This window comes from Xenopus tropicalis, chromosome 10 (assembly GCF_000004195.4).
Source record: "Xenopus tropicalis strain Nigerian chromosome 10, UCB_Xtro_10.0, whole genome shotgun sequence".
Taxonomy (NCBI): Eukaryota; Metazoa; Chordata; class Amphibia; order Anura; family Pipidae; genus Xenopus; species Xenopus tropicalis.
The window spans coordinates 15,000,778-15,057,954 of NC_030686.2; the positions used below are offsets into that span (position 1 = coordinate 15,000,778).

At 43.6% G+C, this 57,177-nt stretch overlaps 3 protein-coding genes and 1 pseudogene across 6 annotated transcripts; all 4 read left to right on the top strand.

Annotated features, from left to right (window-relative positions):
• Positions 1-480: 480 nt before the first annotated feature.
• Positions 481-20,098, top strand: itga2b.1 (integrin subunit alpha 2b). Of its 3 annotated transcripts, none has more exons than XM_031894704.1 (31): positions 481-632; positions 3,728-3,893; positions 4,061-4,191; positions 4,785-4,882; positions 5,738-5,885; positions 6,337-6,386; positions 6,720-6,765; positions 7,823-7,960; positions 8,095-8,139; positions 8,330-8,370; positions 8,682-8,738; positions 9,115-9,167; positions 9,730-9,938; positions 10,238-10,420; positions 10,497-10,542; positions 10,684-10,791; positions 11,060-11,115; positions 11,261-11,412; positions 12,437-12,562; positions 12,820-12,887; positions 13,006-13,153; positions 13,823-13,909; positions 14,353-14,432; positions 14,608-14,688; positions 15,435-15,540; positions 15,832-15,981; positions 16,710-16,874; positions 18,391-18,504; positions 18,645-18,746; positions 18,913-19,035; positions 19,164-20,098. In XM_031894704.1, the coding sequence occupies exons 2-31, from the start codon at positions 3,763-3,765 to the stop codon at positions 19,224-19,226; spliced, it is 3,105 nt and encodes a 1,034-aa protein (XP_031750564.1). In that variant the 5' UTR covers positions 481-632; positions 3,728-3,762; the 3' UTR covers positions 19,227-20,098. The 3 variants fall into 3 exon arrangements, with proteins under 3 accessions (XP_031750564.1, XP_031750563.1, XP_004918702.1); XM_031894703.1 differs by having other exon boundaries at positions 481-626; positions 3,727-3,893; XM_004918645.4 differs by lacking the exon at positions 481-632 and adding an exon at positions 3,264-3,326 and having other exon boundaries at positions 3,727-3,893.
• LOC116408089 lies at positions 6,811-6,967 on the top strand (annotated as a pseudogene).
• Positions 20,099-21,934: 1,836 nt separating the features above from the next.
• Positions 21,935-30,348, top strand: LOC101734916 (nucleolar transcription factor 1-A). Its single transcript, XM_004918648.4, has 8 exons — positions 21,935-22,093; positions 23,223-23,319; positions 24,737-24,912; positions 25,034-25,117; positions 25,201-25,368; positions 25,563-25,627; positions 25,710-27,222; positions 29,860-30,348. The coding sequence occupies exons 2-8, from the start codon at positions 23,298-23,300 to the stop codon at positions 29,908-29,910; spliced, it is 2,079 nt and encodes a 692-aa protein (XP_004918705.2). The 5' UTR covers positions 21,935-22,093; positions 23,223-23,297; the 3' UTR covers positions 29,911-30,348.
• A 1,897-nt stretch (positions 30,349-32,245) lies between these two features.
• Positions 32,246-50,141, top strand: fam171a2 (family with sequence similarity 171 member A2). Of its 2 annotated transcripts, none has more exons than XM_012971549.3 (8): positions 32,246-32,468; positions 39,263-39,499; positions 40,479-40,571; positions 40,809-40,973; positions 45,839-46,015; positions 46,132-46,248; positions 47,136-47,259; positions 47,401-50,141. In XM_012971549.3, exons 1-8 carry the CDS (start codon positions 32,345-32,347, stop codon positions 48,851-48,853), a joined length of 2,490 nt encoding a protein of 829 aa, XP_012827003.1. In that variant the 5' UTR covers positions 32,246-32,344; the 3' UTR covers positions 48,854-50,141.
• The last annotated feature ends 7,036 nt before the right edge of the window (positions 50,142-57,177 follow it).

Genomic DNA, 57,177 nt, shown 5'->3' on the forward strand with positions numbered 1-57,177 from the left:
CAGTCTGAGGGACTGTGAACTGGCCTCTGGCAGACCCCTGATGTAGAGAGTGCTATTCTAAAACAATTTGCAATTGGTCTTCGATTTTATTATTTGCAGTTTTTGAATAATTTAGTTTTATGTTCAACCATCCTCCGTTTGGAATTTTAGCAGCTATATGGTTGCTAGGGTTTAAATTGCTCTAGCAACCAGGCAGTGGGTTGAATGAGAAACTGGAATATGAATAGGAGTGGGTCTGAACAGAAAGATAAACAATGAAAATAATGATAACGGTAAAATTGTAGCCTCAAAGAGCAGTAGATTTTCAGTGACCCTGTTTTGAAAGCTGTAAAAAGTAAGAAGATGAAAGGAAATAATGAAGACCAATGGAAAAGTTGCTATAACATACTGAAAGTTAAGTTGAACCACCTCTTTAATGACTCAGCATGAAAGCTTTGGAGGGTTTATATAAAGATGATGATTTTCCCTGCTAGCCGTGCTGTGCCTGGGCTGCTGATCGCCTGGATGCTGAGCGGAGACTCAAGCCCTAATTTGGTGAAAGCATTTGCTGGAGGGGGGCCCATCTGAGCCACTCAGGGTGGAGTCAGGGTAAAGCAGACCGGGAGACTCGCTGAGAATTTACAACTGCAAGTAAAACATGTTTTTCTTTCTTTTCATCACCCTAACAGTTTATGTTTATACGTTAGCTGGGGATGCTGGGAGTTGTAGTATCTTATAACTGGAAAACAGAGCATTTGGCTTTCCAGCTGTAGATTTTATTGTGCTTTAAATGATGCTGGGATGCTGGGAACCCACTTGCTGCTGCTTCTTCTGATACAAGCCTATGTCTGGGGGTATTTGGCTTCACTTATACTGGTGTCCATATAAGGAGCCCTAAACCTATGTGATTTCAGCTGTGCCTTATCTATGTACATTGCATTCCATAAATATCAGCCTGATGTTACATTACATTATTACATTAACATTTATTTATAAAGCGCCAACATATTTCGCAGCGCTGTACAATAAGTGGGTTACATACATTGGACATACAGAGTAACATATAAAGCAATCAGTAACCAATACAAGAGGTGAAGAGAGCCCTGCCCAAAAGAGCTTACAATCTACAAGGAGAAAGGGTTGAGACACAAGGTGTGGGAATGGGCATGACCAGAGTTGTGAGAGGTGGGGCACAGGGTATTGCTAAACTAGATTAGGGTAAGCCTCTCTAAATAAATGTGTTTTTAGAGATTTCTTGAAGGCAGAGAGATTGGGAGAAAGTCTGACAGTTTGTGGGAGTGAATTCCAGAGAAGGGGGGCAGCCCTTGCAAAGTCTTGAATGCGAGCGTGTGAGGAGGGAATGAGAGAGGAGTTGAGGAGCAGGTCAGTAGGGAGCGTAACAAGCAGGTTGGATGGTACCTAGAGATAAGTTCAGAGATGTAGGGGGGGCAGAGTTATGGACTGCTTTAAATGTGAGGGTCATTAGTTTGAATTTTATCCTGGATGGTAGGGGAAGCCAGTGCAGGGATTGGCAGAGTGGCACGGCAGGGGAGGAGCGGTTGGAGAGGTGTATGAGCCTGGCAGCAGTATTCATTATGGACTGGAGAGGGGACAGTCTTTGGAGGGGAAGGCCAATTAATAGGGAGTTACAGTAGTCCAGGCGAGATATTATAAGAGAGTGAATAAGATGTGCTGACTGCTTGGGTAACAAATCTCCCCCCAAGGGAAGACATATTCATGCTCAATGCATAATTTGCAGGTACAAAGATAGGGCCTGTAATTGTGGCAACATCAGGGCTGTTGTACAAGAGGAGGCATACAGCAGCAATATAATCATATATAATATTTATACACATGGGTAGGAAACGGGGGACTAAGGTACAGCAGACCCCACGATCTGGGCCCCCCGCGACCGCTGGGTCTGCTGTATATAGTTCCGCCACTGTTTATACTAATATTTTATCTTTTGTATTCTGTAACCTATTATGACTGTGGGAATCTGTATTCTGTGGTGGAAACACAAACAGAGCAGACCAAGTGGCACAGTAGTTTAGGGGGAATCAGTGGGTGCACGAATGGTTAAACCATATCAGAAAAAATTGAGCAGGCACTTAAAAAATATCAACATAAAGGTTCAATAAAATAATAAGGTATAAATTTATTGAATATTACATGCACATTACATTTATGGACGTAATATTTAATACATTTATACCCTTTTTTGTTTTATTGAACGGTCACATTGGAATTTTTTAAATGCCTAATCAATTTTTAGCTGATATGGTTTAATTTGCTCCTCCGGCTGTAGGTTTGGGGCTGGGCACCCAAACCCAATGTTTCTACTGGTGAGTCTATACATATGGCACATCTATGGGATTATAAACCTTTTATTATATTTGGGGTCATCCATATTCATTCTGAGCAAAACCTGAGGTTTTACATTCCGTTCCAGTGAGGGTACTTTCTGTAAGTGTCAGTATGTTCTCTCCGTGTCTGGGTAAGATTCCTCCCACACTCCCAAATATACAGGCAGGTTAATTGGTTCCTTAGGAAACTGACTATAGTGCGTGTAACTGTGATAGGGCCCTTAGATTGTAAGCTCACTGGGACAGGGACTAATGGGAATGATGTTTAGCCTCTGTAAAGTGCTGCAGAACATATATATATATTATAAATAAATATATATATATATATAATAAGGACTCCTTTGTGGTTTGGTGCCACTGCTGTTCCATTTCCTGAGTTCCCACCCACAGCCCTGGGCTCAAATGATAAACATTATGCTCTGGTCACACACAAGGAGCCTGGTGGATTGACTGACAGGTCTGTGGTGGGGAAGGGGAAGCAGAACCTTGTGTCTCATATCCCACTTTTCCCTTTTAGACTGTAAGGTTAATGGGTCCTGTTTTCCCTCTATATCAGGCATTATTTCTATGTAATCTGTATATGATAATAATAACACAATTTTGCAGGAGATCATTTGGGGGACCTGCCCAGCATGATGTGTGTGTGTGTGTGTGTGTGTAGGAGTTAATATAAGATTAGGTGAAAATGTGTGAATTGTGTCTGTGGAATTCCTTCATCTGTGGCAAATACAGAAGGCACAATTGTCTAGCGCACAGGATCTGAGTAATGATTATGGCTCTGGGGAATTATGGGAAAGGGTGACATAGAATGCAGAAATTAGGACGGGTGGATGACTAAAGAAAAGATAAGAATATGGGAGTGTTTTCAGAAACCTAAAGGAAGGAACTTAGTGGGAGGCAGTGGGTAATGTGTAGAGAATTATAATAAGAAAAGTGCAACAAACAAGAAGGTAGAGGGTAAAGGGCTGACCTGGAAAAAAAGTAAGTGTTGTTTAGGAAAGAAAGGAACAGAGATGAGGACAAAAGATGGTAAATGTAACAGAGGGTTGGCACAGAGGGTTGGCACAGAGGGTTGGCACAGTGGTAACTAAATGTATTCTGTGTTGGCTTCCAAGAAAAGAAGAAGACATAGGGGTATATTTATCATGCTGTGTAAAAAGTGGAGTAAAACAACACCAGTGATGTTGTTTATAGTAGCCAATCAGATGCTTTGCTTTGATTTTCTAACTGTTAAAATCTAATTGCTGATTGGTTGCGCCTTGGGCAACATCACCAGTAATGCTTCACTCCACTTTTTACACAGCATGATAAATATACCCCTTAGTATCTGGGAGTTTATAGAGAAACATCCATTTCACTGTGTTCTGTGCTCATCTTGCAGGTTTTTTCTGAGATTAAGGACGAAGATCATTTTTTGATGATGGTGCCATGGCTGCTTTTCCTTGTGCTACCCACCTACGTCCAAAATCTGAATCTGGATAAGACTCCCCAAACCTTGTCGGGACCCCCTGGTAGCTACTTTGGCTTTTCCTTGGACTTCTACAAAGGGTAAGTGCATTTGTTTTGTATTCACTGTTATATGGGTGGGCTTGACCAAGGTTAGGTCGTTAGGGGGTTTGGGTAGTCTTAAGTCATTAAACAATGACCTCGGTAGTAAAATGACTTTAGAAAATAGTAGGTGTAGGAAGTATAGTTATATTCTACTTTTGTTTAAGGACCAGCATTGTGGTGGGAGCTCCAAGAATGCAGGCTCTCGAGAGCAACATCACAAAGGGAGGAGGTGTCTTCCTATGTCCCTGGGATCCCAAGGGAAGCAGCTGCACCAACATAAACTTTGATAAGACAGGTAACACGATGGGGTGATCATGGGCATAGGGTTTTCTGGTGAAAGTAGAGGCCGAGGGGCTTCAGTGGCAATTTTTTGGTGAGCTGAATTTCATCAGATGCATGCATTGCATTTTAGCAGTGTTCTTGTGTGATACTGTCTGGCTCATCGGGGGCAGGCCCTGGTGCACTTTATGCCAGTGTTTCCAGATAATTTGATGCATGAAGGCAGCATAATCGCTGATAATGTCTAGAGTGCTGGGGATAGTAGTTTCAAGGTTTAAATGACTGTACCCCAATCCTTCCCACAGGGTCCTAAGTGTATTAAAACACTTTCCCCATCTACAGCATAGGTTCCTACACAAATATAGTGGTACCCACTGCATTGTGCCGAGAAGGCAATGAATAGCTCAGCATGACCTTTCAGGAGTAAGACTTTAGATCAGAAGGTTGCATATACTGTCTTGCCATGAGCAATAAAATGACCTCCATGACTGAGGGGCAAATCCCCTTGCAACGTATTGTCCAACCCCAAACGTAACAGAATGTCTTTCTTCTGAACTCTCTGAACTTCACCAGATGGCAGACCTGTTTTATTGTGTTATCCTTTTACAGGAGATGGAGCGGATCCTTTGGGTAGTTACACCATGAAGGTCTATAAGTCCAACCAATGGCTTGGGGCAATGGTCAGAACCTGGAATACAGCCATTGTGGTAATGTTTTGAGTCTTTTTATATTTGTCAGATCTTCCACCAACAAATCCATTAATGTATCATGATCTGATCAGCCACGTCACTTATTAAGGAGGTATAGACACTGATAAGGCTCAGTCAGTGAACTGCATGCAACACCCAATAACTGACTAATATACTGTTGTGTATTAAATATTAGTGTGTAGTTGTCCTTTTGTAGATATTCCCTTTAGTGAGACAGGATGGGTTGGAACCAGTCAGGGTTTAATGTTTCTGTTGGGATAAAGGGAGAACTTTCCAATCCTATGAGGGTGTAATTCCCATTAGGTGTGTATAAGAAAGACACTACTTCTTTGGCATACAGTTATGGAAAGGATTGAGTGTGCAGTGGAGAGCCTTGGGTTTGTGGACATCAGTGAATGAGGGACTAGCCAGTGTGAGGGCTATTTGCCCTAAAAACAAATGAGAGCCAGGTTATTACTGACTCAGCTTTATCGATATCAAATGTAGGAATCCAAAGTGACAATTATAGGGCATCAGATGGGGAAAAGCTTCTGGTACCTGGCCTAGCCTGTTAATCACCAGCTACTGCCAGCACTAGTATTACAGATTTACCAGCAATGTCCTTGTCAGTAAATTTGTAATGCCCTGTAAAGCCCTGCCTTCCCTGACCCTCTCCACTGCTGATCACCCGTTAAAGCCACAGGCCACCCTCTGCCCCGCCTATAACCCCACCCATTTCCTGGTCCCACCCACCTTTCCGCCACGTAGCTCACCAATTTCCTGTGAATAAACAGTTGGTTCCAGGTTGGAAATAGCCATTTAACTCACTGTTGCTGTGATACTCTTCTAACATCTCTGTTTTATGTTACACAGGCCTGTGCACCATTACAGCACTGGAATTTCATCCAAAGTGACAAGGAGTCTGGCATCACTCCCACCGGGGCATGTTACATAACTGGCAACCTGCATGATATTCATGAATTTGCCCCCTGCAGGGACAACAAGACTGACAGTTACTATGGTATCTAAAGCTCTGGATATATTGAGAGACGACTTCTTTTTGGTGTGTCTTACAGGGAGTGGCACCCTTACTGTGATCCACCATTGGGTCCAGGGATGTCTGTATGTAGTCAAGAATAATCACCAAATAGACCAGTATGGCCACTGTTTCCAAGTCCATTAAAGGTGGCCATATGTGCACAAATGTGCATGATTGCTGCTACTTGTGGTGGTTATTAAGTTCATCTTCTTACCCCAAATCACTTCCTAGTCCCTTGCACAACTGAATGGGATGCCGCCCTACCATAAGCAAGAGAGCAGTCGTGCCAGTGTGGCACAATGTGCCAAAGCGTAAAGTAGAAGAGAATTCACTTATCTAGGGGGGCTTCTTACAGGGGGTACAGCAGTTTGTGTAGTTTTATTTTGAAACTCAGTAACCCTCTCATAAAAACCTGCTGTCTGTTTCTCTACAGCCCCTGACAATAGATATTGTGAGTTGGGATTCAGCGCAGAGATAAGCAAGGTAAGGGGATCATTCTCATTTATATTGGGGAGCATATTTTTATAATTCACAGGGCTAGTGGGACATCTCTCTAATGGGCAAAAGTAGGACGGCTTCTCTCTAGTATGCAGAGATGGGAAGGGGTATTTTTATTTACACAGATGGGAAGACCTGTCTCAAACACACAGACATGGGAGGGTTTCTCACTAGGACAGAGGTGGGAGTGGCTTCTTTCTGACGCACAGAAGTAAAGGGACTTGTACTAAGGCACCATATGCAGGGGAGAGTTTGGTTTTACCTGTATTCTCCAGGGGAAATCACTATGTACATATTTGTTTTTGTCTCCCCATGCAGGATGGGACATTATTAGCAGGAGCACCCGGGGGTTACTTTTTTAAAGGTTAGTAGAATAAAGACTACATTTATTGGATGTTGAGTCACATTTAGCTTTGTACAGTGGCAGTATCATAGCCAATGAGGTCCAACCGAGGCGTGATTATTGCTAATTGAAAACTTTTCCCAATACATTTAGTTCTGGTATTAAATTACATGGATGTTTGTCCAGTACATTCTATGGGGACTACTTTATGTGTTTCCTGTACATTCTGCATCATAAACCAGTTTTCCCCACCAAAAGAGCATTGAGATGCAGAATGTGTGCAGCTTTATATAAATAAAGAAAAATCATAACTTGCACCCAAAGGCACCCCAGCCAATTAGACTGTGGAAGGCAAAGACACTCCAAACACTGGTCAGGAATAAACAGTAGAAGAGACTGGCTCAAATTTTTAGATTTAAACATATAAATATCTTACTGAATACTTCAGTAAATAATAAGGATATTGTCTTACATGAGCCACAACTGTTACACATATATTCTTATTCCTATAAGTATCCCCTGCTACAATATATAAGGATATCAAATGTAACCTGGGTGTTTCAGGAGGTGTATGACTTCACTGCAGCCTTGTGCCTTTATATGGTCACAGAACCCCTCAGTGACTTCTAATATCCTTATCATTTACAGTAGGGGGTACATTATCCCTTATAATACACGAGTGATACTCAGAGTTCCCTGTATAACTCAGCCTGCAGCCTTGTGCCTTTATATGGGCACAGAACCCCTCAGTGACTGCTAATATCCTTATCATTTACAGTAGGGGGTACATTATCCCTTATAATACATGAGTGATACTCAGAGTTCCCTGTATAACTCAGCCTGCAGCCTTGTGCCTTTATATGGGCACAGAACCCCTCAGTGACTGCTAATGTCCTTATCATTTACAGTAGGGGGCTGCTGTAAGATGCCATAGACAGTCGCTATTGGCCTGTGGAGGGCTGTTTGGGCCTCTGTGTACGTGAAATTCCAGGGCCTATTTCGATACCCAGTTCAGGCCTGTCACCAAAACCTTTAATTATATTGCTTCTACTGTTTAACTTTACATTAAAACCTATAGGATTATGCGCTACAGAAGATGTACCTGGCATCTTGAAAAAGCCCCCCGTCGCTGCCCTGCTGAAGGCCTACCCAAGCCGACAGATCTCCCCGAATTTCAGATTTCCACCAACTACGTTTTCACATGATGCCTACAAAGGTGCGTGGGGTACACTCACGGGAGTGCTAAATTGTGTGGCATGGTGGGACATGGTGAAATGGTTACAGGTCTGTATATCTGCTTATTGTGAGTCCACTGAAACCTCAACCAATTATGTGTCTTTGGTTGTCTAGGTTTCTCAGTGGCCTATGGAGAGTTTACAGATGATACTACCCCAGGTAAGAAGGCAGATATGAAGGAACGAGGGCTGGGTATGAACCAAAATGGACTCTTGAAGCCACAATATAGAAGGAGAAGAGTATGGCTAGTGGATAACAGGAGACAGAGGACTGAAATGAAGGCAATACGCTGGGGAATCAGGGGAGGCAGTCTGGTATTTGTCAATAAGATTTGTCTCATCTTTTGCAGAGATTGTGGTTGGGAGCCCAATTTATCCACATATGGGCATTGTGAGTATATACAGAAACATATATACTTATATATAGCATCCCATTTCCCTCCATGCATATTATTATTATTATTTATACATCAATTTAAGCAGCGCTTTACAAAATAGAGGGGTACAGAAGACAGAACAGTTAACATGTACATATAAACAATTCACTAAAATGGTTTGGCTGACTTTTTAAGGCTTATCATATAGATATTCAGGTTTATGTAGAAAAAGGGTTAAAATGAACTTTAATAACTACCTTTTATGTAACAGAAAACACAACAAATCAGTGCAAAGTCAGGAACATAAACATCTTTTTCCCTGCAGGTTGAAATTTATACAAATGACTATCAGTGGAGAATTAACACTTTTAAGGAAGAGCAGGTAAGCAAATACTAGCATAGGGGGGCATACAATATATGGGGGGCTACTGGGTCACTTCCCGCTGGAGTACAAGGTACAGGTAATCACCCTTTGCACTAGCTCTGGCCCCATAGAAGTACAAGGGGCAAGGTAATTGCTAGGTTTGCCCATAGGAGTACAAGGGCAGGGAGATCAGTGTTGGTTCACTATACCAGCACATGGGGCAAAAAAATCACTAGCTCTGTTCACTATAGAAGAACAAGGGGCAGTGAAATTACTAGAATTGTTCACTAAAGGGCTGGGAATTCTCTGGGTATGTTAACTACAGAACAAGGGTTACAAAACTTGTCTATATATATATATATTTATTTTTTAAATAACACCCTCTGCTCTCTAGATCGCCTCCTATTTCGGACACTCTGTTGCTGTTACAGATGTCAACAATGATGGGTAAGTTTGTAGGGAAAACTTGCACACACAGACATGTTATAATTAACACTTTTCTGCACTGTTGGTAGAAATGGGATGTATATGTTCAGGAAATTTTAGTAGAAAAACAAACAAATCGGTAATATGTCTCACACTGCTCAAACCTCACTCCGTCTCTATCAGCCCACGGTAAGGTACTAGAGCTGTAGGGCCCTATGGCTATTTAGGCAGTCTCTGCTGCCCTCTCAAGCTCACTAAGTAGTACTAAAGTACAACCAGTCTTTGAAAACCATATGCAATCTGCTGCTACACATGCTGTTTGGAATAGCTATCAAACATTAATCTGCAGCAAACACCATACCTATCTATACAGAAAAATACTACTGAAAACCTGTATAAATCCCACGGTTATGTACATAACTTTACACAACAATCTTATGCACAGCCAACCCCCGTTTTACTAATTCCTGATATGGATGTTCTAGATCTTCATATGAGACCATGTCAGATGACATGCTGATGGCCTGCCTTATCTACTTCTTACTCTGTAACCTATTCTCTATTGGCTATACTGTGCCTGCAGGAAGGATGATGTCTTGGTGGGGGCCCCTCTCTTCATGGAACGTCGCACTGGTGGGAAGCTGCAGGAGGTTGGACGGGTATACGTGTACCTGCAAAGGACTTACAGTAGATTCAGCAATGACCATCCAGTCCTTCGAGGGACCAGAGTCTATGGGCAGTTTGGCTCTTCCATTGCTCCTTTAGGAGACATAGACCAGGATGGGTTCAACGGTAAGAATTTCACATCAGAAAACATATTTTGTTATTAAGCCTATTGTTACAGGGTGCAAAACACTATGTAAAGGAATGAGAGTCACATTGCACTCCTAAAGGCCAATCTTGTTAAGTTTCGCTATTGTATTTGCTGTCTTATCCCTTTCTGTTGTCCCCCCAAAAAATAATTTTTCTAGTTAATATGGTCTTATCTATATTAGACATGTTATTCTTTTATATTTTAAATTTGAGCTATTAGCCCCCTCTACTTGGTACATTTCATCTCCCAATCATTTTATCTCCTTCTTCCATCCTAGATGTGGCTGTGGGCGCTCCATTCGGGGGAGAATCTGGGGGAGGCTGTGTGTATATTTATCGAGGATCCACAGCTGGTCTGTCCCCCCAACCTTCCCAGATATTGGAAAGTCCTCTACCTCCTCCAACCCAGTTTGGCTTTGCACTAAGAGGAGGGACGGATATTGATGGCAATGGGTACCCAGGTACAAAATAACTTACAGAAGAGATGACCTGTGATTTCTCCATTTCCTCTCTCACGGGTTAATGTGTCTCTTGTAGATCTGCTGGTTGGTGCATTTGAAGCAGACAAAGTCTTTATATTCAGGTGAGATTTGTTTAAGTAATATCTGAATAACTTAAATTCATGTCAAATAGGTTGCCAGGTAATTTGGCTATATGCCACAGTTGCATTGCATGCTAAGGTTTTCCATTCTCTGTTATCCGTCCCTCTCCTGGTCAACCCTAGGGCCCAGCCAGTTGTTGTCCTTCAGGCCTCGTTGTCCTTCCACCCAGAAGCTCTGAACCCAGATGTGAAGCTCTGCAAACTTCCTCAGAGTGGCGCCGCTGTCAGCTGGTGAGACGGGGGGGGGGATTGAATTGTAACATTTCATTGCTGGAGGGGCCCAGTTGATGTGTTCAGCATATATCCAAGGCACTGACTCTGGTGCATGTTGGGTATGAATTAAGTTGATATTACACAAGGGTGCATAGGTATTATATGAGAATGTATATGGAAGGGGAAATAAATTAAAAATAAATCTTATGTTCAGACAGGGTATAATTCTTACAAAAACACCTGCTGGATATTATATGACTGGGTAATGAGGTCTCTTCTTTTTTAGTTTTACACTTCATGTCTGTGCTCAAGCGTCAGGTCGTAACCTTCCAAAGAAAATCAGTAAGATTATATCCACGTTATCACCGTTTTTATTTCCACTCCATCTTTACTCTCTGTTCAGCTCACAGGCTGCCAACTGCCAACTTTCTCTTGCCTTGCATCACATGTACCCCGCCCCATGCTTTGTTTCTATTACTCCCCTAAGGTCTCTCAGCTGACCTCCAACTGGATCGTCTGAAGAGCCGATTTGCCCGAAGAACTTTCTTCTTGGATTCCTCCCAGCCGAGTAAAACCATAGACATGGAACTTCATAGCAACTCAGCTCAGCTCTGCCATAACCTCACAGCCTACTTGCGGGTACCTCACATTCCTGTAATAGCTAGTAAGGCTTAAGGACCCCATACACGGGCCGATTTTTTACTGTCAAACGACCGATTCCTGAACGATCCGATACTATCGTTAAGTTATCGTATAGTTGATGGTGTGCGAACGATCGTCGGCCCACTAATCGACCCGACATTATCGTCCCCAAAATCGATCGGCCAGGTTTAAAAATTTTAGTAGTTTAACGATAAAATCTGCCAGTTGGTGTGAGTGTCAGACATTTGTCTTCGAACGATTGTTCATGATTGCCAGCAGCGGAAGTCAACGAAAATAAATAAATACCGCTTCCGCCACGACATTGGATCGTACGTAGATGTACGATCGTACGTATTTTACGATAATGATACGATGAAATCTTTTGCAAATTATCGTTGCCCGTGGATGGCATATCGTATGGAAACCTCGCCATACGATCGTTTGTCGATATAATCGTTCGTCGCACAACTAGTGAAATCGCCTTGTGTATGGGGACCTTAAGACCTGTTATTGTAAGCAACATACAACTTCTCTTCTCTACTTATGAAACATTGAGCTTCAACATCAATAAAACAAACCAACATTTCTTATGTTCTCCTGCTGCATGAGACAAGGCTTCATAAAGGGCCCAGTGAGGCCTAAATGTTACCATTTTGGTGTATGTCTTTCTTATGTAATAGTCACTAGATTTACCCATTTTTCCATTCACAAACATTAACATCAGTACTACCAGTAGGAACAAACTAAATCTGGTCATTAGCAGGAGCCTTCGCTCATTTGAGTCGCCAAATGAGCAAATCATTGCATGATTTGGCCATCCATTGTCACCAGCCAATAGCACTGCATGCATGGCCACCTTAACATGTGTCCCAGGTGTGAAACAAATCAACATTTCTGAAATATAACATTCTGTTATAGGGGGAAACATAAAAGGTCTCTGTTGTATTTGCACCTGTAGAGTAGGGAGTTATGATCTAATGTCAATCTTTAGGGAGAATCATATATAATTTCTATCTCACAGGCAGAATCGGAGTTCAAGGACAAACTCAGCCCTATAGCCGTAAGTGTAAACTTCAGTCTGGTGAAAGAACAGTCCCCAGACACAGTCCAGCCCACCCTGCACGGGACCACCTTCCTACAAGAGCAAGTAAGATAAATTTCTATAATGGCCTAACTGCTTTAGAGTAGATCATCCATGTAGTATAGGCGACACTGAATAAGAACCTTCTTATTTCATATGATTAAACTATAGATGATAATGGACATAGTATACTTTATTATAATACTGATAATAAGTGAACATTGCCTACTGTTTATCAGTGCAAATAATCGTATATCACAGTGGAAGCATCCATAGGATTAAACCATCTTACTAAGAGCATTTCAATTTCTCTCTTGCTTCAGACAAATATACTGTTGGATTGCGGTGATGACAATGTCTGTATCCCAGACCTACATCTAAATGCCAACTGGTAAGCAACAAAGTAAAAAATAACTGTTCCAATTAGTCTTCGGATTTTGTGCTAATTATTTGGGCCTTTCTGTTCTGTCTGGCACCTTCCTTACTATGAATTTTCTTTAACTTCCAAGGTCTGCAGATCCTCTACTTATTGGGATAGATAACCTGGTACATGTCCAGTTCAATGCCACCAATTTTGGAGAAGGAGCCTATGAGGCGGAACTGCACGTCTGGCTGCCACAGGGGGCGCACTACATGCAAGTGTTGGGGGAGGCAGAGGTGTGTGTGCATGAAAGCATTACAATATGGTAGTGTTTGTTTTGAACTTTTTCTAGTTCCAGTCTTTCCTTTGTGGTCAAACAATTTTGAGGCCCACCTTTGCTCATAACAAGGTTAATTGCCATTATACTAAGAATGTCCAGAACAGCATATTAAAATTAATAAAACTATATGCAACTGAGGACAAACGTGTGTCTTCTTTTGGATTCTATATCTTCTACTATAACAGGGATCCCCAACCTTTTTTACTTGTGAGCCACGCTCAAATGTAAAAAGTGTTGGTGAGGCAAACAACCATGAAAGTTCTTTGATGATGCCAAATAAGGATTGTGATTGGCTATTTGGTTGCCCCGTGTGGACTGCTGGCCAGCAGGAGGCTCTGCTTGGAGTAAAACTGCTTTTCTGTGCTTTAAAACTTGCCGCCAAGCCAGAAATGTAAAAATGGCACCTACTGAGGCCACTGGGAGTAACATCAAAGGGGTTGGTGAGCAACACGTTGCCCCCGAGCCACTGGTTGGGGAAATAGTGTAGGGATAAAGAAGTTACAGGTCATTGGAGGACAGTGGTGAGACAAGGGCAGGATGTGAGATGGAAGTTGAAATGACATTCAAGACACACGTCTCTGGAGAACTGTTATCATCATGTAATTTTAGGTTTCTGTCCTTCTAGGAGAAGATCCTGTGTTCCCCAAAAAAGGGAAACGAATCAGAAATTGTGGTTTGTGAACTGGGGAACCCAATGAAAAATGGAGCCAAGGTTTGTACTTGACTAGAGGTGGGTTAGCTAAAAGATTCTGATGGGCCCTGTGGCGTGTTCATTCTTTGGGGCTCTCTAGTATTATGGCAGGTTTGGGGGTGACACTAGTCTATTGATTTTTTGAGGCTCAGTTCAGTTGATGATCCCCAGAGGTTTAGATACCTCTGGAAATGCTATTTACACCTTTGCCCCCTCACACGATCTTTATCTACTAAAACAAGTCTCTTCATGCTCCTGCGATAGCTCTCTCTCTTATTTGCTTGTTCATTCCATCACGTTGCCTGTCTCTCTTTCACTGCTGCTTATTCCTTTGTTTCGCGAGATTTTCTGACATAAACCGTGGCCCTGTGACTACTAAGTAATGAGCTTCTAAATAGGATAAAGTGCATAAGAGGATAAGCCAATTGGTCCTAAACTAGGAAAACATTTCTTTCTTTCTGTAGATTCACGCAGACCTGCAGCTCAGCTTCAGTAACCTGGAGGATTCTGGGAGCACTGTCACCTTCCAGATGCAAATAAAGAGGTGTTTTTTATTTTTCATTACTAGCACACAACACTATCACTGTACAATATACAACACAGTAGTAAACACCATATCATGCAGTGAGACATATGGCCGCCATGGCTGTGAGTTATTTACCAATCTGATCAGGAAGGTCAAATGGAATAATACCTTGTTATTCCATCTTTTCTTTCAGCCGTAACAGTATAAACTCAAACAGCCCAGTCTTTTTGGTGAAGATGGCAGTAAATGTGGCAGCAACCTTAGAACTGCGGGGGTGAGTGTCCATATGATTGTGTCTGGGGAGCAAACGTAGTATGGGTGCAGGGTCTCCAGGTGATGATTTAACTGAGTCTTCCAGTGACTCTTGGTATGTGAAATTCTACTAAACCTCAAACAAGCTGCTACTAAGACTTGCTATATCTACCTTATTATATGCCAATTATCTTCTCCACTAGAGAAGATCATCTCAAAATTGTCCACGCTCAAGTCCATCATTAATGCTGCTGCCAGACCCTCATAATTTCAGTTTTGTGTTGACACGTTCCTACATTGATACCAGTATCTCCAAAAATCAAATTCAAAATTGTCAATCTTCTAGGAATCTCTCCATAGAAATGCTTCTAAGTTCATTACTTCTCTGAGCTCAAAATACTCCTAACCTGACAGCTTTTCTTCAATGACCTTCACCTTTCTTAACCAAATAGCATGTTTACATCTACAAGAACTATCCTGCTTTGCTATATATATATATGTTCACACTCACTAAGCCCATCTAGCAATAAAAGCCTCTTTTCTTTCCCTCTGCATTTTACCAACTTGAGTTTCTTCCATTCCCTGACCTCTCTAGAACATAAGCTCTTTTATTTGGAAACATATTATTCATTCCTATCAGCATTTATTCTTATGGAATATATATAGTCTGTATTAAATGGACTATTACACAGGAGGCATTAGAACCCATATCTTTTCTATACGTTGTCCTCTACCACATACAATATCCCTTTCTTCTAAATCACTCAGGAGTTCTCACCCTGCTGAGGTTGTTCTTCCATTACCCAACTGGGAACCAAGAGAAGAATCAAGAAAGGTCCAAGACTATGGGGAGGAGGTGACACATGTCTACGAGGTATATTCTGGAACTGGATAAGTTCAAGGTTTAAAATGCAAATACATTTGTTTCTATGAAGTATCTTAATTGTGGTAACTAAGTAGAATTCAACTACATGTACAGAAAATATTAATCTATGCACCATTCTAGTTGCACGCTTTACTATACAGGCAGGCCCACACTGGGATTTCAAATAAGCCCTGGCATTTCAAGTGAGGCCCAAACCTCACTATGTGAATTTTGTATGATATTATACCACAATACTAGACACGATGATTTTGTTTCTCATTCTGTGCTCTTTGTCTCTAGTTACACAATGCTGGGCCGAGCTCAGTCCATGTCCAGCTGGTTTTACAGAGCCCAGAAACCTATCAAGGTGACTACTTGCTGTATCCCCTGAGTTTGGAGGTTGATGACAAAATGAATTGTAAGAACCAGTCAAAGCTCAACCCTTTACAGGTCAGCAGGTGCTCTTTATTTTTTATATGGCTTGTCATACTAACCTTTGGAGGTCCAGCCTTTTCCTGTTAAAACCTTCTATCTAGTCTGAGGCATAACTGGACCCATTCATGTCTCAAGGAAGATGATCATATCAAATTATGCAGTGAGCACACCTAACTGTTCTGTTCCACATACAGCTTAAGCACTGCAATGGCACATCAAGCTGGGCACCTCACAGGTCCTCTGTACTCCTGGGCCTCGGCAGTGGAGGTTCTGCTGTACCCATTGCTATGCTCTTCTATCTACGTTTATCTGTCTTGTTATCAGACTTAAGGTGCCCATACACTATAAGATCCACTCGCTTGGCGACCCGATATCCCCACCTACGGGTGGGCGATATCGGGTAGCAAGTAACTTAAAAAAAAAATAATCCGATCCCCAGGGCCAAACGATCGGATTACATTTGTGGTTATGGGGCAGTCGGTTCGGGGACTGCATCAACGAGCCGATGCAGTCCCTGATCCGACCGGATTTTCTAACCTGGCCGATCGAGATCTGGCCAATTTCAGGCCAGATATCGGTCGGCCAGGCCGCTCTGTTCTGCCCATACACGGGCCGATTAGCTGCCGAATCGGTCCAAGGGACCGATATCGGCAGCTATAGTCGGCCCGTGTATGGGGACCTTTACTAGTCCACTGTGTGTCCATATGTTTCCTAGAGCCTTACAGCTTATCTTTTATATACAGCTGGACATGTTCATTGCCACTGAAGCACCTGTCAGTTATAGCACTGGCAGCAATCACAGGTTGGACAAGAGAGACGTGAGGAAAGAGACCACAGATGATTTCATAGATGAGAGAAAGAACCACACAAAGAAAGAAGAGACCCATCAGAAGCACCCAGTATTACTGGTATAACCCCAATAGCAACATTTTCTAGGGATTTTAAGGGTAATAGATAACATACCCTTACTGTTCAATATAAGGATCTCGCTTTGGAGTTCTGTGAACATACAAAAGCAGAAGGCTGCAGGTCTTTAAATAGGGCATAGAACTTTAAGGTAAGGTCTAATGTTTTTTGTATTGAAGCAGTCTGTAAAGTATCCCTTATAATACATAAGGTATTCAGGTGGGGGTGTGTAAAGTTCCTTGGGGCAGGGGTGCAGAGCACTAGAAATGTGACCATTACTGTCACAATGCCCACCAATCTTTAGCTGGACAGTAAAAGATGGGAAGACACAGAGAACTGTCGACCAATGAACATTAGAAGGGTGAACTCAATTCAAAGGGGAACTCCATCCAAACACAACTTAAAGGAGAAGGAAAGTCATTTTGGCATTTTACTGCCAATAGATTTGCCACATTAGTGCCACCTAGAACTCTATATTTATTCTGCAGAAAGCTTTACCATACCCGAGTAAATAGCCCTAGAAGCTCCCTCCTTTTGTTTAAGATTGCAGCTGCCATTTTAGCTTGGTCTTCCTAGCTTCCTGCTACAGCTCTAGAGGCTGGTAGCTCAGATTACACATTCCTAAGGTCGGGGGGGAGGGAGTTTTATGAATTCTTAAGGGAGGGGGGGGGGAGCAGGAGAGAGGAGCGAACTGCCCAGACTCTGGCCCCTGGAATGAAGGATTTTTCTGAGAGAGGAAGTCTGATACCAAAGACCATGTTTACAAAAAAGGACATAAGAAATCCTGTGTTTCTTTTGATAGAGGACTCCAGCTTTTCTGTGAGTGCTTATGGCTGTATTTACACAGACTTTTCTGATAAAGCTTACTTAGTTTTTAACTTTCCTTCTCCTTTTTAAAAAGTAAACATAATTTCAAGCAGCTTTACAATATACATCAGCTGAAAAATATTCAGCCTTTTTATGATTTTTTATGTAATTATATGGTTTGGACAGCTCCCTAAGCCTGGGCCCCTGTTCTACTTTGAGACTCATAAAAAAAATAAAATGTAACAGTAGTCGTCTGTCCTCAGCCTGCCTTCGGCCTACATCATCCAAATCCCACAATTCCAAGTACATGTGATGTCAACAAGGAAAGGAACACAGTGCAATGCACTGTGGAGTATGTAGTTCCTGCATGCTGTCTGTAAGCTGTGGAGTTACAGATTGTAACATTAATGTTTTAGTCCCTCCTCCCCTGCCAGGATTTCAAATGATGCAGAAAGAAAAGAACTGTTTTGCAGCTGGATTTAAGCATATAATTTTTTTTTTTTTTTTTTTTTAAAGAAACAGATTACAGTGATAGGTATATTAGGGGTTTCTGTGTTGTGTGGGGGTCTTTAACAAATTTTGGTGTGGAAGCTGGAGTTCCCTTTTAAAAGATAAAACCAGCTTTATATTCTAAACACAAACACAAGTATAAAGTAGACTGTATTAGAGAAATACAGAATTCATGGCCCTTCATCCTTATTATTATTACAGAACTGTAGCAGCGCCCCCTGCTGGGAGGTGATCTGCTCAATGGAGAATCTGGACAGAGGAGAAAGAGCAACAGTGAAGCTTCACTCAATACTTTGGATTCCCAGTTTGCTAAAGGTTAGATATGGCTAAACAGAACCGTTCATTTCAATACTGAGTATCGATTTTGTCCTGTTAAATAATCTATAGGGAAGATACTCTAATACTCTTTAGGGTCATGTAGCTTTATCTGTTTTTTTTTCTTTTTCCCCTTACAGAGGCCTCAACAGCAGTTCATCCTCCTTTCTCAGGGTTCCTTCCAGGTTACAGGTGTCCCTTACAAGATTCAGCCTGAAACTCTATTGACCGGGGAAGCCGCAGTAAGCTCAGGGGGCTTCTGTTAGGAACCCTCTTTAATTTTTGCAATTAACCTGATACATCCCAAACCCTGAGTTACTTTTCCAGCTCTTTTCCACAATAACTTTCTCTTCTTTCATATGTGCTCCACATTGTAGATTTCAATCCCCTATTCTCTCTCTTTCCCAGGCTAACACCACTGTTTTATGGGTGAGCCCAGTTGGTCAGAAGGAGATCCCACTGTGGTGGATAATTGTAGGGGCCCTTGGGGGACTGCTTCTCTTGGCACTGTTCGTATTTGTCATGTGGAAGGTAAGTGCAGTGGGGGTTCGACTGGGGGAACATTCTGTAAGTGATGCTGCCATTTCTTGATATTGGGGTAAGTGTTTCTGTTTCTCTGCCTTATAGTGTACAAATGTTTGCTTTCTCTTTTATCTCAGCTTGGATTTTTCAAGCGGACAAGACCACCAACTGAAGATGAGGATGAACTAACCAGTGACTAGTTGGGTAGCCCTCTGACTCTGGCTTGATAAGCTACACTGGATTTCAACCTTACTACATTGTCTACACTGCTGGCCCAGCTAGTGCAACTTGCACATCAAGCTCCAGTTCACTGCTCCCATCACTGTGCATTATCATCTGCTATCCATTGAGAGAAGGGTGTCTGCCTTCAGCTCCTGCTAAAGTGCTAATACTGAGCAGTTTAGCCAGAAACCCACTGGATTTAAGAATATTTGCAACAAAATTGTACCTGTGGACTTCGTTTGGCTGATGGAGCTAGACCCCCACTAAAACAGCATATGGAACAGACAGTAAAATAGACCAAACCGCCTTAGTCTCTGACCTTTTAGAACCTCCCTCCTGATTGCCTTATAGGACATGACTGTGGGTTGGTCTGTAAATGTAAATAGCATGCGGGGGTTGTACCAGGGTTCCATTGCATTTCAGACTGCTCTACATTCTCCACAATCCTAGGGTTATCAATTATAATTACAAAAGCACAGCAATATAGGTCTACTGCTCACTTCCCTAGCTGGCCATGAAAAAGTTTCCTTTGAATCATCAGGCCGGCCCTCTTTCTATGCTTACCAGAGTTTCCAGTGACTTAAAATGTAACTGGGGGCTTTTCAGCTTTTAATAATGGAACCCTGGGTCTGGGTTTGGACATCCATACTATAGAGCAGGCTAGCCAAAATGAAGGCCTGCAAAATGGATTCTACTCTCCAAGGGATCCCTTTAGCATTCAGGGCTGTCAAAGGCCCATTAGTCTGTGTATGTTTGTAAAACAACCCAATGCAACGGATTTTAAAAGAAAAATTAAGGTTTATATTGGGTTTGGAACCACCTTGAATAAATGTATAATAAATATAATGAACATGTTTGTTGTTTTTTTGGATCTGCAGACCTTCATATTTTAGGGTGGGCTAATTAATTGCCATTGTTCTTTAGATCATAAGTAGTGATGAGCGACTTGTTTCGCTTTGCCAGAAAATTCATGCCTGGTGAATTATTTTGTCCATCACTAATCATAAGCCCAAACCAGTGCAAGTGGGATGCATTTATTGTGATCATTAGCTAATGAGACATGAGACACACATCTTGGTCTGAGATACAGAGGGTGGAGGGTTCAGCATGAACTGTAGAAATGGCCAAGATGCATATATATAGCGGCACCATAGAATAAGGTCTTTGGCTGGTTGGCCCCAGTATAGTTTACAAAGATAAGATCAAGGGTTGTCACATGGGGCAAGGTTCAAGAAATGGGCTCCAACCTCATTAGAACAAAAGCTGTGGACACAGTCCTTATGCCCAGTTGATTGTTTTAGAATCCATCTGAAGAAAAATACTAACAAGTATAGATGGGGAAATGAATTGCATATTATTATTATTAGTATTATTATTATGTAAGTGATAATGGTAATTGAGAAGCCTGTCCTGCAATCTGATTGGGTACAGAAAGACAAATAAACCTATGGGATGGTAGTAAGAGCAAACAATGGTTAGTTTGGGGGCATTGATGGAATATGCAATTGCATGGATCTTGGTACGGATTTCATTCATCTTGACTAAATAAGCATCTTAATGGGTTAAATGTGAGAACGAGGATATTCCCACTACAGAAATCAATGGCATTAATTGCACTGGGTTGTTCTCTGTCTAAAAGCCATCATTTATTTTTCAGTAATTAGCTGTGTGTGCCTGTGTGGATGCAGCTTTTGTCCTGGCAGGGCGCACATTTTGACTGTAAATTATTTATTATCAACTGATTGAAACCTGCATCATTAAGTATAGGCCTATGTTGGTTCCCTCCCCAGACACAAGACAAAACAGCCGTTGCACACCAAGAGCAGGTAGTAGCATAAAGGTTATGGATAATTGGCAATTATTTATGTGCAGGGCTGGAACTAGGGGTAGCAGGTCAGGACTGGGATTCAAAAGAGGTCCTGGCACTTCAGGTACACAGAGGCCCAAACAGTCTAATAAATAGTGACTGTCTATGGCACCTTACAGCAGCCCCTCTGGCATTTGCCTCAACCCACAGATTGCCAGTCTGGGCCTGGGTCCTGGCATTCCAAGTACCCAGAGGCCCAAACAGCCCCCCCAGCCCAATAAATAGTGACTGACTATGGCACCTTACAGCAGCCCCTCTGGCATTTGCCAGAATCCACAGATTGCCAGTCCGGGCCTGAGGGGTAGGCAGGAGAGGCATTTGTCCTAGGTGGTTTGGGACGGCCACACAAAGGGCAGTGGGCAGGGGGGTGACTGATACTCTTGCCTTGGGTGCCAGTTTAGTTTATATGAGTGGCAGATGGCACAGATAGGTAGGTACTGAGTGTTTCTCTGCCAGCAGAGGATCATTATGTGTAGGGATGCCTACTTGCTGGTAGAGGCAGTGCCAATATTATCAATAGGGCAGAAAAATAATAATTTAAGCAAGTATGTATTTATGTAGGAAAGGTGGCAAACCCAATAATGTGCCATAGGCCTAGTAATCAAGTACTGGGCATATATAGGTAGGTCCCCTGCTGTATATCTGTATTTTTGTCAACTGGATCCCAAGGGGGTAGTAGAGCTGAACACCTACATATAAAGCACATATAAGGACACCCAGGCTTTGGCGGGAGTCCCCCATCTCTTCTGGATCTACAGGCCCAGGATTCCTAGCAAAGACTGGACCATTAGTTAGTAGGGGGGTCACGGAGTTGGACGCGACCATTTCATTATTGGCACAGCCAAGCGCAGTGAATGGGCGGGGGGTTAGAGCTCCAAATACAAGTACCCCGGCGCCGTGCAGCCGCTTCCCCACCCCGCAGTTCCCAGCTGAGACCTCAGCGCCTGTTTAGCGCCATCTACAGGCCGGGGCAGCGCGGTGAGTTGGATACACACACTGCTGGGGCTCTAATTTATTGCACCGATCTGAATCGATTGTTGTAGGGCAAATTGCATTTCTCCTCTTGTGATCTTTGCAGTCCGATGTCCCCCTGCCAGTTCCTATGGTGGAATCACTTTCCCTGGATGCAAATGTAATGGTGTGAATGGGCAGCCTATGCCAATGGGGCAGTAGATAGAGTATATAGCAGTGCCCCCCCTGCCCATAATGGCCTAATACACACTTGGGCAGCACAGGGAATAATTAGTGTTCCTAGACTTGGCTCTTTAGTTCAGACAGGGGCCAGTGGGGCCCCTGTGGTGCCGGTAGGGCTGCCGCCTGGACGCTGTTTTACTGGTCTGTACAGTAATAATATTGCTTGATGTTATTATATATATATATAGTTATACAGAAATAACAGTAATTGTTGGCAGGTATGTGCAACCCATTTCCAAGGACAGTTTTCACAGACGTCAGTACATCTTAAATGAGTTTGGGCCTAGAGAAGCGCCAGTGTTTCCCAATGATTATCTTAATTTTGTCCTAAATGTTTTGCAATTTTACTTTGAGGAATGTTATTCTTAAATTGTAGCAATATTTGCCCCCCCCCCCCCCCTTCCATGCAGTGTGAATTCTGGGACTTGAAGTCCCCTACATTTTCCTTAGTGGATGGTGCACAGATTATCTGAAAGCAGAGACACTTCAAGTCCCAGAATCCTTCTCTTCACAACAAGACGATGGGGGGGGGGGGGGGGGAGGTTGCACAACGCTGTGAGTCTAAGAAGGCTGGATGGGGCACACAATCATGGTTTACTGGGTCCCATGGCAAAATCTGTTTTGAGCTCCCCATTATTTGGGCAAAGTGATCTGTTTCACATGCCTATGAGTAATATGATTGGCTGCCAGTTGGGTCAAGTAAAGACAACCTGCTGCTAATGTCTGTCTGCGAAACGTTAGTTGATCACATGAAAAGTCACATAAAAGAACCTAGGGTCCCCCAGAGGAAGGATATTCATAGTCTCTGGGTGCCATAACTGTTCTCTCGTCTGCCTGTTGCTCCTATATATGTATATACATATAGTAGCGCCGGGTACCATAACCATTCCTCCCTCCCAATATGACTTAACAGAGTGACTTGGGTTGCTGAGAAGAGCTTGCCCAGCAGAGAATTACTGGAACAGCCGATATAGTAAGGCAGGGCAACATGGCAGCTGCTAAATCTCAAGGTAAGATAACTAAAGGTTTTACACCCCTCTATGTTTTAAAAGGTACATGGGTGCAGTAACCCATAGCAACCAATAAGATTAGGGCCACCATCAGGGTGGAAGAGGGGGTACAATTGTAATAAATCCTCTTTGTAAGGGGGGTTGCATCATGAAAGTTACACAAGTTATGCAATTAAAGTGACTTCTACCAAAACTGCTTAGTAAGTTACGTAACTTGCCTTGAAACTTAAGTAACAGGGGCAGGCAGGGGCACTGACCACTAATGAATGTGTTTGTTTCAGAAATTCTACTATAATTTCTGCTGTGTAGCCACGGGGGCAGCCATTCCAGCTGGAAATAAAGGAGAAAAGGCACAGGTTACATAGCAGATAACAGATAAAACAGCATTGGAATGGATTCTACAGAGCTTATCTGTTATCTACTATGTAACCTGTGCCATTTATATAGAGTTTCTAAAGCAGAGACACTAGTGTTACCAGTACTGGGAAACATTACATTATATTTTCACTTTTATTTTTTGGTGTTACTGTTCCTTTAAGGTAAATTCCATTGCCCCAATGAACTGACTATGAAGTAATTAGTCATTTTAACTGATTATAGCGTAACATCAGCTGTTTATATTGGGAGCTATTTACTGACTTATATCAGCGTCTCCTACAGCAGGGGAATGACCAGTAACATCATTGGGCCCCTACACTTACGCAATGTATGTAACTTATGCAAAAACTTACGTTACTTTCTAAGAAATTACGTATAAACTCCACTGACCCCCCAATTAAAATACCGACTTATTTTCACGTTAATTATTTTTACAGTTTTTCAGTACTACTAAACTACTACAAACTAGTTATTGGGCCTCACAGCAAGATCATTGGGCCCTTTCTTAACAAGCAAAAACCTGGGTATCTTCCATATAAAACAATGGCAGCGCAGAGCAGGGGCAGGTAGATGGGAAGGGGTTAAACTAAAGGTAGCCATACACGGCTGATTTCAGCTGCCGATATCGGTCCTTTGGTAGCTTACCACGGACGGGCCTCCCCAACCAACATCTGGCCTGAAATTGTCCAGATCTCGATCAGAGGGGTTTGATTTTTCCATTGGATTGGGGACCGCGTCAGCTTGTTGCTGCTCTCCCCAATCCAATGGCACCTATGCCCTCCATTTTAATTCAGTGGTTTGGCCCTAAGGCCAATCGATCAAACTAGCCCAATATCGCCCACTAGTAGGTGGGCATGTCTGGAGAAGATGAACCAATAGGCTCTGCTAGTCAGTAGACATAGGGCAGGTTTGGGTTATAAAAGCAGGAAGATACTTTTCAGGCTTAGGTTGACAGGCCAAGAAGGGAAAACTGCAGGCATTAAGCTCCCTAACATTTCCTCATTCTCGTACCTACACCCACTCCTATTCTATCCCATAGACCAGTGGTCACAAGAGGATGTCCTGACTCTCCTACAGGCCATGAAGGCAATCATTCCCAGCCCAGATATCAGTGAATTTAAAGCCACTGAGTACCACTTGGACTGGAACAACCTGGCCTTTAAAAATTACTCCGGCTCAATGTGCCGCCAAAAGTGGATGGATCTTACTGCAAAGGTATGGAGAGAAAGATTGGGGAATGTTCATAGTCGTAGTTCTTGGCCATTGTACTGTCAGTCCAGAGAATATGATTTGTAAATGTCTGTAAACCTCAATGATGTTTTTTTGTCCGTAAAAGCAACAGGTTAGGAAACACCGAACCCTTGAAGAGTTGGTCTTGGACGCTGAGAAACATGTACAAAATCTCTCCAAAAGTCCAAAGGTAACAATATTGTCATCCTTATTGCTACTATTCATCATTTAGATATTTGTATTACAAGCAACATATTTGTCTGAATCTTGCAGAACTATGTGGAACCTCTCAGAAACCCACTCAAGAAACCCCTCACTCCATATATCCGCTTCTTCTTGGCAAAGAGACCTAAATATGTAACACAGTACCCAAACTTGAGCACCGTGGATCTCACCAAGGTTCTCTCTAAAGAATTCAGAGAGCTTCCAGCTGAACACAAGGTGGGCCAAGAACAAAATTTGGAAAGTGACTGAACAATTAAGAGCTAAAGGAAGGGTGGACTGGAGGGAAAAGTGGAAGAAGGGATTTAGCAGGAGGTTGGAAATGAATGAAAAATTGAAAGTGGACAAAAGAAGTGTGCATGTAGGAATATTATTGGAGTATAGTTGTTCTACTACTTGGTGTCCTTCTACAGGTCAAGTATTTTCAGGACTTCCAGATAGAGAAACTGGAGTATAACATCAACTTGGCAATATTCAGGTAAGTGTCAGTGTGCATGTGTTTAGGGAAATGATCGAAACATACATCAGTCTCACTTCTTTGTATTGCCCTTTTCCTATAGGAAGAAGAGTTCTGATCTGCTGAAAAACCTAAATAAATCTAATGTCTTAGAAAAGCAGTCCAGTATTGCACAAAGCCCAAAGAATTCCAGTGTGGCACAAAGCCCAAATAATTCCAGTGTGGCACAAAGCCCAAAGAATTCCAGTGTGGCACAAAGCCTAAAGAACTCCAGTGTGGCACAAAGCCTAAAGAACTCCAGTGTGGCACAAAGCCCAAAGAACTCCAGTGTGGCACAAAGCCTAAAGAACTCCAGTGTGGCACAAAGCCTAAAGAACTCCAGTGTGGCACAAAGCCTAAAGAACTCCAGTGTGGCACAAAGCCCAAAGAATTCCAGTGTGGCACAAAGCCCAAAGAATTCCAGTGTGGCACAAAGCCTAAAGAACTCCAGTGTGGCACAAAGCCCAAAGAATTCCAGTGTGGCACGAAGCCCAAAGAATTCCAGTGTGGCACAAAGCCCAAAGAATTCCAGTGTGGCACAAAGCCTAAAGAACTCCAGTGTGGCACAAAGCCCAAAGAATTCCAGTGTGGCACAAAGCCCAAAGAACTCCAGTGTGGCACAAAGCCTAAAGAACTCCAGTGTGGCACAAAGCCTAAAGAACTCCAGTGTGGCACAAAGCCTAAAGAACTCCAGTGTGGCACAAAGCCCAAAGAACTCCAGTGTGGCACAAAGCCCAAAGAATTCCAGTGTGGCACAAAGCCCAAAGAATTCCAGTGTGGCACAAAGCCCAAAGAATTCCAGTGTGGCACAAAGCCCAAAGAACTCCAGTGTAGCTCAAAGCCTAAATAACTTGCAAAACCAAAAGAACTCCAGTGTGGCACAAAGCCCCAGCACATCTGAAGTCCCAAGAAAAAGTCCCAGAGTGGTGAAAAGATCCAGCATGTCTAAAGCCCCAGAAAATAGTTCCAGAGTGGGGCAAAGCCCCAGCACATCTGAAGTCCCAAGAAAAAGTTCCAGAGTGGCGCAAAGCCCCAGCACATCTGAAGTTCCAGGAAAAAGTCCCAGAGTGGTGAAAAGATCCAGCATGTCTAAAGCCCCAGAAAATAGTTCCAGAGTGGGGCAAAGCCCCAGCACATCTGAAGTCCCAAGAAAAAGTTCCAGAGTGGCGCAAAGCCCCAGCACATCTGAAGTCCCAAGAAAAAGTTCCAGAGTGGCGCAAAGCCCCAGCACATCTGAAGTTCCAGGAAAAAGTCCCAGAGTGGTGAAAAGATCCAGCATGTCTAAAGCCCCAGAAAATAGTTCCAGAATGGGGCAAAGCCCCAGCACATCTGAAGTCCCAAGAAAAAGTCCCAGAGTTGCGAAAAGATCCAGCATGTCTAAAGCCCCAGAAAATAGTTCCAGAGGGGCGCAAAGCCCCAGCACATCTGAAGTCCCAAGAAAAAGTTCCAGAGTGGCACAAAGCTCCAGCAAAGCTGATGTGCCAGAAAAGCATTCTGATGATGATGATGATGAATGTCCTATCACATTGGATGCCACAGGAACTTCCCAGACTACTCAGAAGCGGCAACAGAGAAAGGTGTATATAGAAAAATTGGCTTATTTTGCAGCTTTGCTTGTATTCTCTGCTTGTATTGAGAGTTTGTGATTAGTATGCCATGATATATTGATTTATTAGTGGCTGACTACAACTTTTGTAGAACATTTGTACATTATAATAACTCAGATGCAGGGGGAGGAACTAAGGAATTTTATGTTTCCTTTCCTTTATGTTTTCCTTTTGTTCTGTGCATGTGTGTATAAGAGGAAAATGCCAAAGAGGGCGGGTCCAGCTGGACTGGGAGTGTCTATGAAAAGGATATGGCAGAATGCCAGCCCTGGCTAAGTGTCAATGTATATAAGAGGGAGATGGCAGAGAGTGCTGGCCTTGCTGAGTGTCTGTATGAGAGGGATGAGAGGACCAGCTCTGACTGAGTGTGACTGTATAAAAGGGATGGGTATGGCTGGATGAGTTTGAGCATCTGTGTGAGAGGGATGGTAATAGCTGGTTGAGCGTGAGTGTCTGTATAAGAGAGATGAGTATGGCTGGATGAGTGTGAGTGTCTGTATGAGAGAGATGAGTATGGCTGGATGAGTGTAAGTGTCTGTATGAGAGGGATGAGTATGGCTGGATGAGTGTAAGTTTCTGTATGAAAGGAATGAGTAGGGCTAGATGAGTGTAAGTGACTGTATGAGAGGGATGAGTATGGCTGAGGGAGTGACTGAGGGATGAGTATGGTTGGATGAGTGTGAGTGACTGTATGAGAGGGATGGGTATGGCTGGATGAGTGTGAGTGACTGTATGAGAGGGATGGGTATGGCTGGATGAGTGTGAGTGACTGTATGAGAGGGATGGGTATGGCTGGATGAGTGTGAGTGACTGTATGAGAGGGATGGGTATGGCTGGATGAGTGTGAGTGACTGTATGAGAGGGATGGGTATGGCTGGATGAGTGTGAGTGACTGTATGAGAGGGATGGGTATGGCTGGATGAGTGTGAGTGACTGTATGAGAGGGATGGGTATGGCTGGATGAGTGTGAGTGACTGTATGAGAGGGATGGGTATGGCTGGATGAGTCTGAGTGACTGTATGAGAGGGATGAGTATGGCTGGATGAGTGTGAGTGACTGTATGAGAGGGATGAGTATGGCTGGATGAGTCTGAGTGACTGTATGAGAGGGATGAGTATGGCTGAGGGAGTGACTAAGGGATGGGTATGGCTGGATGAGTGTGGATGTGCCACTATGCAAGAAACAAAAAACTCAGAAGAAAAAACGGATCTTTCCACCAAAATACTTCTGCGGGGTGAATCGGTGAGTGACCGTCTGTGGGACGTTTATATGTCTCCGCTATGGGCTGGCAGTGCCTGTATCATGAACAGTTATGTGTAAACTGGTATTAAAAGTTACCCATTGGTAAGTGGGCCCAGGTGCTCAAGCTCTAGACCTTCTATAGGCTGCCAGTTCACACAGGGGCTACCAAATAGCCAATTATAGCTCTTATTGGCACCCCCGGAACTTTGTCCATTTGGCTGTGGCTCACGGGTATAAAAGGTTGGGTACCCATGGTTTAGGCAAATTAATGATTGTTCTGATAATATTTTCCTTATTTACTTTTGTGACATAAGGCATTGCCCCCCCCCCCCCCCCCCCTTCCAGCCTCTTAGAGTGCAGCTTTGCCCAAATGCATTCAGAGCCCGGAGAGCAATAGCTGCCCCCTCACATCTATTCGGTACATAGTATACATACTATATATATATATAGGTTGCAAAGCAGAGATGAGGACATATTCACCTAATTAGCAACTGCAGGGGGTGGTGGGGTATATAGCTCCCAGGTGCCCCTGTGTAAGGACTAACCCAATTTGCTGACTGGAATAGGGACAGAGGAGGATTGGCCAGATTTAAGAACTGGGTCAGACTGGGGTGTGCAAGGCCCACAAAGAATGCTACCCCAGGGGCCCCCCACACCGTGTCACTGGGGCCCCCTTTGCCCCCCCACCACCAGCCCCTCCCCCTGCATGGGCACTTTATACTTACTTTTCCCACGTTCTGGTGAGGGAGGTCAGTGGGGGAGTGAAGGGGGAGGGTGGGCGGGGATTGGGTCTGGGGGGCACTTGGTTTATTCCCGTTTGTCCCCCTGGCCCAGTCCAACCCTGGTTAAGAACAGAAGCAGACTCTGTTCAATATTCAGATTATCCATCTCGTTGTGCTCTGTGATTAGTATCACTCCAATACTTAAGCTGGCCATACACGTGGCGATCTCACGATGTTTCGTACGACCGTCGGTCGCACGAAACATCGTCAGATCCGCCACACACCATTCAGGGCTGAATCGGCAGGTAAGGAGGTAGAAACAATAGGATTTCTACCTCCTTCTGCCGATTCAGCTCTGAAGGGAGAATTTTGGTCAGGCGCCTTCTATGGCGCCCGATCAAAATTTTCTAACCTGGCCGATCGGCGAGTCGACCGATATCAGCAGCTTCCTGCGATATCGGTCGGCTCGCTGACATGCCATACACGCACCGATTATCGTACGAAACGAGGTTTCGTACGATAATATCGGTGCGTGTATGGCCACCTTTACCCGTAGTAATGTTGGTTAGTGCCCCAGGGCTGGTAGTGACCGAACAGTTTAACTCAGTACTCTCATTAACCCTTCCATTCCCTTCTCTGGCAGCGCAAAGATGAAACCAATGATGAATCGGGATCTGGTTCCAAGAAGTTTTAATTAGCAAGAATTTCTTCTGTGGCTTCAGAACAAAGAGTCTCCTGTTCCCTCTTCCCCTCGGGGCTGTTGGGGGTTTTTGTATGAAACCGGCATCGGATCTGCGGCACTTTGCAGGGAGGCCTTAGGCTGCCGGCCAAGCTATTAGGAGGCTAATGGCACGTCTGGATCTTCTTTGTTGCACAGAATCTCTTGCTCCATTTGCTGTTATACATTTGGGTTCCTGGAGTTTGTGTCTGTCATATGTTCAGTCAGTGGAGTAACTGACATAAACATTGTCTTCTGTAAAAGCAACAGTAACACCAAAAAAATTGTGTTACTGTTCCTTTAACAGCCGGTGTCCTGTTGTCTGACCTGTACCTTGAACATTGCAGTGTTTATAAACATATGTTTATTATCATTATGGACAGTTACTGGTTAATAAAGCATATTTTTTGTTCATTTCTATTGTTTTTAGAAACAATCCGCTCATTGCTGATAGGTTTACCCGGGTTATTATAGTGAAGGAAGTTACACTTATATTTGATGTATTTGGATGTATATTCCTGCTGTATGTTTATGTATTAGAGCAAGTGCTAAGGATGTGGCCACATGGGGATTTACATGATCTGAGTGGCCCTGAGTGTTGTAGCTTACACCGTGCCACCTGGTTTGACTTCCTATTATAGGGTATTATTATTCTTTATATAGCACTGACCTATGTCGGAGTGCTTTTGTTAGCGGCCCCTAGCTCCTGATAAACAGGAGCACTTTATTTAGGCACAGGGTTAATAAGGTGGACACTGGCACACACAGGGTAAACGGGCAGGTGAATGGTTAAACCAGGAGCAAGGCACCAAAAGGGTTACAGTCTCTGAGACTAAATACAAGTGGATGGTTAGGTCAGGCAGTCGGGCTAAGGGCCAATACCAGGATCAGGAACCAGTATAACAATACCAGAAGCTCCTACCAGGGGCAGAGTTGCCAGCAGTAGGGTTGGCAAAGGAACTGGCAAGGTAGCATTTGGGTCAGTGGGCCTTTAACTGTGAATTTCACACCCCTAGGGTCAATTGTACCAGTAGTTGGTCCATGACGCCAATCTCCCAGTACAATGCCCTTTGGCAGATCATTTGTAGCAAGATGGTTCCTGGGTTCTTGCAGCCTCTGCTGGTATTGGCTTGTCTGGCTGAGACTTCCATGTCTGGCATAGAGATTTATGGGCTGAGGATTTATATGGCGGCTGCTCAATTGGAAGCGCTGGCTGGACAAGTAAGCACAAACAGCAATTAGGATCCATGATTGAGTTTAACCCTTTAATGTGCCAAATGCAAACTGGAAAAGCCAAGAAGCAAAGGAATGTTCAATGGAATGGGTAAAGAAGGTGAAAAGGAAGATGAAGCAGATCAATTGATAGCGAAGGAGAAATCCCAACCCCATGGATCTGTCACTACTGAGGGGGGGGGGCTGTTTGGGCCTCTGTGTACATGAAAACCAGGGTCTATTTTGAATCCCAGTCTGGGCTGGGCGACTAATCTCCCTGTGTGCCAGAGCCCTTAAGGTTTTAGGGGGAGATGAGGACAACCACAGGGTTAAAATAAAGTTTATTACAGAGCAGAGATCTTATCTTTGGCTTGAATGTTTGTATCAATAATAAAACCCTGTTTCTCTCTCTCTTACCAGAATGAGGGGCCTGAGGTCCTATCCTTCCAGGAAACATGATGTAACCAAATTACAAAGGGCTTAATCTCTGATTAATCTACTATAGCTAACTAGCTAGTGCCCCACTGTCACTTATTGTGTGCGCAGAACAGCCTTGCATGCTTCATAACTGCATATAATGCACCACCTGGGAAATACATCCTTATAAAGGCTGTTTGGGCTTGTGACGTCATCACTTATAATAAGCACCTGGTGATGTCATTAGTATCATATGGTTTGGTGTGTGTGTATGGAAGCTTGTATGTCTAAGGTAATGACCAACATTGTTATATTATATATAAAGGTGATAGTGAGCCCCAGGCACTGTCGGCATTGCTGTCAATGGGAACCTAGAGTTATAATTCAACAGGTTTAACGCTGCAGTTTTTAAGATTAACCCCGTATAAATAAAATGGGAACCCTAGTGACGACTGAATCATATTTTCATGCCGCAGATACGACAAAGGGGCGGCGGTGGCTTCTTAGAATGCGGCTGATGTAGCATTTTCCTTAGTTTTGCGATTTCAACTCGCTGTCGCAACGACGGCCTGCAGGTGGCGCTGCTGTCTAGTCTGAGAGCGGAGCCTTAACATGGCATGCCTTTACCGGCTTTGCCCTGCAGATGGCGCAGCGGATCATTCCTAAGGAAAATAGGGGAGGTGTGGCACAGGAGAGGCAGAGAGGGAGGGGGCGAGAGTCTGCTCCATAGGGTTGTCTGTGCCTGGGATACAGCTGCGGGAATGGAGGGGTGACAGGAGGCATGGGGTGTGCAGCGGACTCAGGGATGACAGGTGGGGGGCCCCTGTGCTCCTTGGTGGTCCTTCTCCTGGCGTGGTGCATGGGAGGCCAAGGGAAATCACTGCTGGAGACCTCAATGCCTCAGGGTAAGTGGAGGATGGAAGACAATGAGATGGGTGGTACAGGGCCAGCCACGGAGAGGTGGGGGGCTTGTAATGCAAGGGTGCTAGGCAGATGGAGGGCTACCGTGCTGGGGTACATTGGGGCACCCTCACTCCCCCCAACATACACATTAATGCAATTTTGGGGGAGACTTGATATTGTTGGGAACCTGATCTTTCATTGGAGGGCGGTTCTGATCCCTGATAGGGAGGGATCTGCTGCTCACTGATTGGTGGGTTTTGACATGAAAACAGGGGGTTCATGTTCAGGAGGGGGGGGGGGCTCAGTATCTCTGCAGAAGGGGTGCTCCATTGTACTGTGCACTGATGATGTAATGTGGATAGGTAGATAGGAGGGGGAGGTTTTAATGGTTGATCTATAGGGGGGGCTTATATCACTCACATCTGATATTAATCATAGAGATATACCCATGGGGGGGGGGGGGTGGAATCTTTTCTAAGAAATATGTGATCCTGCTGGAAAAGGTTGGAATCAGAGTCTCTAGGCCATGGGGGGTTCTGTGAGCCCCACTTCTGATTCACTGTTGTGTCAGGATTCCTATTTACTGTATTGCTTGGGGAAGGCTTGGGCGCCCAGCATGGCAGGGGCTGGGGAGGAGGGGAGACTAATGATGACACATTGGGTGTAATAGCTGCGGGGATCACAATGATGTATGTATCATGTGCTTTCCCCCTGCTGCTGGCTCAGTATTATAGGGTTAATCCCATACAGCTGTACTGGCACATACACCACATAGTTTCAAGTAAGAGCTGGTCGCCCCATTTGCAGGATGAGGTATTAATACTCCTAGTATTTTTTATTTCAACATGAACTACTATGGAACAATAGAGACCTGCTTTTTATTTGATTACATGTGCGGCAGCCTGTGCCGAAGGTTAAGGTTAAAGTGTTTTTCTGTGTCCTTATCTGTGTGCCTGAGTGAAGGGAAGGGGGCTATATATATATATATATATAAATATAGTGGATTAGGCCTTCCTTATGGTGCTGTGTCTGGGCTAAGAAATACCTCCAGGGGGGACATTGAATTAGCCCTTCTAGCTCCCGGCTTCAGCTGTCTCTGGCCACAGCTGTCTCTGCAGAGTGGGAGTTGGAATGGGGGTTGCATTTGTGGTTGCATTCTCCTTACAGCTGTCTCTTGGGGGTCTCTGCATGCTAGCCAGTCCATTATATCATATTTACTGATAACACTAAAAAACTGCTTAAACTGCAACTCCCAGCAGCATCAGACAGTCTTGGGCTGTTTGTGGCTTGTGGAAGATGCCATTCAACTTAAAGGGGCTGCAGGTTGGGGCAGTTGATATGAAGATGCCCCCTGCTAGAACTAGAGAGAGTAGGCCCAGCCAAGATCCCCAGCTGAGGAATAGAGGGCAGGATGTGGCCAAGAGTTTGGGAGGCACTGGGGGACTGGGCAGAGCACAGGAAGGAAGCCTGTTTCCCCGAGACAGAGTTAGAGGTCAGGCTTTGAAGCTGTGAATGTGGCAGGATAAGGGGAAGTGTGGAACAATGCAGCCTTACAGAGGCGTAATGCGCCTGTGAAACCGCTTCCCAGAAGTGGTGATAGAATTGTTATTCTGAGCCAGCCAAACTTTGTGACTGCTTCCCATGGCTGTCTCTCACAGAGGTAAATAGCACCCAGCTGTCACCTTGAGATGCTTCACAGCAGCACCCTCTCGTTGCCTGCTCTGATTGGTTGTCGCTGGGAGGAAATGATCTGAGGAGGAGATATTGCACAAACTGCTGTCTCCCAGGCAGTCTGCTGTTTTACCTGCTGTCTCATTTCCCCCTCTCGCCCTTATTAATTAAGATGCGGCTCTCTGCAGTGATTTCTAACCTTTTGTTGTTATTATTATCATTGTGAATTCATATAAAGCACCAACATGTTCCACAGCGCTGTACAACATCTGTGCGTACATCAGACAGACTGCATACAAATAGTGACAGGCAGAGGAGGGGCACAGGGCCCTGTGTTTTTAGCGCCTTTTCTTGTCTTTTCTATGTCTCTTCTATATCTCTTTGTTGTTTCTCTTTCTGAACCCCCCCTTCTGTAATGCCTGGTTCCATCGTACCCAATGGTTCTACCTGTCCCCTCTCCCCACCTCTCCTTTGTTCAGTGGATCATTCCTCCCTCTTCCATTCTGTGCTTTTCTGCATTCGCCTCTCTCCCCCCATGTGCTGCTCCCCTTTCCCTTCATCCGTCTTCCGCCGCCTTCCTCTCTTCTTCTTTCAACGTTCTTTCCCCTGCTTTGTCTTCCTAGTCACCCTCCCCTCTCTCTCATACATACACTCTCTCTCTCATACATACACTCTCTCATACATACACTCTCCCTCTCATACATACACTCTCTCATACATACACTCTCTCATACATACACTCTCTCATACATACACTCTCCCTCTCATACATACACTCTCTCTCTCATACATACACTCTCTCTCTCATACATACACTCTCTCATACATACACTCTCTCTCTCATACATACACTCTCTCTCTCATACATACACTCTCTCATACATACACTCTCCCTCTCATACATACACTCTCTCATACATACACTCTCTCATACATACACTCTCTCATACATACACTCTCTCATACATACACTCTCTCATACATACACTCTCCCTCTCATACATACACTCTCTCTCTCATACATACACTCTCTCATACATACACTCTCTCATACATACACTCTCTCATACATACACTCTCTCATACATACACTCTCCCTCTCATACATACACTCTCCCTCTCATACATACACTCTCCCTCTCATACATACACTCTCCCTCTCATACATACACTCTCCCTCTCATACATACACTCTCCCTCTCATACATACACTCTCCCTCTCATACATACACTCTCTCTCTCATACATACACTCTCTCTCTCTCATACATACACTCTCTCTCTCATACATACACTCTCTCTCTCATACATACACTCTCTCTCTCATACATACACTCTCTCTCTCATACATACACTCTCTCATACGTACACTCTCTCTCTCATACGTACACTCTCTCATACGTACACTCTCTCTCTCATATGTACACTCTCTCATACATACACTCTCTCATACGTACACTCTCTCTCTCATACGTACACTCTCTCTCATACGTACACTCTCTCATACGTACACTCTCTCATACGTACACTCTCTCATACATACACTCTCCCTCTCATACATACACTCTCCCTCTCATACATACACTCTCCCTCTCATACATACACTCTCTCTCTCATACATACACTCTCTCATACATACACTCTCTCTCTCATACATACACTCTCTCTCTCATACATACACACTCTCTCTCATACATACACTCTCTCTCTCATACATACACTCTCTCTCTCATACATACACTCTCTCATACGTACACTCTCTCTCTCATACGTACACTCTCATACGTACACTCTCTCTCTCATACGTACACTCTCTCATACATACACTCTCTCATATGTACACTCTCTCTCTCATACGTACACTCTCTCATACGTACACTCTCTCTCTCATACGTACACTCTCTCATACATACACTCTCTCATACGTACACTCTCTCTCTCATACATACACTCTCTCATATGTACACTCTCTCTCTCATATGTACACTCTCTCATACATACACTCTCTCATACGTACACTCTCTCTCTCATACGTACACTCTCTCATACGTACACTCTCTCATACGTACACTCTCTCTCTCATACGTACACTCTCTCATACGTACACTCTCTCTCTCATACGTACACTCTCTCATACGTACAATCTCTCTCTCATACATACACTCTCTCATACGTACACTCTCTCTTTCATATGTACACTCTCTCATACGTACACTCTCTCTCTCATACGTACACTCTCTCATACGTACACTCTCTCTCTCATACGTACACTCTCTCATACATACACTCTCTCTCTCATACATACACTCTCTCATATGTACACTCTCTCTCTCATATGTACACTCTCTCATACATACACTCTCTCTCTCATACGTACACTCTCTCTCTCATACGTACACTCTCTCGTACATACACTCTCTCTCTGTCTCGTGCCCCTTTATTCTCATTCTTCCTGTTTACCTCATTTATTTCTCTATCTTTCTGCCATCTCCTCTCTCCTGCCAAGCCAATCCTGTTAGTTTGGAAGAAATGAATGAGGCCGTTACCATGGCAACAGGAACTCTATGCCATTCCACACTGCCCAATAATTGCCCAGGAGAGAGTCCCAAGTCCCGTCAATGCTTACATTCATCCTTCTTTTCCATAGTTACAACAGCAGATTTATGGATTTTAATGAGTCAAAGTTTGAAATTCAGAGGGGGAGGTTTAGGTAAGGTGGGTTATATGGAGCAATGGGAAGAGTTATAGGGAGGGGTATATGGAGCAATGGGAAGAGTTATAGGGAGGGTTATATGGAGCAATAGGAGGAGTTTAAGGGAGGGTTATATGGAGCAATAGGAGGAGTTTAAGGGAGGGTTATATGGAGCAATAGGAGGAGTTATAGGGGGGGTTATATGGAGCAATAGGAGGAGTTTAAGGGAGGGTTATATGGAGCAATGGGAAGAGTTATAGGGGGGGTTATATGGAGCAATAGGAGGAGTTATAGGGAGGGTTATATGGAGCAATAGGAGGAGTTATAGGGAGGGTTATATGGAGCAATAGGAGGAGTTATAGGGAGGGATATATGGAGCAATAGGAGGAGTTATAGGGAGGGTTATATGGAGCAATAGGAGGAATTATAGGGAGGGTTATATGGAGCAATAGGAGGAGTTATAGGGAGGGTTATATGGAGCAATAGGAGGAGTTATAGGGAGGGTTATATGGAGCAATAGGAGGAGTTATAGGGAGGGTTATATGGAGCAATAGGAGGAGTTATAGGGAGGGTTATATGGAGCAATAGGAGGAGTTATAGGGAGGGTTATATGGAGCAATAGGAGGAGTTATAGGGAGGGTTATATGGAGCAATAGGAGGAGTTATAGGGAGGGATATATGGAGCAATAGGAGGAGTTATAGGGAGGGTTGTATGAAGCAATAGGAGGAGTTATAGGGAGGGCTATATGGAGCAATAGGAGGAGTTATAGGTTGGGTTGTATGAAGCAATAGGAGGAGTAATAGGGATTTTATGGGGCTACTAAAAGCAGTATTTGTCTTTCCTATTCTCTGCACTGCTTATCCTACTGAAAACAATGAAGCAGAAGCCAGCTGATTCACAGACCAAGAATAGAAGTGACTTGAGCTACATTGTTTTAAGAGATAAAACCAAAACCAGAAGTGAGTGAAGTGAAAAAAAAGTGCCTTTTAGCTGCAAATATTTAGCAAACTACTCTAGAGCAATTGAAAATGAGTAATGAGACCTCAAAGGTACCACCATTTAAAGATAACTGGATCTAACGATCAAGAAAACTCAATGTTCTGTTTGCAAGTTTATTATGTTGTCCTCTTTCTTATTCACCCTTTGGCCCATTGTTCACCAAAATGGGACCTCTTCCTTCCTTTTTCCCCCCCTATCCTCTCAGGATATAAACCGTCCATTATGAAAATGTTTTATTCTGATATCCAATCTGTAAAAGTTAAAAAATCAAATAAAAATTATTAAAAGAAAATGAGTAATGAATATATTGGAAAGTTGCTTAGCGTTCCACAGTTATTCCTAATGATATCCCCTTTAAAAGCTACTGAGATAGGGATGAATATAAGCCCACTGTTGGGGAGATCTCTACAAGACTGATATTGTTCAGATGAATAGCTCTGGCTGATAGAGGAGACTCTGTCATATTCAGAATGTATTCATCTCTTTCTATCCATCCTTAATACAGGTATGGGACCTGTTATCCAGAATACCTGTGACCTTGGATTTTCTACATAAATGATCTTTCTGTAATTTGGGTCGTCATAAATTAAGTCTATTAAAAAGTCATTTAAACATTAGTTGAACTCAAAAGGATTGTTTTGCCTCCAATTTATCTTTCTGTATAAACTCGAGTATAAGCCCAGTTTTTCAGCACCCAAAATATGCTAAAAAAGTCACCCTCGGCTTATACTCGAGTTGGGTACTATGGGTCCCTCCAGACTAGCACCCTCTGTCTTTTGTGTGCAAATTAGGCCACCCGCAACCAGACCCTTCAGTGCCCTGGCCCTCACCCAAATTCATCTTCATCTACCGTTCTTACCTGTCCCATTCTGCACTAGACATTGCACTTTATATTCTATATAAACTATATACAGTTTTGAATGATTTTAACTCTTTGTGTTTTAGCTTGGTTGCTGATTGAGCTAAGGGGATAATACTCTTAAGGTATCATTGTTGATACCATATTGTTTTTGTTGACCCTCTTCTCCACTTACAGAGCTAATTTACTGTTTTTCTTTGAAATAAATATTTAAAAACATATACCCCACTGATGCCTCAATTAATGTAATTGTATTGGTATTTATTTTGATCATTGAAACTTATCAGTAGTTGCTGCATTTCCCACCCTAGGCTTATACTCGAGTCAATAAGTTTTTCCAGTTTTCTTAGGTAAAATTAGGTACCTCGGCTTATATTCGGATCGGCTTATACTCGAGTATATATGGTACTTGGGATCAAGTACAAGGTTCATTATTATAAGGAAATCCCTTTTAAAAATTAGAATTATTTGCCTATAATGAAGTCTATGGGAGATGGGCATAAATTGGAACTTTCTGGATAACAGAACCCATCCATGTACTTTGTGAGGGTGACTTGTTCCCCTGTGTTTTGCAGAAGTCCATATTAAAGTGCAAGTCTATGAGAATGGAGACCTGTCTCCTTTGGCCTCAGCCGCCGTGGAAATATTTGGAAATCAGAGTGCTCTTGCTTCAGGGGTCACCGATCAGGATGGCATAGCCGTGCTAGGCATCAGCTACCGACTTGGAACCTGGGTCCTTGTTACTGCCACCAAGCGAGGCTACGTGACCAACTCTGTTCCCTGGCGAGTGGACAGACTTCCACGTAAGCACTGTGAGACAGCTAGCGGGGGGGTCACTGCGTTCATGTGTCTGTACCTGTCTGTCCGGCTTTTTCCCAGAATCCCTGGCAAGATAGACATTGTTTTTGTAATATTCACTGAAAATAAACTTTGTAACAAATTGTTTTTATGTAGTCATGATGATTATTTCCTAGAGCCAATGATGCAGGGCTCCATGAGCAATAGGACCTGTGTGAAAGGTTCCCAGAATACAGACATTTACAAGTAAATATCATAATCATGTAACTGTTTTATGTAACTGTTTAATTTGGAGGCGGGGTTACAGGACCCTGCAATGCTTAATAACTGGATCACTACTGCTCTTTATCTCTGCCTGTAAGGAACCATGACAGTGCCTTAATCCAGCACAATGTTTAAGGCTTTGAAATCAGCTGATAAGCACATGTGACCACACTGGATCTCACATACACACATAAATACATAGATGTACATAAACAGCAGTGCACTAGCCTGTGGCAGCCTATTGGCTGATCTTGTGCAGAGAGCTTTGGGAATGGGGCAAATTATGCACAGGTAGGGTAAGTGAGGGCCTTTATGTAAAAAAGTGGGCAAAAGTGACCAGGACTGGCCCCATTATCTCACCGTATGTGTTTTACAGCCTTTTCCCTGGAGTTCCTTTTCCTTTCCATTTATGTTGCTTTTGTCACCCTTTGGCTCTGAGTTACCACCGGATGTCTTTGGCTTCCTGAGTTACCATGATAATAAGACAATTATACCCAGTCACTCTCCCACATCTTTCCTTTAGTTTCCTTCAGTGCTTATCATCTCTGAGCTTATTTTTATGACTGTGAGCTTCTGTTGCCCTTACCCTTCTTTTACCCCCCTGCACCACAGCCCTCTCCACTTTCTATATTGTCCCACCCCAATATTCTTATCTCCCTTCCCATTTTCCCTAGCTAATGAATCAAACGCCTCTATTCTGTTCTAACGCCGTTTTCCCCTGTGTTGCAGTATATGCCTCAGTCAGCCTCTACCTGGTACCTGAGCGACCAGCAACTCTTATTTTGTATGAAGATATTGTGCAGATCCTGCTGGGCTCCCCAGGTAAGCACCTATATACCACATTATACAAAGAGACTTCTGTGCTGTGACTGCCAGATTACGTGTTCTTGTGTGTGGCTGCCACAAGTTAAGGGCCAGCCAAGCTAAACAGGCTGTGGATATGGTGATGGTGTATAGTCAGTCAATGAGTGCCCGTAAAACCCTGTACTTGTATAGCCAGGGGTAAAGTACTTTAGTAAGTGAATCCTGATTTCTGCCAACCCACCTTCCTCCCCTCAGGTGTACGCAGTCAGCCCTGGGTCCAGTTTCAGAGAAAGGCTGCCCGCTTGCCACGCTCCTCCACCTACAACCAGTTAACCTCTTCCCTCACCACGGCCAGCAACCTGCATCAGATGAGAGGATTCCCATCGTTCATTGGGACGGAGCCAGAGAGCAGCAATGGAGGTAAGCTACTAAAAAACTGTCTCATGAACTAGATGGTAAGAGACAGTGGACCTGCAGCACAAGAACCCAGGGCGCTTTCCCTTCTTTATACAATCCTTCTTCTAATTATTTACAGGAGAGGCTGAATTTGCTCTTGACTAGGGGGTGAATAATGCTCTAATCATGTCTGTGAATAATGCTCTAATCATGTCTGTGCTGGGTTACTAAGTAGGGATGCACCGAATCCAGGATTGGGTTCAGGATTCAGCCAAGATTCAGCCTTTTTCTGCAGGATTTGGCTTCAGCTGAATCCACGCCTCTGGCATAACCGAATCCTTAAAATCACGTGACTTTTTATTATATAAACTCAGAATTGACCGGGCTGTTATGTTATATGTATCGTGCCGCAGCCTAGAGTATTGCAGAGTACAGAGCTATGCCCCTTCTCCTGACAAAGGGGCTCGCTCCCAAAACGTTTTGTTTGGCTATGCACAATTAAACATAGGAGTTATCCCCTTTTGCATCTTACCCATGTTCTGGAGTGTTCCTTGCATGGCCATTTTGTGGGGGTGCCGCCCCCCCCTATACTCTTTACGTACCCGGTTTTTGAGAGGCCGGGTGTGTACTTTCTTTGGTTGCAGTATACAGGGTTAGTCATGGAGGACTGTTTGGGTGGTGTCACCTGGCCTGTATGTGACTCCCTTCTATTACAGTGAATTGGGTCCTAAGTGTAACTTTCTGCATATACACTATATGGCTTCTCTAAAAGGTTTATGTGGCAGATTATGTTTTTATTCTATATTGAGGTACTTTTACCCATTTGTATATCTTTAACCCAACCCAAGTGACAGCATGGAAATCTTTTTGCCGAAACCCCTGGAAAATTGGTATATATGTATGTATTTGCTGAAAGCAGATCCCTATTGCAGGTAGTGATGCTGGGTCATACACTCAAAGGTTGAACTTAATGGACAATTGTCAAGTTTCATCTCAGAAGAACTGTGTTAGTATGTAGTATGTGGAACAGAGAGATCTAGCTGCGTTGTGCCTAGGCAAGCCTAACCCCCTAATCATATGGTCCTTTTAAAATATACTTCCATTCTAATTCTACTTTGTGCCACTGTAATTCATATGAATAAGTTTGTACCTCCTGCTACAATCTCCGTTACCCTGCCTTGCCCCACCTATAGTTTATATACTGTATATACAATATCATTGTGTTCCACCTATAACATCTTATGGTACTCTATGATGAACCAATCTGGCGAATATAACTATATCATTTGCCTCCTGCTCAGAACCGGACCCCGTAGACTTCAGCCTATGGACAGTTAATGAGACACTGAACATTCTTTGACTTTGCTGCTCAATCACATTTTACTTTGTTGATGGACTACAAATCCCAGCATGCTTGAACATATTATCAAGGCTAAGGCATGCTGGGAGTTGTAGTACATCAGGGTTGTATTCTTAAAGCAATATTGCTCAGTAAAATGTTTCCCCAGCTCCCCAGAGCCTGCAGGTGCATTAAAGGGGTGGTTCACCTTGAAGTTTACTTTTAGCATGGTATAGAATGGTCAGTTCTAAGCAGATTTTCAATTGGTCTTGTTTTTTATCGTTTTTGAATTGTTTTCCTTCTGACTCTTTCCCAGCTTCCCACTACTGCTATGTGAAGCTACAATTTTATTGTTATTGTTCATTTTTATTACTTACCTTTGTATTCAGCCCTTCTCCTATTTAATATATCAACCTATCATTTAAACTACTCCCTGGCTGCTAAGGTAATTTGCACCCTAACAACCAAATAGCTGCTGAAACTTTAAATGGCAGAGCAGCTGAGCAAAAACTGAAATAATTAAAAAACTACAAATAATACAAAATGAAGACCAATTGCAAATGGTCTCAGAATATGACTTTCTATATCATACTATGATATCACCCTTATTAAAATGCAATCTAATCCTCCAATGAGAATCCCATCTGATCTGTATAAATGTGGCCCCATGTTCTTTGTTGGAAGCATTATACACAGTTATTTCAAGCACTGAACAAAGATATCCTTTAGTAATTATACAGCAAGGAGCCTGACAAAGGTAATCAGTGTTCTCATTGGTGAATTCATTTGCACCTATAATTAGATTTTTGGTCAGTAGAATTCTTATTGGTGAATTGTTTTCCATGTGTATTTATGTTTTTTCTACAACTTCTACATAAAAGTCTAAGGAGCAGTAGGACAGCCTTATGATTGGATGTAGTGTCCCTTTTAGTGATAGGGGGCCCACTAGTGATCCAGGAGAAGAAGCAGTGAGTAGAACCCCGTGCTGATATACTGGAGGCTGCTTAGAGAGATAATGAATTGGCGGTGGAAGGAGGGGGGCCCAAATGACAACCCTTGCTAGGGACCTTTTTGGTTTAATTCATCTCCAGCCCAACTGTTCTGTATAGTGATTTGCCCTTCTTACTGACGCCCCCGTGTATGGCTCTTACGTGGGCAAAGAAAAGGAAAGCAGAGTGCTGTGTAACTGACTGCGCAGATCATTTCATACATCTGGAGAGCAGCTGCACGGTTCATTCCCACCTTCCCTAGATAAATGAGGTTACTGCTGCACAGAGTAGCGGAGGGGTGTCAGAGCTGGATGACACCATATTCACTGTTGCAGCGGATTGGGTTACATGACCTCACATGCTCTCTTCCAGTGCAGGCTGGGTGTGGCCCCCCTGGGGACTGATACAGCTCCCAATGAACCGAAAACAATCAGCAGACACTAATAAACCAGTGGTGTCTTATACCAACAACAGCACAGATTTATCTATTGCTTTACTTAAGCTGCCCATACACGCACCTATAGGTTTTGTACAATTTTTAGACCGTGTGTAGGCTCTGAATAATTGTCCCAATAATCAGTCATTTAGTCGATCGGGCAGGTTCGAAAAATTATTTGCGGTTAACGATAAAATCTGCGCATGTATTGTGTATCTGACGATATCCTGATCCTATAATGCAAGTCACTTTCATATGATTGGTGTCTGCCAACTATTTCATGTTCAGAACATCCTCCGATTTGTTATTTTTAGGGCTTTATCCTACATTTTCAGACTGAATGTTAGTTTTAGATTGTTGCATTGAAAGGTACGATTGATATCTGAACCTTCATTGGAAAAAGACTAAAATCTGAACGTGTGTGGCCAGCTTTAGTGTTATCAGTGGTGGGAAAGAAGTGGCTGAGATACTGAGGCAGAAGAACCTGGTTTGGTTCCTTTCTCAGATCCAGGGGTAGATCCTGTCGCCTGTCCACTAACAAGTGGAGATATGGGGACCCCAAGGGTAGGCTGCAACCCCACTGCTGTTGTTGAGCATTGGCACATAGATATATATATATATATATATATATATCTATGATTGGATTCACCCTAATGATCTGTTTGGGCAACTGGTATAGAACTAGCGCAGGGCATCTGTCTGGCCACAGGGGCCAACGTGCAGTGCTGCCCTTAGATACCCATCTGTAGGCCAATCTTTCTACCCCCCTGTGTTTTTGATCATTAAAAATAACTATTTACAACAGTGCTGTCCAACTAATTACATGCAGTGGGCCAATTATATCTAGTACAGCGTGTTAAAGGGCCAGATTAATTCAAAATGATTAATGAAGTCTATAAAGCTTCTGAGCAGACTGGGAGCCATAAAAATCCTTTGGAGGGCAACAGCCTCCGGTTGGGACGGCCCCGATTTAAAAAGCTGAAGTGCCAATGACAGAACAACACTTTGGACTTGGTGAGTTTTGATTCTCAGGCAGTTTTTTATTTCCGTGTCCATTTTTTGTGGCTAGACTGTAGTGGAAAATCATTACATGCCTTGGACTCGGAACAGTTACAATTAAACATGGGGGATACGGAACAGTATTTAGAGGGCCCTGCACATTGTAAGTGTGCTATGTACTAAAAACTGAATGACCTGCATACCTAAATGTCAAAATATAGTGCAGACAAGTCAATTGTCCAGGAACCACTTATATTTGTATCCCTTTTAGAGGGGGGGGGGGGCAGAGAAATAGGAAAGTTGGGTGTAACTGGGTATGGCCAGGATTGAGGTCAGAGCATGTCATTGGCATGGCCAAATATTGCATAGATTAGAGTCTCTGGTTTTTGACATCTCTGGTAATGATGGTAGAATAGTTATACATTATACATCTAGTAAGAAAATAAATCCTCACAACAGTTATATGTTGGAAATCTGTGCAAAGGTGATTTCATAATGGGCAAAACATTGTGGGCTTCTGTCTTTATGGTTCTCACTCTATGTTTTATTTCTTCAATACCCTCTCTTCTCTATGGATTCCTACATCTCTTCTCTATGGTTTCCTACGTCTCTTCGATTTTACTGTGTGTCTCTTTGATTTTACTGTGCCATTTTGCCTGTTGGGTATGAAGTAGTAGTCCACCATTGTTTATAATGAAAGCACTAGCATAGAATATAGGGTGGTGGTAGATAGAGGAAGGAATGGAACTATCGTGCCATGTGTTTTGGAATATTAACGTATTAATTTTCAGTCATTTTTCCCCTCCCCTTTCTTGGATCCAGGTGAGATGGTATTGCTAATGTGAAAAGGGATATTTATTCTGTATAACAAATTGGCATTTCAGCCCCTAAAGCCATGAAAGCACAGATATCATTGCCTGTGGTTGGCTTTTTGCTTCCAATGGAAATATGCCCCTGAGGTAGCTAGTATGGCATAGCATCAGTTGTTTGGGCCCGTAATGTCACCTACTAATTGCCGAGTGTAAGTAGAACTTGAACTGAAGGAAAGGAAACAGATTGGACATGCCCATATCTCATTTCTAGGTTATTCCACTTCTTTTATCTCACCTTAATCCTCTTTCTCCAGGTAACACAAGTTGGGTGGAGCTTCTTCCTGTGGCGGCAGTCAGTGTCCATTTATTCACTGGTAATGGATCCGAAGTTCATCTGTCCGGTCCTGTCCAGCTCTCTCTTCCTCTTCCCCCTGAATCTGGGTTAACCACATCGAGCAGTGTCCCTGCCTGGAGATACGAGCCAAAAGCTGGTATGTTCTCTAATAGGAATTAGGAACAAAGAGAATCCCTAGCAAATATATCAGGGAATTTGAGTATGATAAAGTAAAAGGTATTTCTGGTGTGATTCATAACTTTTATTTTGTAGGTCTGTGGATCCGCAGTGGGATGGGTATGGTAAGGAGAGATGGGCAGCAGCTTTACTGGTCTTTTGTGTCACCCAAACTTGGATACTGGGCAGCTGCAATCCCCTCTTCTGGGCGAGGTAAGAATTTGTGAGACTCCATCATATGGCATTCTGATACTTCGCAGAGTACAGTTTTGGGGTGCCTCTCAGAAGCGAGTCCAATAACTGATTTTTTAGGTAGTTGAGCTTAGTTTTACAGTTTAAAGGGAAAAAAACAGCACTACCACTTTTAAATTGTAGGCACCTACCTCTATTTCCCCCTGTACAACCATGTTCCCACAACCTGTTCCCTTTCCCCATACCTGTGGGGCTAGTTGGCTTCCACTGCGCACAATCACCATCGGCAATCAGCTCCAGGGAATGTGGGCACTAAAGGTGACTTGGCAAAATATAGTAACCCCTGTTCTACTCTGTATTTACTCTGCAGGTATTTGAGGATAGATGTTAGGATTGCTTTTCCACTCCCCAGCTGTACTCTTCTTTTCTCTGCACTTCTTTTCCCCAGATATTCTGTCACTGTCTCTGCACTTCTCCTCCCCAGCTGTACACTCTGTCACTGCATTGCTGATCCCTATCTGTAGTGTCTCCCACTTCCCAGCTTTTCAGTCTTTCACCTTCTGCTCCCATTAGTGTGCCATCGTTCTACTTCTAATGACCGGATGTGATCTTTCTCTACACTTCAGCACCCCATCTGTACGCCCTCTGTACCTTGCACTTCAGTAACCAGTTATACATATTCTCTTTAAACACATTGGGGTTCCAATATATCACAAAGTGGCTGTCTCCTTGCATTTATTGTCCAATAGTCATGATTCCAACACCTTATTACACATGACATTAAAACTAATTTGCCGTCACTTTCCTCAAAGCATCTTTTTGGTGACTCCCCACAATCCATCTTGAAAAAACCTGTTACCTGATATGTTTCCTACCTCTCTCACACTGTGTACCCTTTTTCCTCCTAGGTATGCTTTCCCTAATGAGCGGTGTGGACATTGCTGGCTATCATACAATCTTCCTACTCTCTATTCTGGGAGCGTTGGCTCTGCTGGTGCTCATCCTGCTCTGCCTCCTAATATATTACTGCAGGTATGGTTTGTTCCTTCCTCACATTATTTGGATACGCCCTATTTCTTCCATCGCTGCAACTCCTATCACCTCTTTTGCACCTCACACCAGTTTTAGTTGCCATTCTCCCCTTGTTGCTTACAGTCTTTCATTTTACTGCAGGCGACGCTGTTTGAAACCAAGGCAGCAGCATCACAAACTACAACTCTCGGGTCTGTCTGAACCCAAACGGGACCAGGCAACCTCCACTTCCCATATTAACCTGATTAGCACCAGCCACTTGGATTCTTCATCCACAGCTGACAGTGACCTGCGTACTCCAGTACTGAGATCTGCTTTCTCGTCCCGTGAAGACTTCTGCAAATCTGGAGGTCGCTCTTCACTCCAACATTCTGCTGACACGCTTCCTCTGAGGCCTGGCTCTAGAGATGAATATACACTGAAATCTGCCCGTTCTGGAGACTTGTTGGAGTGTGAAGATTTAAAAAGAGGCTATGGTACAGGTGGCAAGGGGCAGCAGAGACGAAGAGGTGGCAGAGGAGGGGTTCGAGATCCACCTCCATCACCTCCTCCACTTCCTCCTCCCTTCAAACATGTCATAGGGGATTCAAAACCCCCAGATTATCTGATGACACAGTCAGCAGATCCCCTTTCACGTCCTACGTCTCTTACACAACCTGGGCAGCTTATATTTTGTGGATCCATTGACCATATGAAGGAGGGCGGATATCGACATGCCATGCCCACATTAGTGATCCCGGCTCATTACGTGAGGTTGTCTTCTGAAGAGAATTCAGGTGGACAAGGAGAAGATCAGTGTGAGAGTGAGTGTGGTTCCACTCAGGTCTCTCATGCTCACCACTTTGCACCTCAAGATCATGCCCAGCGACAACAGCTGCTTCAGCAAGGCCACATTTATCAACAGGGGACACCTGGTTCCGTACAAGATCAAGAAGGTAAAGGCTGGGGAAATCATTCCTCACAAATGAGTGGCTCAGTTACCATTCCAGTGGTCTTTAATGAGTCCACCATGGCTCAGCTGAATGGAGAGCTTCAAGCTTTGACAGAAAAGAAACTATTGGAATTGGGAGTCAAACCTCATCCAAGGGCTTGGTTTGTGTCTCTGGATGGACGTTCCAATGCCCAGGTGCGTCACTCATACATCGACTTGCAGGCTGGAGACAAGACTCGCAGCAATGATGCCAGTTTGGACTCAGGTGTGGATGTCAATGAGATCAAATTGAAGCCGGGTCCAGAAGAAAGAAGTGGAAAATCACAACTTCAGCCCTCTACCCTAACCTATTCTAAGTTGGTCTTTGCAGAAGAAGGGGAGCAGAGCCTGAGTGAAAGTCGGACAGGGGGTGGCTGTTCACCTGAGGACAGCTCTCTCACTCCACTTCTAGATGAAGGATCAGAGACCTGCCTTCCCATGGGCAGAAGGGGACGAAGCCGTGGTGACAGTTCCCGTAGCAGCACCAGTGAGTTACGAAGGGATTCAATGACAAGTCCTGATGAGGACCTCAATGACCAGTCAGAAACTGGGGATGATCAAGATAAGAAGAGCCCCTGGCAGAAAAGAGAAGAGAGGCCACTGATGGTATTTAATGTGAAATAAGAATGAAATTCTGGATTTCCATTTTGTGTATAGGACACTCAACCACAAAAGACTTCTGCACAATAGAATGGGGTTGTCCCCCCTAACTGAAGACTGTGGTTGGTGTCCTTAACTCTTCTTCCTTTTGGTGGGAGACACAGCCCCAATACTGGAGAATTCCAGTGTCCACGATCAGGGCTGCTGTAGGACTGTAACACAGACAAGTAGAGATTACATGTTCTATACACACAGTCAAAAATACTCTGTACAAAACACAAGGCTAACAAAAACACACACATACACACAGATATACATTAACAGAACGATGAAGCCAAACACTACATTGTACAAGAACACAAAGAATGTCTGTTGTTATTCCTTCAGCTGGGAGTCTGTGAAGCCAAGGCTGAGACCCTCAGTAGGCCTGAACCCACTTGGGGACACTTGCTAAGACTGGACATTGAAGTTCAGGCTTCAGTTCTGTATAACCCAATCCAGATAATACTATAGGTAACAAAGCCAGTTGTAACGGCAAAAGCAGACAAGAACTTTGGGTTTTTTTAGTTGTTACCTTGAACCTATGGAATGAACCTGGCTCTGTGTTGCAGTGCATTTTGGGCCACAAAGGCTAATTACATATGGCATCTCACAGTAACCCATGCATTGTGGTGCTTGTAGTCCAAGTGTTTCATTTGTGGGATGTCTATGAGCGATAGCTTACAACAGATTCTCGACTCTCTGTTTCTGGTACTACGACCCCATTAGCCCATATTTGTAATGTTGTAACTTTTGACACCCATACTTTTAACAACTCTATTGCCAGTGCATTCTATTCCACCAGTATACAATGTAGATCTGTATATACAAAGCAGTATGTGACCCGGTAGGGATCCTCTTTAATGAACTCTAGCCTCCATTGCTTCAGACAGATATCAGGTTGCAATTATCCCGAAAAATGAAGGCAAAATAGGGTTTTCACTCTTTTTTTATTGATGCACTACTGCTTTTTATAAGCTAATCTTTCTATGGCCTGGGATCTGTGTATGATGAATGTGGGGTGTTTATATTGTTCTTCTCACTAAATTGATGCCCTTAACCCATGCTTTGGACTGCAGTGTAGTCATTAGGCCTGAATAGGTGCCAAAAGCTGCCGTAATGGTTTCTGATTCATTGTATCAAGCTTTAGGCAAGAGCAAAGACCCCACCCACCCCGTACATATGAAAGTAGCACAAAAAGGGCCCGTTTGTCATGTGTAAACAGTAAAGAGATTTCCTACAAAATATTAATAATAAAAGACGTGAAAAGAGATTTGTGTTTTCATCTCATCTTATTGCGCTTGAGAGACGAGGGGAAATAAATGATGAGTTTTATGGAGCCCTTGAGGGTGAAAGAAGAACAACTAGTCAAAAGAGGTGACATGATAACTATGTATAAATATATAAGGGGATCATATAATAACCTCTCTAATGCTTTATTTACCAGTAGGTCCTTCCAACGGACACGAGGGCACCCACTCCGTTAAGGGAGGTTCCGTTTAAATATTCGGAAAGGGTTTTTTACAGTGAGAGCTGTGAAGTTGTGGAATTCCCTCCCCGAATCAGTCGTGCTGGCTGATACATTATATAGCTTTAAGAAGGGGCTGGATGGCTTCTTAGCAAGTGAGGGAGTACAGGGGTAGGGGAGATAGCTCTCAGTACAAGTGAGGGAATACAGGGGTAGGGGGGATAGCTCTCAGTACAAGTGAGGGAATACAGGGGTAGGGGAGATAGCTCTCAGTACAAGTGAGGGAATACAGGGTTATGGGAGATAGCTCTCAGTACAAGTGAGGGAATACAGGGGTAGGGGAGATAGCTCTCAGTACAAGTGAGGGAATACAGGGGTAGGGGAGATAGCTCTAAGTACAAGTGAGAGAATACAGGGGTAGGGGAGATAGCTCTCAGTACAAGTGAGGGAATACAGGGTTATGGGAGATAGCTCTCAGTACAAGTGAGGGAATACAGGGGTATGGGAGATAGCTCTCAGTACAAGTGAGGGAATACAGGGGTAGGGGGGATAGCTCTCAGTACAAGTGAGGGAATACAGGGGTAGGGGAGATAGCTCTCAGTACAAGTGAGGGAATACAGGGTTATGGGAGATAGCTCTCAGTACAAGTGAGGGAATACAGGGGTAGGGGAGATAGCTCTCAGTACAAGTGAGGGAATACAGGGGTATGGGAGATAGCTCTCAGTACAAGTGAGGGAATACAGGGGTAGGGGGGATAGCTCTCAGTACAAGTGAGGGAATACAGGGGTAGGGGAGATAGCTCTCAGTACAAGTGAGGGAATACAGGGTTATGGGAGATAGCTCTCAGTACAAGTGAGGGAATACAGGGGTAGGGGAGATAGCTCTCAGTACAAGTGAGGGAATACAGGGGTAGGGGAGATAGCTCTAAGTACAAGTGAGAGAATACAGGGGTAGGGGAGATAGCTCTCAGTACAAGTGAGGGAATACAGGGGTAGGGGAGATAGCTCTCAGTACAAGTGAGGGAATACAGGGGTAGGGGAGATAGCTCTCAGTACAAGTGAGGGAATACAGGGGTAGGGGAGATAGCTCTCAGTACAAGTGAGGGAATACAGGGGTAGGGGAGATAGCTCTAAGTACAAGTGAGAGAATACAGGGGTAGGGGAGATAGCTCTCAGTACAAGTGAGGGAATACAGGGGTAGGGGAGATAGCTCTCAGTACAAGTGAGGGAATACAGGGGTAGGGGAGATAGCTCTCAGTACAAGTGAGAGAATACAGGGGTAGGGGAGATAGCTCTCAGTACAAGTGAGGGAATACAGGGGTAGGGGAGATAGCTTTCAGTACAAGTGAGGGAATACAGGGTTATGGGAGATAGCTCTCAGTACAAGTGAGGGAATACAGGGGTAGGGGAGATAGCTCTCAGTACAAGTGAGGGAATACAGGGGTAGGGGAGATAGCTCTCAGTACAAGTGAGGGAATACAGGGGTAGGGGAGATAGCTCTCAGTACAAGTGAGGGAATACAGGGGTAGGGGAGATAGCTCTCAGTACAAGTGAGGGAATACAGGGGTAGGGGAGATAGCTCTCAGTACAAGTGAGGGAATACAGGGGTAGGGGAGATAGCTCTCAGTACAAGTGAGGGAATACAGGGGTAGGGGAGATAGCTCTCAGTACAAGTGAGGGAATACAGGGGTTTGGGAGATAGCTCTCAGTACAAGTGAGGGAATACAGGGGTTTGGGAGATAGCTCTCAGTACAAGTGAGGGAATACAGGGGTAGGGGGGATAGCTCTCAGTACAAGTGAGGGAATACAGGGGTAGGGGAGATAGCTCTCAGTACAAGTGAGGGAATACAGGGGTAGGGGAGATAGCTCTCAGTACAAGTGAGGGAATACAGGGGTAGGGGAGATAGCTCTCAGTACAAGTGAGGGAATACAGGGGTAGGGGAGATAGCTCTCAGTACAAGTGAGGGAATACAGGGGTAGGGGGGATAGCTCTCAGTACAAGTGAGGGAATACAGGGGTAGGGGGGATAGCTCTCAGTACAAGTGAGGGAATACAGGGGTAGGGGGGATAGCTCTCAGTACAAGTGAGGGAATACAGGGGTATGGGAGATAGCTCTCAGTACAAGTGAGGGAATACAGGGGTAGGGGAGATAGCTCTCAGTACAAGTGAGGGAATACAGGGGTAGGGGAGATAGCTCTCAGTACAAGTGAGGGAATACAGGGGTATGGGAGATAGCTCTCAGTACAAGTGAGGGAATACAGGGGTAGGGGAGATAGCTCTCAGTACAAGTGAGGGAATACAGGGGTTGGGGAGATAGCTCTCAGTACAAGTGAGGGAATACAGGGGTAGGGGAGATAGCTCTCAGTACAAGTGAGGGAATACAGGGGTAGGGGGGATAGCTCTTAGCAAAAGTTGATCCAGGGACAGGTCCGACTGCCACCTTGGAGTCAGGAAGGAATTTTTTCCCCTCTGCGGCAAATTAGAGAGGCTTCAGATGGGGTTTTTGCCTTCCTCTGGATCAACTAGAAGTTAGGCAGGTTATATATAGGCATTATGGTTGAACGTGATGAACGTATGTCTTTTTTCAACCCAACATACTATGGGCCTGATTCACTAAAGGGCGATAAAACGTGTGCTATTTTTATTGTGCGCTAAAATTTTTACCGCGTCTTAATTTTGGCGATTTTTCGCACGATTCACTATAAGCATACTCGCGAAAAGACTAACTCGCGAAAAGACTATTTCAATGCGGTATTTGCCGGTACATGTGCTAAATTACGCGAATAATCGCCGCATATGAATGGTAGCATAGAAATAGTGTATAAAAATTGTCGCCGCATATAAATGGTGTATATAAATATTAGCCACATATAAATGGTAGCATATAAATGGTAGCATATAAATAGTAGCTGCTTATAAATAGTAGCCACTAGTGATGAGCAAATGTGTTCTGGTTTCTTTAGTGAAAAATTAGCAAATCTTTCGAAAGATCCACGAAACGGCAAAAATGTTGTTGCTGTGACTATTATTTTTTGACACTTGTATCAATTTTTGGATGTGCGGTGAATTTTTGCGTGGTGAATTTTTTCATGTGTTTTGCCATTGGCGGATTGTTTTGCGAAACGCATGAAAAAATCCGTCGCGAAAAAATTCAACGCACGTCCAAAACTTCGCTGCGAATCCATGCCTGGCGAAACATTTCATCACTTGTAGCCAAATATAAATAGTTGCGCAAATGAACGCACGCCATGTTAGCCATACACGCCAATACTTGCAGAAAATTACTGTATTAAAAATGACCATTTCGCTGCAAACTGGCGGCTGCGTCACTCTAGGGGAAACACATACTTGAATAAATAACACTGTAAGTCCATATTTTATTGGCAAAAAATCATTTACTGTACTTTTGTACAATTTTTCGCCTGCCTGTAGTAGGTATTAATTTTCGCATAGCCGAATGCGATATTTAGCGCGCAAAAGTTATAGTGAATCATGCGATCGTATTCTTTTCAGCGCGGAAATTAACGCAAAACGGTAAAGCTAGTGTGAGAAATAACCCATGCGAAAATGGCGATTTTTCGCACGCCATAATACTATGGTGAATCGCGCGCAAATTATTTTGCGTTTTTTAACGCGAAAAAGCGTTCGATAATTTTTATCGCCCTTTAGTGAATCAGGCCCAATGTATGTTACTATGTTACCCTGGTGCAAAAACATGCATTTTTTGAGAAATATTTACAACCCCTTTAAATGTGGGTAGTTAAATGTTCCTTTCTTTACACTCAAATGAACTCTTCATTTGCCTCTGTTCATGTAATTTCCCAACAGCCATAATAGTTAAAAGGGGGATGTCTTGTCGATGGTTGCACTAAGCAGCATGTCCCTTGGCAGTTACAACAATCCCTATTGATTATGGTCCTTGTTATGTCTTTCCCAATAATTACCAGCAGCTCCATTTGTTTCCTACACAGTTTAATGCTAACAATCCATCTTCCACCACCTTCCCTTATTTGTTGCTACTTGGCAAAAGAGAGTAAAGGTGGCCATACACAGGCATATTGAAGCAGGTGATTGGAGACATTTAGTTTATGGGGGCCCCTTCCTGACGGATATCTAAAATCAGGCTGGTGTCAGGCAGGTTTGAATTAGGGCCCGCATCTGCTCATTGCTGCAGTCCTCGGTCCGACAGCCCCTATGCACGGCATTGTAATTCGATCATTTGGCCTTACAACCACTGATCAAATTAGCCCAATGTCACCTGCCTTAGGTGGGCATATTAGGAGAGCATTGGCTCTTTTGGCAACCTCACAAAACGAGCAGATCTTAACTCGTATGGTCATCTTAAGTGGGAGGAGATTGATAGATGAAGGGGCCATGGTGAAACAAACGCCACTAGACTAGGGCAGTCATGTTTAAGCTGCGAGCCTCAGGGGCCACTTCTTCAGGTAGACATTCTTGCAGTAGGCTGGTTGTTAGGAGCGGTTTTATTGGTAGAAGGGATATCGGAGGAGTAATTGGGCTTGGTCACCCCTAGGTGAATTGTCCAGAATTCTACTTATTCCACTTACTGATACTGACACCCAGTTCTGTACAGAATCTGTATGCATTCATCCATTACTATTATACAGCACTGCAGAATATGTTGGTGTGCCAATAATATAGGATTGAGCATGGTGAATTTTACCAAAGGGGTGCTAAGGCCCCTTTGTATTTATTACCTTTGAGAACAGGGCACTATTGGTTAAAGAGGAACTCCACCAAAGCACAACTAAAGCTTTTTGAAAATTAAACATTATTTCGAGGAACTTTGCGATATACATCATTTAAAAAAAAAAATAAGCAGCCTTCTCATGATTTTAATGTAATAATGTTGTTTGAAAAGTTCCCTAAGCCCCGCCCCGTTCTCCTGCTGATCTAACCGACTACTTTGAGACTCGAAAAAAAAAAAAGTCACAGTAGTCGATTGTCCTCAGCCTGCATTCTCCCAATCCCATCATTCCCTGCACATGTGATGTCAATAAGGAAAGGAACATCCCAGTGCAATGCATTGTGGGTTATGTAGTCCATGTATCATATCTGTAAGCGGTCAAGTTGTTACATCAATGTTTTAGTCCCTCCACCTCTGCCAGCAGGGGCAATTCTAGCTTACATAGTATCTGAGGCAGTGTTTCTGGTGCCATGCCCTGTCACACCAGGCTGCCAGGATTTCAAATAATGCCTAACGAGAAGAACTGTTTTGCATCTGGATTTCAGCATATAAAAATGGTATTTATTCCTACTGTTTGAAGGAACAGATTAGAAGGATATATATTAGGAGTTTGTGTTGTTTGGAAAGCCAGAGTTCCCCTTTGGTGCTAAGACACAAAATGGACACATTCAATGAAACTATTTCTTTTAACTTAATTGGTCTTCATTTTATAGTTGTAGTTTGATTATGTCAATTTTTGATTCAGCAGCTATCTGGTTGCTAGGGTCTAACTTACCTTAGCAACCAGGGAGTGATTTGAACAAGAATCGAGTATATGAATGACAAATTATAAAAAGGGACAATAAAACTGAAGCCTCACAGAGGAATAGTTTTTTGGCTGCTGGGGTTAGTGACTCCCATTTGAAAGCCACAAAGAAGAAATATTCAAATACTATATATAAAAAAAAAAAACAACCACATGAAATGCTGCTTAGAACTGGTCATTTTACAATACCCTAAAAAGTTAACCTAAGGTGAACCACTCCTTTTATTCTTCTGACCCCAAAGTGCAGCATTTTGTCCCCATACCTATTCAGTTAGCCCCCTAATATACTTGGGATTCAGGTGTACATTGCAAGCCATGTTGCGGAGGGCATGGACTACATCTAAACGGAGATCTATTATACAGGAAAATCTGATCAGCCAATTATCAGCTAATTATCACAATGGCCATGATCTTTGGGGGTAAAATACTGCAATGTGCAATTTTAGCTGCCAATCAGGTCAAATTAGCTGATGGGTTGACCTTGGCTCCGCAGAGCATACTTTAATGCACAGCTGTCATGAGCACCAAATCGATTTATTCAATGCAATATATACTAGGAATAGCCACTAGTCCAGTGTTTTTCAACCTTTTTTGGGCAAAGGCACACTTGTTTCATGAAAAAAATCACGAGGCACACCACCATTAGAAAATGTTAAAAAATTTAACTCTGTGCCCAGCAGCAGTGCCCCCCTAGTACATTGGTGCCCAGCAGCAGTGCCCCCCTAGTACATTGGTGCCCAGCATCAGTGCCCCCCTAGTACATTGGTGCCAAGAGCAGTGCCCCCCTAGAACATTGGTGCCCTGCCTACGGCACACCAGGCAACATCTCGCGGCACACTAGTGTGCCGCGGAACAGTGGTTGAAAAACACTGCACTAGTCTATGTGCCCGGCTGCATGTTGTGCATTAAGCTTAGCAGATCCTGAATCATATTAATCCAAAGTGAAAGGGACAGAGCGCACAAGGCATTATATAAAAGAGCAAAGCGTGCAACTCTGTAGTGGGCTAAACCCAGTAGCGGCTTTAATGGCTATTTTTGGAGGAAGCCTTGGTAATGAAGCAGCTGCCCCTCGCACCGACAGTTCATGGAGTGTCCTGCTCAGCCTTGTCTGGCTCATTTCCTGCACCATCTCCACAGGCTCAAAGCAAATTCTAGTGTATTTATATTCATTTCTGAGCAGAACGCCAGTCAGAGCAAAGGTATGCAGCATGGGACTGTGGGAGGAAGGCTGGATCTGGCTGCGATTTATATTTAATTCTTGGGATTTTCTACTAGTTAAAACGGATAATAAATCATGTTTCTAAATTTAAACTGACCTAATAGGAAGAT

Coding starts and splice junctions, on each gene's coding strand:
- itga2b.1 (XM_031894704.1), top strand. CDS start 3,763: ATGATGGTGCCATGGCTGCTTTTCCTTGTGCTACCCACCTACGTCCAA. Junction 13,910..14,352: donor CAATGAAAAATGGAGCCAAG/GTTTGTACTTGA, acceptor TTCTTTCTGTAG/ATTCACGCAGACCTGCAGCT. Junction 16,875..18,390: donor AGAAGCACCCAGTATTACTG/GTATAACCCCAA, acceptor TTATTATTACAG/AACTGTAGCAGCGCCCCCTG.
- fam171a2 (XM_012971549.3), top strand. CDS start 32,345: ATGGGGTGTGCAGCGGACTCAGGGATGACAGGTGGGGGGCCCCTGTGC. Junction 39,500..40,478: donor CAGACTTCCACGTAAGCACT/GTGAGACAGCTA, acceptor CCTGTGTTGCAG/TATATGCCTCAGTCAGCCTC. Junction 46,249..47,135: donor AATCCCCTCTTCTGGGCGAG/GTAAGAATTTGT, acceptor TTTTCCTCCTAG/GTATGCTTTCCCTAATGAGC.
- LOC101734916 (XM_004918648.4), top strand. CDS start 23,298: ATGGCAGCTGCTAAATCTCAAG. Junction 23,320..24,736: donor GGCAGCTGCTAAATCTCAAG/GTAAGATAACTA, acceptor TCTATCCCATAG/ACCAGTGGTCACAAGAGGAT. Junction 24,913..25,033: donor GGATGGATCTTACTGCAAAG/GTATGGAGAGAA, acceptor TGTCCGTAAAAG/CAACAGGTTAGGAAACACCG.